Source organism: Capsicum annuum, chromosome 6, assembly GCF_002878395.1.
Source record: "Capsicum annuum cultivar UCD-10X-F1 chromosome 6, UCD10Xv1.1, whole genome shotgun sequence".
Taxonomy (NCBI): domain Eukaryota; kingdom Viridiplantae; phylum Streptophyta; class Magnoliopsida; order Solanales; family Solanaceae; genus Capsicum; species Capsicum annuum.
Window position 1 is genome coordinate 205,673,290 of NC_061116.1, and position 72,089 is coordinate 205,745,378.

General features: G+C 34.3%; 3 protein-coding genes across 8 annotated transcripts; 1 reads left to right on the forward strand and 2 right to left on the reverse strand.

Moving 5' to 3' along the window:
- Positions 1–20,460: 20,460 nt before the first annotated feature.
- LOC107876006 lies at positions 20,461–27,469 on the reverse strand. 3 transcript variants are annotated; one of them, XM_016722959.2, is made up of 7 exons: positions 27,178–27,469; positions 24,900–25,154; positions 24,639–24,812; positions 24,397–24,503; positions 22,037–22,362; positions 21,732–21,866; positions 20,461–21,240 (listed from the first exon to the last, which is right to left on the reverse strand). In XM_016722959.2, the coding sequence occupies exons 1-7, from the start codon at positions 27,337–27,339 to the stop codon at positions 20,651–20,653; spliced, it is 1,749 nt and encodes a 582-aa protein (XP_016578445.1). In that variant the 5' UTR covers positions 27,340–27,469; the 3' UTR covers positions 20,461–20,650. The 3 variants fall into 3 exon arrangements, with proteins under 3 accessions (XP_016578445.1, XP_016578444.1, XP_016578446.1); XM_016722958.2 differs by having other exon boundaries at positions 24,900–25,157; XM_016722960.2 differs by lacking the exon at positions 21,732–21,866 and having other exon boundaries at positions 24,900–25,157.
- Positions 27,470–40,498: 13,029 nt separating this feature from the next.
- Positions 40,499–43,010, forward strand: LOC107876005 (aspartyl protease family protein At5g10770). Of its 2 annotated transcripts, none has more exons than XM_047413814.1 (2): positions 40,499–40,716; positions 41,616–43,010. In XM_047413814.1, the coding sequence occupies exon 2, from the start codon at positions 41,645–41,647 to the stop codon at positions 42,887–42,889; it is 1,245 nt and encodes a 414-aa protein (XP_047269770.1). In that variant the 5' UTR covers positions 40,499–40,716; positions 41,616–41,644; the 3' UTR covers positions 42,890–43,010. The 2 variants fall into 2 exon arrangements, with proteins under 2 accessions (XP_047269770.1, XP_016578443.2); XM_016722957.2 differs by lacking the exon at positions 40,499–40,716 and adding an exon at positions 40,775–41,206.
- Positions 42,979–50,179, reverse strand: LOC107876004 (probable folate-biopterin transporter 3). 3 transcript variants are annotated; one of them, XM_016722955.2, is made up of 6 exons: positions 49,672–50,179; positions 46,216–46,475; positions 44,547–44,642; positions 44,095–44,265; positions 43,905–43,953; positions 42,979–43,748 (listed from the first exon to the last, which is right to left on the reverse strand). In XM_016722955.2, the coding sequence occupies exons 1-6, from the start codon at positions 49,982–49,984 to the stop codon at positions 43,342–43,344; spliced, it is 1,296 nt and encodes a 431-aa protein (XP_016578441.1). In that variant the 5' UTR covers positions 49,985–50,179; the 3' UTR covers positions 42,979–43,341. The 3 variants fall into 3 exon arrangements, with proteins under 3 accessions (XP_016578441.1, XP_016578442.1, XP_016578440.1); XM_016722956.2 differs by adding an exon at positions 46,702–46,809 and having other exon boundaries at positions 42,979–43,953; XM_016722954.2 differs by having other exon boundaries at positions 42,979–43,953.
- Between the last annotated feature and the right edge of the window lie 21,910 nt (positions 50,180–72,089).

The following is a 72,089-nucleotide window of genomic DNA, read 5'->3' on the forward strand; positions in this document are numbered from 1 at the left end:
TCTTCTTAATATATATAATTAGATTAATTATTTTTTCAATTGAAAAAATGTTAATAAATTAATTTTTTTATTTTTACAATTGAAAAAATGTCAATAAAATTAAACTTTTTTAATTTATTATTTTAATATGTGGGTCCTACCTTCTTCAATTGCTTCTTCTCCAACAAAATCACCATTCAAACATCACCATTTAAATGTCACCATTGACACCATCATCATCAAACTCAAATCTTCACCACTATAATTTTAGAAATCCAAATTTCATTGTTGGAATCACAATACAACCATTAATATAACAAAAATCACAAACAACCACCGTAAAATTTAATATCCACTACTAAAATTTCCATCAGAATCACAATATGTGCAATTAAATCTTAGCTTTTACCATCGAAATCACAATTGTCAACCCCTGTGCATACCCCGAAATCACAGCACTCTATATTACAACATTCAATTAGTCAAATCCAAGCCCAAAGCCTTCCAGAAAATCTATGGTGTGATTTGTTACACCATAGATTTCTGAGAATACCACATCTTTCATCTCCAATCTATGATGTGGCTTTCAATTCGTCAAATCGTCCAATTTGAGAATACCCAATTACCACGCGTTTCAAGAAACCACATCTTTCACCTCCATTGACTCAAAAACCTTATTAGCATCATCCAAACGCTTGTATTTAGGGTCTGCTGAAGGTGAAAAGACCCCAGTGACAACGAGTTTGGCTTTGATACAAGATTTGCATTGTTTGATTAAGTGAGTAAAAGAAGGAGGAGTTGTTGATGAAGAGAAGAAAGTGAAAAAGAAAGTGGATTTGAAGGAAAAGTGAAGTAGAGAATAAGTGAACAATTCAACAATTTCATATTTTTAATGGTGAATTGTTGAATATTTTTTTCCATCGAAATTTTCTTGTTGAATTTGCTTGGTTATTTGAAGGAAAAGTGAAGCACAGAATAAGTGAAGAAGAAGGAGGAGTTGAATTAATGAATTTTCTTGATTATTTATTTTTAATCACAAGGGTTATTTATTAATTAAATAAAATAAATAAATTAACACGTGTCATCAGCACAGAGTGGAGTACACTCCACTCATTAAAATTGCGCATGGATGTCGCGAGGAGGTAATAATATCATTTTTTTTATAGTTTAGGTGTGTAATAGGTCACTAGTATAGTTTAGGTGTGACTTCGACTTTTCTTAAATAGTTTGGAGTGAAAACGATGTCATTTCTCTATTTTTTAATTATAACTCATAACTTTTACTATCCATTATTTGTTTATCTGAGTATTACTATTATTAGTTGAATTACTTTCAACAACTTAACATGTGACAGAAATTGAATTTATGTTTGATCAACTTATCAAATTTATTAGCAAAGTTAATTTATTTTTTAAAACTAATTTGTAATATTGTATTAACTTTTTATGTATTTGTAGTAAACTTAAAAGAATAAAATAAAGCTAATACATACAAAGCTTCTTAAATTTTTCAATTAATTTCATTGAGATAATTGAACAACTGTTGATTTAATCGGGCATATGAATACATGATAAATTGTATCCAACAGACACACTATGGAGGAAAAATGTGCGCATATCCTAAGCTTTTATAAGGCAATTAAAATTAAGAAAAAATGGTCAAAAGTGTCCCCAACCTTTACCATAAATTTCAACTACACGCTTATACTTTGTGAGGGTCCTATGACCCTCCTGAACAATTTTAAAATGAAATTATTACCCTCAAACACTGACATGGCAAGAGAGTGTGTTTCACTCTCTTTAAAAGAGAGTGAAAACGAAAATAATTTATTAAAAAATTATTTTTAATATTTCTTTAAATAAATATATATAATTTTAATTATTATTTTTATTTCTTCTTCATTTCTTCTTCTTCCATTCTTCTTCTTCTTCAATTTTTCTTCTTCTTCTTCTTTTTCTTCAATGGCATTCAAGAACTCATCAATGACATTTCTTCAATGACATCCAAGAACTCGAATTACGTGAGAATGTTGAATCAATTTAGATTGAAAAATTCGAATTAATTTCTGGGTTAGAATCATTCCTTAGCTCCCCAAAAATTGATTAACGTTGAGAATATTGAAATTCATAGAAAAAAATAAAGTTGCCAGAACTTTGAATTTTGCTGGCGCCGTTACTGTCCAGTGTCGATGGACATCGAATTTTGAATGTTGAAACAATGTAGAATTTGGTGAAAATCAAATATTTTTGGACATTAATTGTTGATTTGATTTTGATAAGATTACCTATTGTGTGAATTCCATATGATTCATTATGCCATTGAAGAAGAAGAAGCCATTGAAGAAGAAGAAGAGGAAGAGGAGGAAGAGGAAGAAAAAGAAGAAGAGGAAGAAGAGGAAGAGGAAGAAGAAGAAGAAGAGGAAGAGGAGAAAGAGGAAGAAGAATAAGAAGAGGAAGAAGAAGAAGAGGAAGAGGATGAAGAAAAGGAAGAGAAAGAAGAGGAAGAGGAAGAGGAAGAGGAGGAGGAAGAGGAGGTAGAGGAGGAAGAAGAAGAAGAAGAGGAAGAGGAAGAGGAAGAGGAAGAGGAGGAGGAGGAGGAGGAGGAGGAGGAGGAGGAGGACGAAGAAGAAGAAGAAGAAGAAGAAGAAGAAGAAGAAGAAGGCATATGATGTGGAATTAATTTTTTATAGTAAAAAAAAAGTAATATGACGTGAAATTACGTGGAATGACACGTGGCAGCACGTGTAGACCACAAATTAAAATTGATCTGGGTATAAACTTTTAGACGGGCAGATATTCCATTTAAAATAGTTCGGTGGTAATAATTCCATTTTAAAATAGTTCAGGGGAGTCATAGAACCCCGCAAAGTATAAGTGTATAGTTGGGATTTGGGGTAAAGGTTGGGGAGCTTTTGACCATTTTCTCTAAAATTAATGACAATAAATATATCTTCTTTAATTATATACATCAGCTTTAATTAAGATGCCACTAGAATTTATTTATTTAATGTGCACTAGAAAACACACACATCATGGATTCAAAAATTTAGTATAAAAATATCTAATTAAAATATTTTATCACATATTTACGTAATTAAATAGAACAAATCATAATTTGAGTGTCTAAATCACATGACAAATTTAAGGATTACCTATATGTTAGGCTTAAAGGAAATTCAAAAAAAGAAGATTTTATCATAAATATTTATTTGGACTTTGAATTACTAAGTTAAAGTTGAGTATTTAAGTAGGTTTGGCCATGAAAATAAAAGAAATTTATGTTATTTGAAATTTTTCAAAGTTGGAGATGGAGTTGGAATTGCATTTGATAATAGTCAATAAAAGTTTAAATATTTACTTTGCTTTTTTTATTACATTAAAGATAATATTTTAAATATTAAAATTTAGATAATCAAAAAATTATATAAAAAAATACTATAAATTTCTTCTCATGACAATATAATTTAAAATATATATTTTGAAATATTACAAAATATACCTAATTTGAATTTTCAAAAGTTAAAAGTGATGCATAAGTTGAGGCAATAGAAATAATTCCGCAATTAAATTGTTTTGCAACTGAATAAATAAATTCTCTCATCCTGACTGTAATTTAATCAATTGCTCTCATCTTTAATGTAATCTTTTTAATATTTTAAAAAGAGATTAAGATTAGTACTAAATTATTAAAAAGGAAATTTTAATAGTTTACATATTTAGAAATGACGTAAAAATACGATAGATCACAATAAGTGACAAGTTAAAATATATTTTTTGAAAAAATTATGATTAAAGAAAAATTAGTTAACCTTCAAAATTTTATTTGTGTCACATAAATCTGTACAGAGAAGATAATACATTTTCAATAATTATATTTAAAGATTATGTAAAAATATTATAAATCACAATAACGAACTATTTAAAATACTTTTCAAAATTTATTAAATTACGATAATAAAAATTTTATTGACTCTCAAAAATTCATTTCTATTATAAAATTAAAAGATCTAGTGATATACGCGGGCTCCTATGTCTTGTGGAAGAATATATTCCATCTTAAGCTCGGCGAAAGGGCACAATTTTGAAATTCATTTCATAATAAAATATGTCATTTAATTTGGCAGGACTTAAGTCTTTAAAACCGTTAAATTAGGCCGATGCAAATTTTGTCCTTTGCATACCTATATGGCTAGCAACTTTGAAGACTTTGATCATTAGAATTTTCTATTTTTTTTATTCATTTCACTATAATCTTTCAGCTTCTTTGTTTATTTAATTGTTCATGTTGCATTTATCTTGAGTTATGCATAAACTTTATATCTTTTAATTTTTTTTGTTTGCGATTTTTAGTATGTCCTTTAATTTGTGGTTTTCTTTTAAACCCTCCATTGACCAGCTCGTAGTCCCAATCCTCGCCCCGTAGGCCCTAACTACGAACACTACCTCCACTTCTGTTGGAAAAAATACCTGTGTTAACAGAATAGCGTAAATTGGAGGAGTACCAAACACGAACTAGGATTTTACGTTGTACATGTCCCGGGATAATTGTTGCCTAAGCTGCAAATCCACCTCTCAAATATGTGGAAGAGGTAGAATGGTTTTGCACATGATAGTTCATATTGGCATAGTAATGTTTTAACGACATTTGATCCTTTTCTAATTGCAACAGTGTCACCCGAAACTACTTTGATAATCTGGTTAGAGCACTCTATAACAAAAGTATTGAGCAAGAGAAGTTATAGAACAAGAACAGTAAAGGAGAACAAAACAGCCGAAAGCTTTTTTTTGAATAGAAAATATGGCGACTGAAATTACAAGAGAAAACAAAGCAACTTTACTCTGTATATATAGACTTCTACTATAAATATAACTCCTAAATTTAACGTTTTATCCCACCTAACTTATTCCTAAAATTACTAACTTCCGGGCCACTTTATAAAGTGAACAAACCTCACCTAGTAATTATTTTGACCTGGTAAATGCAGTAAACTAAATAAGATAATAAGTTGCACTAATTTGTTACACTCCCCCTTAGTGCAAGCTCACGATGAACTACTCCCAGAGCATCTCGAAAGTAGTGAAACTTAGACTTTTCCAAAGCTTTAGTGAATATATCCGTAACTTGAGCGTTGATGCAAACAGTTGTCAGTTCAATCTCTTCACTTAAAACTTTCTCACGAACAAAGTGATGGTGGATCTCAATATGCTTCGTTCGAGCATGAAAAACTGGATTTGACGCAAGTTTGATGGCACTTTCGTTGTCACACTTGATTTGCACAGCATAGTCTACTTTCCGGTACATATCATTGATTAGCCTTTTCTACCAAAGGCACTCTTGGGCAGCCATGGTTGCTGCAATATATTCAGCTTTAGTGGTAGACAAAGAAACAACATCTTGCTTCTTGCTGCACCAAGACACCACTGCTGACCCGGTACTGAAACAGTAACCTGAAGTCGAGCGACGATCATGTGTATCACCTGCAGAATTTGCATCAGTAAATCCACTCAATTAAAAAGTATCACACCTCTTGTACCAAAGTCCATGACTAAGAGATCCTTTCACGTAGCGCAAAATTCTCTTTGCGGCATTTAAGTGAGAAGTTGTTGGATTTTGCATAAATTGAGAAACGACACCAACAGAGTAAAATATTTCTGATCTTGTGATAGTCAAATAAATCAAACTTCCAACTAGTTGTCGAAACTTTATCGCATCCTTCAAAGCCTCGTCTTCATTCTTCTTCAACTTGAGATTTGGCTCCATTGGAGTAGCCTTTTCTTTCGATTCCCCCATGATGAAACCTTATAAGAGACTCCCCGCATAACCTGTCTGAGAAACAAAGTGTCCTCGATCTGATTTTTCCACTTCCAAACCAAGAAAACATCCAATTTGCCCCAAATTTTTCATCTCAAAACGAACAAACAAGTCTTTCCTTAGATTAGAAATTTCTAATTCATTATCTCCAGTTATTATCATATCATCAACGTATAATAATATCAGGAAATATGCATTTGATTCTAATTTTATAAATAAACTAAAATCTGAATCAAATACTCTAAAACCACAAAAGATAAGGTATTGAGCAACTTTACCATACCAAGCTCGTGGTGCTTTCTTGAGGCCATATAGAGCTTTCTTCAAACGATAAACATGACTTGAAAACTGCTTAGAGACAAAGCTATGAGGTTTCTCCATAAATACTACTCGATCCAACTCTATGTAAAGAAATGCATTCTTTACATCAAGCTGTCACAGTTTCTAACTTTTGAAAGCAGCTAGTGAAATAAGTGACCTTACTGTCACCATCTTCGCTACCAGACTAAACATCTCCTCATAATCCAATCCACAATTTTGAGAAAACCCACGAGCAACTAGACGAGCTTTAGACCTATCAATGGTACCATTTGATTTTTTTCGTCAAGCAAAATACCCATTTGCAAGTGACTGGATTGCATTTTTCTGGTTTGGGTACCAATTCCCAAGTTTCATTCTTGTCTAAAGCGTCAATCTCTTCTTGCATCGCTCTTTCCCAATGTGGACAGCCCTTTGCTTCTTCATAACTTAATGGTTCTTCCGTAGTTAGTGATCCTGTAAAAAACACGAGGTCACGGAATAACTTTTAAGTTTGACCTCATAATCTTTGAGGTAGTCCGATTGTTTTTTCTCCCTTGTTGACCTTCTTGCTGCTTGTTGTTCACCATTTCCTTCCCTTGAAATGTTCTGACTTGGAGATGCAACTTCTGAAATATTCTGATTTGGAGATACACTTTCTACCTCTTCACTACAAGGATAACACATTTACTTTAGGAAATAATAACTTCATATTATCTTGATCATAACCCAGAACAACAAACTTTTGAGAAGAAAAAAAGATGACGTTTCGTCAAATACCGCATCTCTAGAAATGGTAAACTTATTTGTCTTTGGATCCATGCATCTCCAGCCCTTCCTATAAAAATCATAACCAACAAATACACATTTTCTTGCTTTCGGATCAAGTCTGGTTTTATTAGTTCTGGGAACGTGAACATAACAAGTAGAACCAAAAATCCAAAAATAGTTCACATTTGGCTTTTGACTATATAAAAGTTCAAAAGGCGATTTATGTGTACCTGGCCAAAGAGGCATTCTATTTGTCACATGGCATCCACATTAAATAGCTTCTGCCCAAAGCTCTTGAGGAAGATTCTTGTCATGCATCCATGAAAGACAAGCTGAAGTAAGACAAGCAAGCTTCCTTTCTGCAACTCCATTCTGCTGAGGAGTATCTGGACAAGTCATTTGACGAAGAATTCTGTTGTCATGACAGTACTGGAAGAAGTCATCTGACATATATTCTTCGCCATTATCACTACGAAGACATTGTATCTTCTTCCCGAACTCATTTGCAACAACATTTTTGAACTCCACAAACTTGGATAATGCTTCGCTCTTCTCTTTCAAAAATTTCACCCAAGTGAACCTAGAGTGATCATCCACCAACACCATAACATAGTGATGTCTGCTATAACTTGATGTTCTTGTTGATCCCATCAAGTCTGTATGAACCAATTCAAATAGCATGTTTCTCCGATTCGATGACCTTTTGAAAGAAAGACGATGAGATTTTCCATATTCATCCTTGACAAATTACGTCTTCGCGTACATTCTTCAAAGTTGGCATGCCATCTACCAATTTTCTAGAAAGAATCTGCTGCAATATTTGGTAGCCCACATGACCCAACCGAGAGTGCCAAATTGCGGCACTATCAGTTTGACTTGTTTTCTTTACATAAGCTTCACCTGTTGACATAACAAACAAAGAACCTTTCCTCTCGGCAGTAAAAATAATATCAGCAGATATTTTTTTTACATTTTCAAGCACCTTCACATCAGTAGGACCAAACAATACATATTTTTCAGAATCAGTAATTTAAGGAACAGAGACTAGATTTTTCTTCAAACCTGGAACATGATAAACGTCCTGCAACTTGATACTTTTGGATTTATCATCAGCAACCTCAATCGTCACAACTCCTTCTTTTGCTACTGGATATGTCGAGTTATCTATTGTGATAATGACTCGATCTCCATGATGTTCTCGCATCTCCGAAAATAGAGAATCATCTACAGTGGCATGATGAGCGCACCCTGAATCAACGATCCACTCTTCCCTCTTATTGTTGTTAGCATAATTGACAAAATCTTGTGCTGACTTTTGTTCAACAACTTCGATGCTAAAACATTGTTCCCATTTCATTTGCTCATCTCCGTTATTGGTGCACGCAACATTGGCTTTAGAAAGTTTTACTCGACAGTTTTTCTTGATGTGCCCGATTTTTCCATATCTGGAGCACTTTTTGTTATTATGTGAATTTTTACCTTTTTCCGTGGTTGTTTCTTCTTCTTTATTTTTGTTCCAAGTTGATGTATTCTTCTTGTTCGACTTCTCTTTAGAAAATAGAACATCATCAGTTTCAAGATTCTTAGCCATTTGTTTAGCTAAAGCTTCTTGATTAGAAAGCATGTTCTTCAATTCCTCAACAGATGGTTGTTGCGGCCATCCTCGAATGGAAGTGACAAAAGGACCGTACTACTTTTTCAATCCACGGATAAGATAGCGTAGTAGGCGTGACTCACTAATCCTCTCTTCCGGATCAATCTCTGAAATTTCAGCACAGATACTTTTAACTCGCAAAAAGTAATCTAAGATAGACATACCTTCTGTTGTAACATTGCCAATTCATTCTCCAATTGTTGCAGCCTTACTGAATTTTTCTTGGTAAACAACCTTTCGAGCGTGTCCCAAACTTCTTTTGGAGAGACAACATCACGAACATGATCAATAAACTCCTTGCTGATAGAAGTCCTCAAAGTAAAGAGTGTTTTTCCGCACTTGATCTTCCATTTCCTTCGTCATTCAGCATTCTCAGGAGTATTGGCTGGGATTATTGAATCAGTTCCTACAATTAAATCCCACAGATCCTAACCTTGAAGGTATGCTTCCATACACATTCTCCAATACTTGTAGTTAGTGCCTACAAGTTTTTCTATTCCATATTGAGTATTTCCCCCGTTTGAGGCCTCCATTGCTACAAACGACAAAAGCTTTCTCTTCACACTTTTCAAACTTCTCCAACAGAGTAAACTGATAAACAAGAAGATAGAAAAGAAAAAAGAATTCCTCCCTTCAACCTTTCTCTGATACCATATAACAAAAGTATTGAGCAGAAGAAGTTATAGAACAAGAGCAGTGAAGGAAAATAAAATAGCCAAAAGCTTTTTCTTGAATAGAAAATATGGCGACTGAAATTACAAGAGAAAACAGAGCAACTTTACTCTATATATATAGATTTCTACTACAAATATAACTGCTAAATTTAACGTTTTATTCCACATAACTTATTCCTAAAATTACTAACTTCCGGGACACTTTATAAGATGAACAAACCTCACCTAGTTATTATTTTGATCTGATAAATGCAGTAAACTAAATAAGACAGTAAGTTGCACTAATTTGTTACGCATTGGAGAATGATCTTGGTGATTAGGGGCAAGAACTCCACTAAGACATGAGGGCCAAGCAAATATAGGATGGACTCTACTGGGATTATGAGGGAGAAGATGAGAGGAGTTGATCCTCAATATTTTCTAGCTAATGATTAATAATACTAACTTCCATTTTCTTGCCAGAGTTTTATATTAAGCAATTCTCAACATTTAGCATAATAGAGGTGATGAGGAGACTGATTGTACCAAAAATTGCATTTGAAATGAGATTCACAACTCTTTGCTAGCTTCAATCATATTCCTCCTTGGAGGAATTGGAGTTCTACATGACAACGTATTCCTTAAAAAGAATTTAACTGTCTCACTCGAAGTGTATGGCATAGCTAGAAAGGAAGCAACTAAAATTAAAATTATTTGTATGTATTTTAAACAAGGTTGATGCTAATTAAAATTATAAGTTATAAAACATAGACATAGTAAGATTGCGAAAATAAGTTCATTAATATAAATGTTTGATAGTACATGCTTAGGAACCAAATTTTACAAGATAGTTATGTAATAATCTTATTTACATAACAAAATTCACCGATGATGTGTGTTTTATACAGCGCAGTCTTCTCCTTAGCCTCCCTCCTAGATCATAAGTGAATTAACGCAAGGCCAGGACCTTGTTCAACAACTCCAACTCCATCTCACTAATAGCACATTCAAATTCCCCTGCCATTCCTGTTTTTGGAGTGTTTGATATATTCTCCAATCGAGCCCTCCTCATAGTAAAGATTCTGATCGTGACCTCGACTCCAAAGATCCTCATGCTACCGCAAGAGGTTAATAATCTTTTCATCTTAATAAATTTGTATCTGTATAGGTAATTATGGCTTAACTTTATCACAAAACTCTAGGAGATTGGTATTCCTTTCAAATTGAACTTGGGTAGGTGAGATTAGATATACTATATTAGTATTCCTTTCATCTAAATTTTGGGTGTATATATATATATATATATATATATTGTTTGATCTTTTTACCATTTATTAAAACTTTTTGCTTTAAATAAAATTATTTTTTCACTATTTTTCTAATATTTAAGAGTTGAACATTAATTTAATATTTATAGTAAAAAATTTCCTTATTAGAAATCATCAAAATTAATGATAATTAATATATTTTTCATTAGTTAAAGAATTCTATAACTCGGCATGTTGTTGTTGCCCTCCCCAGACCCCACTAGGTGGGATTACACTGCGCATGTTGTTGTTGTATTAGTTAAAGAAAGATCTAAAAAATCTAGAAATAACTATGAAAATGTTAGATATAAGAAAAATATAAGAAATACAAATTTTTTAAAAGTTTTAAGTAAGTAATTAAAGATTATCTATAGATTTAACTTTAAAAAGAAGGAAAGATTTTAAATATATAAAAAACTAAAAAAAAAATCGTACTACAAATATGGTTCAAACCGATGTGTTTCTCTTAGCCTCTAGCAATAAGAAAAAGAGGTACTGCATGACAAATCAAAAGTGAATCCGTTAGCCATTTAAAACTTCTGGTAATAAAATATATATGTGCTTATAAAAAAATATATGTTATGTTTACATTATTATATTTAAGTGTGCAGGATCTTTGAGAAGTGATTTGAACTTTTTCCCCTTCATCAAAAAACTTTACAATAAACAAAATCGTTTAATTTTAAATAATTAAAAATTACACGTGTTAGGCACGTGCAGTTAAACTAGTAAATGCGTGTAAATAATAGGAATATTTTTTTCATATTAAAAATAATTTCCTGCTTAAGCGCTTCTAGGAACTACGTGTGCTTTTTTAAATATATATATATATATATATATTTGCAAGTTTAACAAACACCTTTTTCAAAAAATATTTCTTTTTTTCGAAAAAGCATTTTTTTTAGAAAACAATAATTCCAAACAAGCTATTAGTTTAGTGAGTAGAAAATAACCAAAATATTCTTATTTTTCAATTTAATTATGAAAAACATACATGTCAAACCATCATTTATATATTAGTGAAATATATTGAATCCAAATCAAGACAACTCTAGTTGCATATTAAGATGAATCATTGCAAAGAACTAAATTAAGTTATAACAATATACAAGAAAAAGTATGAATCATTGCAAAGAACTAAATTAAGTAATAACAATATACAAGAAAAAATAAAGAAACTTTATAAGACTAACTTAAAAGACAAACAAAGTCAATTTTGGTCACATTAGGATGACATATATTTAATAAAAATAATAATTAAGATTTGAAAAATTATTATTTAAATGAATTCTATAGCCAAAAATTCTACAAGTGCTTCCTCAACAGTAGTTAAACTTTTGAAGTGGAATTTATATTAATTAATTCTTTGGTCAGGGTGTTGTTTTCTTATTTTTTAGTCCTAAACCACAATCCTTATAGAAGTATTCAAACTCAACCGGATTATTTTCGAAAACGTGTGATTTCAAGCCTTTGGCATCTTCAAAATGAGTAGAGTAGTTTTTGGCGTTGCAGATGTAAATGAACTGCCTCAGAATCCATTCATCCAATCTAAGCACTTTGTTTTGTTTCTGTGATTCGCACCTCGATAAGAAGCGATGAAAAACGATTATCTGAGTGATGGAAATGAACAAAAGAAGAGGGTTATTTTTAGTGCAATGCTCTAACGGTTTTTTGATCTCATTTTCTTCTTTTTTTTTCGGTTAACTAGAATTTCAGTTTCTGATTTCCAAGTAAATGACTAATTGATACTATTATATATTTATTATATATTCTAGTCACTTAAAAATTTAGAGGTTTCATTTTATTCGTGCATATTACTTGTTTATAAAATAATGTTCTTAAAATACATAAAACCTTTAACTTTACATATTAATATTATTATTATATAAAAGAAAGGATAAATACTAATTAATATGATATTAGTCATTCGTTTACAATACTTACCTTAGATGTTATTGTAAAAAATTTATTTATTAATATAAATATTTGTGTTGTTTGATTCAAAATTTTAAAATTGATAATTTTCTTTCTTGTTTTTTTTTTTAAAAAAATATAAATTGTATACCTCTTTTTACAATCTTTAATATTATTTCAAGTAAAATTAAAATAGAAAATTTACGATTAATTTTTTGGCTAGTAAAAAACAAACGCTTTGTTAACCTCACCCTTGAACCAATCCTAACGAGGATCTGAAAAGCGGTTATTCTATGTATAAATTCCTCCATTTCTCCAGTATATATTGCACTGTAACCATATGATTTCAGATGATTACATACAATTTTATACTTAATTTCTGTCAATCCTTATTGTCCATAACTGTTCTTTAAAAATTTTCATCATTTGAATCATGAGAACAAATAAAAATTCTTCTCTCTTTACATTTAGTTATTTCGCTTTGATTATCTGCATTGTTGTTCATATTAGTCATGACATCTTCGTTAAATCATATTTACGTTATTTAAAAATGAACACAATTTATTTTAATTATGTCGCTTGTGGCCACATTATTATTAACAATTTAACGGATTGACCTAATAAATAAATTTCAGAGTAAACAATGAGTGATAACAATAAATTAAAGTCCCCTACCTTCATCATACATGTAACAATTCCTTTGTACATCTACAAATACCTTTGTCCCCTATATATAACTACCTAATAAATAGTGTTACCGATATTAAATTGAGAAACATTCAGATTCTCACATTTATTACTTCAACAACAACATTCATTTCTCATGACATGCATCCCTTTGTTTCCTACAAAGAAGTGAAGCCAGAACTTTAGCAAATAATCTGGTAGGATTTTAACCTTATCTTACGTGGATTCTATCATAATTGTATTTTACTTTAGAAAGAATTTCTCAGTGAAAAAGATTTCCTAGTAGCAAAAAATCTCTTTCCTATTAGATTTCTATTAGGTTTATTCTTTCTTAGAAGAAGAGTTTTGTAATTCTGTTCTGTAACTCATCTCTTTCTCAATCATAACACAAAAACATTTTCGTTTAAGATTTTTGGTTAGGAGAGATTTTCTCTTTCATTAGTTTTTGTGTTTTTGTTTTTAAATATTAGGTTTTATAATATGTAGGCCAATTGGCCAAAACATATAATAATTTTATGACTTTTAGTGTTGTTTTCTTTATCGTTTGATTTATCGTCTTATTGCAAGAGCTTACGCATGACGCCTTCTCGATTTCAGCATGACGCCCTCTTGATTTCGAACCTAGTATCAGAGCTTATGGTTCAATGGTCCAATAGTGTGGTAAGACGAGATTAAACAGGTTCAAAGCGGTTTCAAAATCATTCTGCAACAGTTTGACGATAATGAAGATTTTTGTCTAGCTACATGAAGAGAAGGAGCTTAAAGCATATTTTCAACATTCCTGCTGCTACATTTTTTAAAATAAAAATAAAAATAAATTTTAAACCATTTTTAACCCATAATATTTTAAACCATTTTTAATCCATAATATTTTAAAATTTATTTTTAATCATCACAAGCAGCAGTGATAAAGATTACATGAACAAAAAGATGATAAAGATTACACGAACAAAAAGATAATGATCAATTTTGTCAGAAAATTCAGGCTAGAGGGAGATTTGTCAGGATTTGTCCTAAATTTCTTACCTTACTTGCATTCTATGTTAATTGTGTTTTACTTCAGAAAAAATTTCCTAGTAGGAATAGATTTCTTTCCTATTAGATTTCTATTAGGTTTATTCTATCTTAGAAGAAGAGTTCTGTATAGAAGACCCCTCTTCTCAAGTCATTCTATCTTAATTGTGTTTTACTTCAGAAAGAATTTCCTAGTAGGAATAGATCTCTTTCCTATTAGATTTCTATTAGGTTTATTCTATCTTAGAAGAAGAGTTTTGTATAGAAGATCTGTCTTCTTAAGTCATAACACAAAAGTATTCACAATGTAGTCGTTATGTAGTCGTTTAAGAGTTTTTGTTATTTTTCTTTCATTAGTTTTTATGTTTTTTAAAAATATTAGGGTTTATAATATGCAGGCAAATAGGCCAAAACATATAATAATTTTATGCCTTTTAGTATTGTTTTCTTTGTCGTCTAATTTATTGTCTTATAATTTACAACTAATAGCTTTCGCATGACTCTTCAATTTCGAACCCAATATAATCATCATGATCATGTCACACAAATCCTCATGACAGAGAATATATTGAAAGACCACCATCTCTTGCTCCATCCGTTTCGCTTTACTTTGCCCTTGCCAGTTAAGAGTGTGATTTTTTTAATTAATTTTATTATTAATGCTTTGAAACTCTAAGTTTAATTATTATTATTATTTTATGTAGTTACTTAATACTAAGGATAGTAAGAGAAAAATATAACAAAATCTCTTGATTTCATAAATAGGACAAACAAAATTGAAATAATTATTTTTAGAATAGAGGTCGAGTAGAAAGAAACGAAGAGAGAAAATATTTTTTAGTGTGATTTACGAAAATAGTTTAACCTATATATATTTTATGTAACAAATTTAGTCAAAGTTCTTATTTTTGTTCAAGAACAAATTAAGTGAATAAAGTAATAAGATCATAGATAGGAGTACTTTTATCTTTAATAACTTTAATTAGATACGACTTTGTCCTCAATTGATGTACTATTTGCTTCATAATTTAGGTGAGTACGTGTTGAAAATTGTGGATATATATTTATTCAACAACTAGGCAAAAGATGTAAGTATTCAAATGATACAAAGAATGAACGAGTTGTGAGAAAAAAATAATGTGCAAGACTTTGACTCCTTTCTCGAGCATGGCCAAGTCAATGTTTTAATTTAAGAAATGACTTTAAATGAAGTTTAATCATTCACACTACACCAACTCTTCTACCCTTTTTTAACAATTGTGATGTTCGGGTTTGTTTGCTCTCTCGACTAATTTTATTAGATACTTATTATCTTTTCTAGCATTAATATTGCTAATATCTCTGTTCATCAAGTTTGGATAAATGGGATTAAAGAAATCAATTTCTAAAAATTTTCTCGTTGAGATTTGAACTTGATACGTCATTATCATCAAACTACTTTATTGACATCTATGCCACTCTTTTAGGTGATACCTACACCTGCTCTTCTCCTTGAAGCAACATCTATAAATACCCTTCGTACTGCTCTAGTACTTGACCCATAACTAACTCAATATAGTGTATTACTTAAAATTGAGAGACATGCAGATTTCCACATTTATTACTTGTACAATAATCATTCTCATGACAACATTCATTATTTGTTTCCAACAAAGAAGTGAAGCTAGAATTTTACCAAGTGATCATCATGATCATGTAGTACTCACACAAATCCTCATGACCAAACAAATAATTGAAAGGCCATCAGTTTCATCTCCACCACCACCTAAACCATCACCAAATTCCAAGCATATCTCAGAGGCCTCTCCTTTCTTGGCTAATAATTTCATCATCTTGTGTGATTTTGGAAGAAATCGACGGGTGGCTCCGCCGCCTCCACGGTCAGCCCCATCCACTGGGCAATTGTCTATTATTGGGAAGCTCTTGAGATTATTTTCAACTTGAAATTAGCTCTCTGACTTGTTAAGATAGAGCACATATTTTGAAGCAGTTAAGGTAGTTGCTCTAGTATGTCACTGGAATTTATTTAAATTGTACTTAGTCAAGTAAAAGTCTTTCTAGAATTTATTTAAATTTATGTTACAGTATGGTGTGTTGATCAAGTAAATGTATTATTACAAGAAAATGACTGTAATATTCACTCTGATTTCCCTAATTTGACACTCCCTAGTACCTGAATGCTTCCTCATTCTGTTTTAGAGAGTACCCCTGTTTCATTTTACATGCCCCTGATATACTTGTTCATTTTAATAAATTAAGAAAGATTGATTAGTGAGCCTTTTTTCTTATACCACTTTTAGTATTAAATAACGATATAAAGTAATACGTAATTTATTAAATTTAAAATTTTCAAAATATTATTAATAAGATTAATTTAATAAAATACATCTCTAATTAAAATTTTCTTAAGACAATGCATTAGGTCAATAGGACCAAGGAATATGAAATACAGGGAGTATGAATTTCTCCACCTCCTTGTACATGACAACTTGTTAGAGTTATGCAGGTATTAATACTATAGGGATTAGTTATTTGGAAATCTTTGTATTATTTGTAATGTAGGAATTAAGTATGAAAAATTTACTAATTACAAATATTCCAAAAAAAAAAATTCATTTTCTCTTTCCAACCTCCATATGCATATTACATCATCCCTTATTATATGTCAATTAATGCTTCACAATTTGTGTCTAAAATCAAACAATCACAATTAAGGAATTTCAAGGTTTGAAGTTATAAACCTTATCTTATCATATTGCTGAACATCATCATCTTGTTCAATTTATTTTTGAGGTTAGTTTAATATCTTAATTTTTTTCAACTTTATTAAATCAAAAATCTGTGATTTACTTGTTGCATGTGCGTAATTTTCAAAATTCAATCATAGCAATGGAGTGTGGTCCAAATTTTAGAGAAAATAAATTGAAACACCGAAATTGTCACACCTCTTTTTCACTCGAGGGTTCGAGTTTGAAGGGTTTTTCCAATTAAAGTGACGATTTTGAATAGGGATTAGTTTATTTACAGAGTCGTCACTTGAAATTGAGTTGTGGTGTTCCAAGTCACTTTATTGAATCCCTAATCAAAAGAAAATGACTCTTTGTTGGTCTGCGAAAGCAGAAGATTGGATAAGAAATTCTGTTGACCGAGGGGAAGGTGTGAGGCACCCCTCGAGTCCCGTGGTTCTAGCACGATCGCTTCATTGACTTATCTTAACTTAAACTATTTTGAATAAATTATGTTAAGGCCTAGGTTCTCTCCTTTTAATATACTGAAACTAATTTAAAACTTTTGTATTAAATCGATGAAAAAATAATCTTTAGAAAAAAACATTTGTCAAGGTACACTATTGTATTCTTAAATTTTAAACGTCTCGAAAATGATGCATATGCCGCATTCTTAATCGAGATGAATATTTTAAATTTATCTAGTATTTAAAAGCATGCTTACTTGAAATACTACTTAATCTTAAATAAAATTTAATTAGTTTACGAAAATAATTATCTACATTTATTAATAATGAAAAATAAATTAAAATAATAATAATAACGATAATACCCTAAACTAACTATATTATTTTTAATTTTGATAAATCCCAAATTTATATATATTTAATAATTAATATAAATATTAAAATACCATAAAACCAAATAATCCATTAAATAATCATTTTTTTATAGCAAACTAAAGACACAGTACATCAAATTAACGCCTAAAGAAAAAGAAAGCGCTATTGATCAGTTTTTGGTATTTTCCGGCAATAGGTGGGTTTTCGATCGGACGACGAAAAAAGGAGAAAGGAGAGAATGGTGGTGGCGGCGCTTTGGGGAGATTGGGGAAGGCGATGGGTCGCCGACGCTGGGGCGCAGATCCGGTAAAGGATCGGCCGGAGAAGGCGCCAGCGACGGGAAAGGGGGGTGCTGTCGCAGGGAGAGGGGAGAGGGATGACAGGCGCGAGGAAAGGGGAAGATGGGGGTGGTCGACGCGTGTGAGGGGACGTTCGCGATTTCGCCGGTGAAAGGGAGGAGGATGGCGCCGGCGCCGGTGGCGTTGCAAAGCAATAGCCACAGCAGTATCCGGTAGGAGACCATTTCCGAAGTAAATTTGGCCTAATAAGGTCTGTTTTCTCCGATGGACTGCCGTCACATTGTTCCGACAATGTTTTGACCAAATTCAAACTGGTTTGTCTCCATAGTCGTCGAGAAGATCAAGTTTTTAGCCCTCCTTTTTTTTATCTTTCTCTGATTTTTCCCCTTTCTGACTATTTTAATTCACTGTATATGTTGGTATTCGTGTGAAATTGTAACAGTACCTATTTTTTCTTCTACTATTTTCTGTTTTAATTTTATATCACATAGTATCAACATACAGAGTTTTTAATCACATAACGTATAGTAACAAAGATTCACTTAATCGATCAACCATTCATAATGCATGAAATCACATGATATTTTCATTCATACTTTTCATCTGTAAACTTATAACATAAGATGATTCAAATTCGAATACGAATCAAAATAAAAACCTAGACTATTGATACCGGAAAACTCGAATGAAATACTCGAACCCAACTTTCTTCTCTTCTCTCTTTTATTTGATGTTTTTCTCCTGATCACTTTAAAGATCTTTCTCCCTTTCTTTTTTTTTACTTTGACCGATTTTTAATAGTATCTGATCTCTAATGTAAAAATACATACTTCTTTTAAAAAAAAAAAAAAAAATTAATAATAATAAATAAAGATAAATAATAAATAAAAGTAAATAAATAAATAAATAAGATAATAGAATTATAATAATAATAAATATAAACATAACTAATTAATTTTTATATTTTTAGAAAAAATACAATAAAAATTATAAATAACCTCAAATAAATATAATTAAGACAACATTAAAATTACTTATTTTATTTGAAATTTAACAAGAAATATATATATAAATATTTTTTTAAAATTAGAATAAAATAAAATAGAAATAAAATATCTCAAAAATTTAGTTATTTACTTCTTAACTAAGAATTTATTAAAATAAAAATAAGAATTTAAATAATATTATATTAGTATAAATATAAATATCGAAAAATAAGTTAAAATACGAGGAGGATCAAAAATCACGTATCTACAGAAATGACCCCGTCAAGATGAAGAAGTCGGGGCGAAGTTGTTCGTACACGCTCTAATAAGCTCGTTGCTAAATCTTTTAAATATGCTAAAAAGTGAAGCATCATCACGACCGCATCTTTCAAAGGTATAATTTGTTGCTGAATCTGTATTTTTTTATCGATTTACGCATTCTTATACATTGTTATATAAGTGCATTTCGTTGTTATTTCAACCTTATACATAACTAAATGGTTAGAGACGCTTTTTTATACATTAAATTTGTTATGTATATGGTCAGATTACTTAGTAAATCCATGTTGTTATTTTGAACTATGATACATAGCAAGTTATGTATATATTTGTCGTTATGTCATTTGTTGGACATTTTATTTCAACCCATATACATAAATCTGTTATGTATATGTATTGAGATAGACATTGCTAGGCTGTTCAATTTCAGGCAATATACATTACAGAATTTTGTATATGTTATACATCAACATTGTTATAATAGCACAATTATGTATGTGGCTCTGTCAGACAAGACGACCTGTGTATTTTTCAGCCCATATACATAACAATATTTTGTAGTGTATATGAAAGAATGTTAGGCATGTGTATGATGTGTTATCTTTATGTTTTCGAGTTTTCTTTCATATTGTTATTTATATGTGATGCCTCATATGTGTATTTTGCCGACCCATCTGTATAAGGATTTGGAGTTCACTATTGCCATATTCTTTAAATCTTATAGGAATTCATTTTTCTTTTAATTTTAAGTAGCAAAAATGTTGATCATGAATACTAATTAAGTTTATACTGGTCTGGTAAGTTGACCAATTCCGCTTGTGCAACAATATTAATCTCGACTTAAGATTCATCATCCTATAGTCAATATGCAATGTCCCGGACACACCAATCTAGTGGATTGTTGGATTTCATTCTTTTTTTGGGGGGGGGGGGGGGGGGGAGTATTCGTCACACTATAAAATTGGGTCTGGAGTCGTGGCAAATGAATTGATGACTTTTCCTGTGAAAACTGAGAGACCATCTCTATAAAATTGGGTCTGGAGTCATGGGAAATGAACTGATGACTTTTCGTGTGAAAACTGAGAGACTATCTCTAGCTTAGTACAGGGTATCTTAAAACAGTTCCAGCATTCGGTTTTTCCCTGTTAACGTTAAAATCTTGTCCTGAGTTGTCTGAATCTCATGTTTTATCCTGGCATTATACTAGGCAAAATAATGCAGTAATGACAAACAGGAAAACATCCACAAAACTAAACTTTTTGTACAAAGGCACGAAAACATTCCAATTCTATACACGAACAGTCTAACAATGCACCAAAGATCCAAATCCTAAACAGAAAATGCTGTTGCTAAACTAGTTTTTATATGTACAAGAAAAGCCAGAGTCATCCTTTCCAATGATTACCTGATGTAGACTAGAGAAAAGACCATCTATCTAGCCTGGTTACCTGCAGAGTCATCGCAGATGAACAAAAAGTGGGGCAGTGATGCTACCCGAGGAAGATTCAGCAACAGATCGCCCACAGAGTCCTTCCTTGACATTGTTGAAGCCGGCTTGCAACCAGAGAGATCATTTGATTCATCCTCTGGCATAGAAGGATCTTCTTCAACTTTTCTTCCGAGCGGTACTGGGGAAATGAAATTTATTTGATCAACTCTTTTTTCACCCATCGCAACATCACCATGGTTGTCACTCTTTTGAGCTGTTGCAACATCCTTTTGGAGAAGGCAGCACAGAGAATTAACCCTTGACATAAGAGATTTCTCATCTGATGCCGCCACATTTTGAGTGTCACTAAGCAAGGATTTGGAGATCTCTTCCAGGATTTCCGAGCTTGGTCGTTCAGCACTGGCGAGGTTGATGACTTTAGATGTCTTGTTCTCTGATACACGTTGCTGAAGCTGGCTCATTAAACCACTCATTGTCACGGAAGGATGTATTCCAGGCACTCTGAGTTGATTGAGGTTACTGAGCGCATTCTGTTGTTCCACTTCCCTACTCTTCATATCTTCACCAGCCCCTGTATCAATAACAGCATGTTAAATGTGAAGTTACAGCAAAATAATAACAAATCCAAGAGAAAAAAGCACACTGACGAAAACATTATACATTCAGATAGCAATATAGAAGCAATTCATAACCACTTAGAATAGACCATGGGATAACATGTCCATAACCCGACTTTGCAATATGGTCATACTGCTTTTTCTGAATAGAGACAACCCCCTCAATGTAAATTGTGTTCAAGAAACACACAACTGAACCAGCAACATAGGACTACAATAAAACCAAGGAAACGGGCAGCAAACTTCCTCTGCACTCCTTGAAAAGGAAACGACAATCAATTTGTTACTTTTTTGAAAGGGTTGGGGTTTGGGTGGGGTTAGGGATGATGATAATCAATCAAGAGGACAAGAAAGACCAACTATAATCACATCTTTAAGACATACTAACCATAGAAGTCTATTCAAGAAAATCTGAATGCACTTCTCAGATAAAATACATAATTACCTGAGATTAGGGATAGCCTTTCTTGGTGAAAACATTCCAAAGCTCTACGAATAGGATCTTCCTCACTTGTGGAGGAAGAACACTGAGCTCCTGAAGGTGAAGTGGCACTTTGCAGGTCGATAAAATTGGGACTCCCTTCATTATTCAGATCAATTTGTCACTTTTTTTGAAAAGGTGGGAGTTAAGGGATGATGATAATCAACCAAGAGGTGAAGAAAGGACAACTATAACGGCATCTTCAAAGACATACTAGCCATAGAACTCATTTCAAGAAAGCTTTTACGCACTTTTCAATACAAAATTACCTGAGTTTGGGGATAGCTTTTCCTGGTGAAAACATTCCACAGCTCTATGAATAGGATCTTCCTCACTTTTGGAGGAAGAACACTGAGCTCCTGAAGGTGAAGAGCCACTTTGCAAGTCGATAAAACTGAGACTCCCTTCATTATTCAGATCAAATTCATGGTCCCTTACATGTGCTTCTTCAGAACCCGATATATTGGATTCAAAATAAGGAGACTCTAGTTTTATCTCTGCTTGTTGACTCAGGAAGTTAAGACGAGGATCGCATTGCACAAGCTTTTCAAAATGCTTTCCCAACAATCCCTGCTGACACTCTAAGTAATGTCGCCTGCAAACCAAAGAAAATTTGGAGTGTTTTAACATCAAAACTGAACCACATTAAGACAAGCGAAGGAAATGCTAGAAATTGTGAACAGATCTAAAACAGCTTACACCCAGCAAAACTTGTAATTATAATATACTTGCAATTACTATGACACAATATAAAAGCTACTACAAGTGCAACATGGTACCAAAACCCTTCATTAATAATACCTGCTGGCTTTGGTGTCTTCTTTTTACTACAGATTCAACTGAAATTGGGAAATTTTAATGCTTTTGAGATTCGAAGCTGCATCTACTGGGACATTCCATTCGGTTGCTATACCGAAATGCTCTTTCAGTTAAGTTAGGTCACAAGGAGAACCGTTTAGTATAGATGGCAATGGGGCAAGGCATGGTGGGGCTAGCTTTGAAACAAGGTAACGAGAGAAACTAAATAATCATCGAGCGAAGAATTTTTGTTAGATTTTTTGTTCTTACTTAGTACAATTGAGATATATTTTATTGTACAATTGATGCAGAACGAAGGTGCTTTCAGGGAGGTGGTCGGGTTAAATGAGTTCCGCAGGTAAGCAATTCGGTACAAGCTCCAGCTGATGCCATTAATGTAAAGACGACATCTAGAATATATCGAGCTAAATATTGAATCATAAGTAGGCGAGATAGCGCTTCCTTTCAAGTTAAGCCTTCACCTGAAAGACTTCAACCCATGCCGCGTCGTACCGCATGGCAAACTTTCTACCTCAAACCTCTGCTGGCATGCCCCAACCCAAACAAACCTGCCCTGCCACTCAGCCTCTTAATTCTACGCATGGAATAGTTCAAAATATTTGGTACTTGCTATGCTTTTTACTCAATAATGTGAATCAATGAAATATTATTGCGTCTTAAAGATTGATTTGGAGCTAAGATAATAAACCTGACTATAATTGCAAAAATTCAAAAGAACTGTCAAGCTCTTCCATCCAACACGAAAAATGAATAGACTCGATGAAGACTAATGAATCCATTTCAATTATATTTTCTCACTTTTATTTTTCAGTTTCGCACCCACCTCCCTGATCGAGCACTGCCCCGGTGCCTCCTAATACTTGTTTCCTTCTTCATGTTTTCAATTAACATGATTAAATGAATCAATCTGTTCCTTGGCACGTCATAAAAAGTGTTAGAAAATCATCATTTTTATGGCAAAGATTTCGTAAATAAGAAATTTGCAGTAAACTATTGACTGTAGTTGCAGAAATTTATCTAATTTGTAATTGGTCAAAAGTGCTAACCCGCAACCACTTTTTGAAGTTCTAAAAATATATTAGAACCCACCCCCCTCCCAATAACTTTAAACCACACAGCCCACATAATCTTAACCTGCCCCATTGTCATCCCTACTGGTATCAACCATTATGCACTAAATTGAGTGCACAAGTAACCCACTAGTATTGCCACTCCTCTACAAAAATAACTAAGCCTCGATCACAAGTTTCTGTCTCGCCTCTCCTAGCACAAAATAAACTCATCAAATAAACAAAATAGAAAAGGTAGAGTTTCTGTGTGAATATTGTAGTCTTCACATCCTTCCCAAACCTCCATAACAAGCCATTTTAAAAAGTTCAAATAAAGAAAATGGTGTTTCCTTGCCTTCTCCATATCAATAATTGCTACTTGCTAGACGAATCTCAATCTAATAAGACCACTACTTATTATTATATGAATAAATAAATAAAATCCCTGCGATAGCCACGAAGCATCTAGAGCACTTTACTCCGTCAATAGTGTTGATTCATGTCAGGTAAACCTCTTTCTGGATTTAGCTTTCTTTCATTATCTTCATTGCATCAATTACACAGGTCAAACAAGTGATTGAAATACTATTCAAAGTGGGGGGAAAAAAAGGAAAGGGGGAAGTCACACTGAAAAGAACAGACGTGTCTAGAAAATAAATGTCCACAGAGATTTCAAGAAAACAAGATAAAATTAGCTAATGACTAACAATGGTGTAATAGTTAGTTGAGGGAAAAAAGAACTGCTGGGATAACAGTAAGACCTGTGTGTGCTAGCCTGTCCGTCGGTAAAATCTGAAGTTGCTTGCCAAAGTGTGTGCTTTCTGGGTTGTGGATCTGTCTCCCTAAAGAAAAGAGGTTGCCTTGAGAGCTGCAATACAAGGACCATAGCACCCTCATCAACTAAGGTTAATAAGGAGAGCAACACTGGAGCCTATTCTGCTAGTGCAGTTGAGGAAATAACTCCATAAAGACATAGAAAAAAACAAATTGCTTTACGCCTTACCACTACATCCAAGGTTCCTGGTGCGTCATCTGGGCAATTCGCCTTCAAGCCCACAATATCGGACCATTGGATCTCTATCTTATTCTTGAGACCACCATCAAGGACTTCCCAAACAAGTTTATGCTTGGCAAAGTAACATTTTGCAACCAAATCTCCTTCATATCTCGACTTATACTGTAGAGGCAAAAGGATTCCATTTCACTTTTAGAACATTCAGAATGAACATTATTACAAATCATTTAAGAAGAGAACTGTGTATACCTCCCAGCTTCCAATTCTCAGAACTAAACCAGGAAAATTTGAGGCCTTCAGCTTTTCTGTCATTCCGGTGCTTCCTTTTTGCTCCTTCTTCCCAAGATTTCCCACCTTGGAGGTGCTCCCTTTAGAAAGCCTCATTTGGATCAAATCCAACAGTGAGGGGCTCTTTTTTAGCCGTAAACCTAACGGACTAGGCTCATCTGTCTGGCCAAATAGCGATCGTGAAACAGGAAAATCACAAGCTCCTACACCCTGTTGCTGCTGCAAAATATCCTTGATTCAGACCTCAGAAAAGATAATGCAACAACATACTCAGTATAGTCCCACAAGTGGTATCTGGAGAGGGTGGGGTGGGGGCAGACCTTACCCCTACCTTCGTGGGGTAGAGAGGTTTTTCCGGTAGACCCTCGGCTCAAGAAAATTGTTTTCTCCGAATAGTTTGAAAGAAATGGCTAAGAGAAGATAGCAATAAACGTAAATTCACTGGCATCTCTTTAAAGCAGGATCAAGGCATCGTTACTGTTAAACCAAATTTTTACTCCCAATTTGGTAAATGATAATTCTCCTACAAACATTTCTTAAATGGGCATTTATACTGCTTTATTACTTCATTTGATACCAAGAACTTTCCAGTTTTTCAAGTCCCAAAATGTTTGATGCAATGCAATTAATAGTATTATTCTATCCAATTTCCAAGAATTCAAATACATTTAACTACTTAAACTTCACATTTCCTTGAAAGGTTTTCACTATAAACAGGGGCAGAAATAAGAAATAATACAAATAATTCCAGTGGCACCCGGGGTAACAAAAGTTGACAAGTTGCCAGTGGGAAAGGCTGAAAGCATCCTCATTGATGGCGAGGGATCGAATCCTGTTGAAAACAATACTTTGTAAAATTTTGCCTTACTTGCATCAAATAGACAGCACAGCCACAACGGTTGAAATCTTTTATTTTAGAGAAAGATTGTCTCACAACTTTGTAATATGTAATTTTGTGCTACATAACAATGGTCATCTAATTTGTTAAGTGACGACTAACTCTGTCACGGATTGACCGCTAGGCCACAACCCACTCTGTCCACTCACGAGGTTTGCACTTTTATATATATATATATATATATATATATTGAGTAGTCATTTGCTTCTTGGGATAGTAAGGAATCCAATTATATTCCTTCGCTAATTTTGAAAGGGCAGAATAGTGACTTTAATGAAGTGCTATCTAAATGAATTTGATGAATTACATATTCGAAAATCTTGGTAACTCGATATTTTCATAATATATCCAAGATTACAACATGGTAATCTCAAGTTCTCCACCTTGCAAGGAATTAGTGAGTTTCCAAATACTGATCGAGGCAAATCTAGTGGAAACTTAATTACTTTCTTTTTATAACTGTTGTATTTGGATCAGCTTTCGCACACCTCAACTAATTCCACAAGAAGCGCCTAGTTTTTTGGTCGAACCTGAGACCTCATGTTCTCAACATACTATAATACAACAACAAAAAAAAAAATACAGTGTAGTTCCATAGGCGAGGCCTGGGAGGGACTCAAGATCTAATACAATATTCACACTATTAACATCATAAAACTCAAACTAAAATCATAAACCTCTGTAAGTAGTCAAATTCAAAGCATAAAAGTATGTAACAAGATGCACAGTGAGAAAAAAAAGCACAAATACAAGTGTTGTTTGAGTATTGAAACAGCAAATGCGCACAAAAGTTCTGCAGATCAGAAAAACACCAAAAATCAATGAATTTATAAACTTCTTATGAAGGACATGCCGATGCACTAAAGCTCCCACTATTCATGGGCCTGGGGCAGGACCAAACCACAGCGGTTTATTATCTGCAGCCTTACCTCACATACATTTCTGGGGGCTGTTTCACGACTTGAATCCATAACCTCCAGGCTGTTTATAACTTCATATAAAGGGAAGTCCGGTGCACTATAGCTCCTGCTAATGCGATGGTCCGGGGATTGACCACACCACAAGGATTTACTCTACGCAGCCTTACCTTGAATTTTCTACAAGAGGCTATTTTCACGGTAACCTTCGGGTGGTTTATAACTTCATATAAAGGGAATCCGGTGCACTAAAGCTCCCTGTATGTGCGGTGTCCAAGAAAGGACCAAACCACAACGATTTATTACACTCATTCTTACCTTACATTTCTGCAAGAGACTTTTCCCTGCTTGAACCCGTAACTTTCAGTCTGTTCATAAAACAAATAAAACAAACAAAAAAAGAGAGGAAGAGTGAAAAACCGACTTGTAAAGAAGGAGAAAGCCTAGATCGCTTGTTGAGTTGTTGGCAGTGTTGTTCTTCATCGGAGGAGTTTTCGACCACCATCTCCCTCTTCACTGCCGATAGTTTTACCATCTGCCACCGCAACTCCGGCGGCTTATCGGCGGTGTTCATCAATTGAGCCATTCGAAATAAAAGAAGACAAAAAAGAAAAAAAATTGAGATTGAGTGAATGAGACAAATACCAAAAATATCAGATGAATGGGAAAGCAAATTTGTGTTTTGGTTGCTACTACTAGCTGACAATCCACTTCACTTCCCTTATATTTAAGCAAAATATTTACGATTTATAGTCCCTTTATTCTTACTAAATTTATCTTTAGTCCTTGGGATTATATACCCCTATGTCACAAATTATTTTTCCTGTTTCGTATCTGATAGTTAAATTTAAACGTAAGTTTTATAAAGTGATTGTTTGATGAGTTGTATTATTTGGAGCCAGTAGAATGTTGGTCGATCATGAATTTGTATGTTTAGAACATTAGAGTGATGGAAATGAAAATGTAGAGATATGTATAGTTACAATAGACAAAATAAAGATATTTAGAACAAGCTAATAATAGGCATTAAGATGGACAAAATGAATAAAGTGAGATTGGGATGATATGTGAAGAGGAAATGTGAAATGTTTCAGTCAGGAGGTGTGAGAGGTCAGTGATCGATTTAAAAAGCGGTAAAAATGACTCGGAAAAAAATGTTAGGAAAAGATAATAAGATAAGATATAACGTATGTGCAATTTATCGAAGACATAATCTTAATTAGGGTGGAAGATTAAATCTAATATAAATATATTTCCTTAAAAGTATTACAAGTGTTAATATTTTTCTACTATTTTTATCCTTCACTTTTATAATTACCTATTTTATCTCTAGTTTTGAATCTCAACACATTATTTGGTGTTATTGCTTACATAAATTCTTTCTCAATGCACTCTTTATGTTTAACTGATTTTAATACATTTTACTTGAAGACAACACTTCATTATCTTCTTCGAATCCACTTACAAAATTAGACTATTATATTGCCTTTGTAGAATCAAATAATTGGAACAATAGGCTGAATTGTTTTACATGTTTGTTTCTTATACAGAACAACATTGGGTCATTGAAACTTAAAGTGACGTTAGTTTGCGAAAACAGCTTGGAAAAAAATAAATTAAAAATAAAAAAGCTTGTTTAAGTTTCTTCATATGCTTAAGCTATAACGTCATTAGGACTAAGAAGCATATTAATTAAACTAGTATAAGTTAGGACCAAAAGTACAATTATTAAGCAAAGTGTAGTGTAATTTCCAGGCACTAGAGCATTCACCCCACGTGCTGGACCCTCATGAAAGAAACCGGATGAGATATTAGTTGTACACTTTTTTTATATATATTTTATTTAAATTATAATAGGAGTATTATTCTTTTTTTTAATTATTCTATCTTAAATTGAGGATCGATCAAAAATAATATTCTTATCTCACTTCTGAAGTAATAATACAAATTACATAAACTTACTCTTCTCAGATTTTATTTGATGAAAATATGCTGGATAATTATTGTTTTGGCTTTTAAATCATGAACATAAAAGGTAATTTTATTAATTTAGTATTTCTTCTGTTTAAAAATATAATTTAATTTTCTTTTCAGTCTTTTTACATGTTTTAAAATCATAAACCAAAAAGTAATTTTATTCATCTACTACTCCCTTCATTTGGAAAAAGCTTACCTGCTTCCATTTTTAGCTACTTTCCTTCGAGTCCTTTCACATATTTTTTAAATCATAAACAAAAAAGGTCACTTTATTAATTTAGTACTCTTTCATTTAAGAAATCTTTTTGGTACTAATTCATTGATTTATGTATACTTTTAAGAAGAATTACTTTCATTGTTCGTATTTATATGATTCACCTTTTTTTAGTCAGGTTAAAAAGAATGAGATGTTTTTATATTTAGTAATGGTATGACTTTAAAATATTTTTTTTGTATTTTTAATGAAATAATTTATAGCCGCACAAACATCTAAAATTCATTTTAAACCACAAAATCAAAGGACATTTTAATATAATTATAATAAATTTAATTTAAAATTATAAATTAATAGTACATGTTTTTTTAACTTTCATATCAAATCAAAACATATCATTATTTTTTTAATTGAAGGAGTAAACAAATACATTGTGATAGTTACTTATAGCAACAACAAAAATATACTCTCTCCGTCCCAAATTGAGATGACACATTGATTAAGAAAAATAATTAATAACATGGTTAGTTTACTATAGTATCCTTATTAAATGATATTTACATTTTAATTTGAAGAAAAAGTAATTAATGTAAAGGGTAAAACCTGGAAAAAAAATTGTCTCTTCTTAATTAATGAAAAAAGACAAGTAAAATGAGAAATCAAATTGAAAAATTTGGGACGGATAATTTGAGACGAAGGAGGTATCCAGTAAAACTTCATAAATAAAATCTGAAAAGATAAAACGTACACCAATCTTACCATTAATTTTAAAAAGTTGAAAATTATTTGTTAGAGTTATGACTCAAATTTTGTTGATCCGACCCAGAAAGTTTTGCGGTGCGGCCCATGTTGGTGATTTTCAATAGGGTTTGTGGTGGTAGCATAGGTATCGGGCCGACAGGCCCGATATGGACCTTTATATTTTTGGGCCTAGGACTTATTTGTATACACATATTATATAAGTGCATTTAGTGGGTTATTTAGGGTATTCAGAAAATTCAGCATTCTCCACATTGTACTCTTTCTCCATTATAGTGAAACCTCCTTTACCTCTACCTGTGGTTTTTCCCGCAAAGGTTTTCACGTAAATCTGTGCGTTGTTCTTGTTTTCTTTTACTTGTGATTTGCTTTATTTCTGTCTGATACATAACAAACTGGTATCAAAGCTTGGTCGATTATTTTCTCGAGGATGGCAACCATGAAGTAATATATTTCATTGTTGGATCGCAACACCAGATTTTTGTTATGGCAGGTTAAGATGCGGGTTGTGCTCGCGCAGATGAATTTGGACAATGCGCTATTAGGGTTTGATCACATACCCTCGTCATAGACAGATGATGATAAACGATGTAAGGATCGAAAAGCTCTATCACAGATCCACCTTCACTTATCCAATCAAATTCTACAAGATGTTTTGAAGGAGACCATTGCGGCTGCGTTGTGGCTGAAACTAGAATCTTTATACATAACAAAGAGCCTGAAAAGTAAGTTGCATCTAAAACGACGATTTTATTCCCATCATATGTCTGAGGGTGCGTCTTTGGAATATCACCTATCTATCTTTAAAGAAATCGTCTCTGATTTAGAGACATTGGAGGTTAAATACGATGAGGAAGATCTAGGGTTGATTTTGTTGTGTTCGCTGCCTGCATTACACACGATCTTTAGGGATACACTTTTATATATAGTCATGATACCCTGACCATAGATGAAGTCTATGATGCGTTGTTCTCTAAGGAGAAGATGAAGCATCTTGTGAATGGGTCGGAGACTCAAGGAGATAGTCTCATTATTCAAGGAAGAAATAATGAGAGGAACTCTGGGGGTGATGATAGAAACAAATTGAAATATAGAAACAGAAATAAAATATGTAATTACTACAAGAAGAAGGGCCACATCAAATCTAAGTATTGAAAGTTACATAATAGAGAGAGAAAAAAGCTCCAAACCCAAAGGAAAACCAATCAGAGAAGTCCGGTGAAGCTAGTTTTGCTGAAAATGGCAGTAGTGATGGAGAAATTTTGGTTGTTTTTTTATGGTAAATCCAAACCCTGTGAGGATTGGATTCTTGATTCAGCTTGCATGCTTCATAGTGTCGCAATCGGGATTGGTTTACAACATATAAAACAGTTTCTAAAAGTGTTGTGTTGATGGGAAATAACACACCTTGCAAGATAACTGGTATTGGAACAATTAGAATTAAGATATTTGATGGGGTTGTGAGGACACTTGGTGATGTGCGGTATGTCTCAGACCTGAAGAGAAATCTTATTTCCTTGAGTACCCTTAATTCGAACGGTTATAGGTACGTTGGTGAAGGAGGAGTCCTAAAGGTTACTAAAGGTGCTCTTATTGTGATGAAGGGACAGAGAAAGTTTGCAAATTTGTATGTCTTGCAAGGCTCTACGATTACAGGTGATACAGCTATTTCTACCTCTTCTCTATCAGAAAGTGACATTGCTAAACTTTGGCATATGCGTCTGGAGCATAGGAGTGAAAATGAGATGGATAAACTAAGCAGGAGGGGACTTCTTGATAGGCAGATTATTACCAAACTAGAGTTCTGTGAGCATTGCATTTTTGGAAAGCAGAAGAGAGTCAGATTCACTAAAGGCATCCACTCAACTAAAGGCACACTTGATTACATTCATTCTGATCTCTAGGGTCCTTCTAGAGTACCTTCTAAAGGAGGTGTAAATTATTTGTTGACTATTATTGATGACTATTCTGGAAAAGTTTGAGTGTTCTTCCTGAAGCAAAAGAATAATGTGTTGCCTACTTTCAAGGAGTGGAAAATTATGATTGAAAAACAAACAGGGAAGTAGGTAAAACGCCTTCGAATTTATAATGGTTTAGAGTTCTGTTCTAATGAATTTAATGCTCTGTGCAAGTCAGAAGAAATTGTGAGGCACTTGACAGTTCGTCATACTCCGAAGCAGAATGGCATGGCTGAACGAATGAATAGGACTATAATAAAGAAGGTGTGTTGTATGCTCTATAATGTTGGTTTACCCAAGTCTTTTGGGGCTGAAGCTGCTTCCACAACTTGTCTTCTTATTAACCGTTCTCCCTCAATCGCGATTGATACAAAGACTCCACGAGAGGTATGGTCTAGTACTCCTGCTAGTTATTCTGATTTGAGGATATTTGAATGTCCTGCGTATGCTCATGTTGATAATGAAAAGTTGGAACTTAGATCTGTCAAGTGCTCATTTGTGGTTTATAAACCTGGTGTTAAAATTTATAAGTTTTGGTGTCCAGAAAGGAGAAAGGTTATAATTAGCAAGGATGTTGTGTTTGATGAAACTGCCATGCTTTGGGCTTCCTCCGAATCTAGTGCTTCGTTCCTAGATGAGCTTAGTGACATGAATCAACAAAAGTCAAGCACCCATGTTGAATTGCAAATTGGAGCAGAGTCTACACCAGTGTCTACTTCTCAGTCTAACCCGGAGATATAGAGTGGTACTATTTCTTCTTCACCACCAGTGACGCCACAATATTCTATTGCTAAAGACAGGCCTAAAAGAGATATTAGACCTCCTCAGAAGAATACTAAAGCTGATTTGGTTGCTTATGTATTGAGTGTAGCAGAAGGTATTGATTTCGGTGAAGATCCTTCTTCTTACTTAGAGACAGTTAGTTGTGATGATTCCGGCCGATGGATGATTGCTATGCAGGAGGAGATGGAATCACTTCATAAGAATGACACATGGGATCTGGTGAGATTGCCTAAAGATAAGAAAGTTGTCTATTGCAAGTGGGTATTTAAAAGGAAAGAAGGAACATCAGGAGTTGAAGATGCTAGGTACAAAGCAATACTAGTTGCTAAAGGTTACAGTCAGGTTCCAGGTGTTGACTTCACAGATGTGTTTTCTCCAGCTGTAAAACATAGTTCAATTCGAGCCTTGCTTGGTATTGTGGCCATGCATGATCTTGAGCTTGAGCAGTTGGATGTCAAAACAGCGTTCTTACATGGAGAACTTGAAGAGGATATCTATATGCAACAACCAGAAGGTTTTGTAGTCTCAAGAAAGGAGGACTACGTATGCTTGCTAAAAAGTCTCTGTATGGCTTAAAACAGTCTCCCAGACAGTGGTATAAGAGGTTTGACTCTTTTATGACCTCTCATATGTTTCGAAGGAGTAGTTATGATAATTGTTTCTACTTCAAGGAGGTAAGTGGTGGTTCATTCGTGTATCTTCTCTTGTATATTGATGATATGTTAATTGCAGGATATAAGAGAGATAATAAAAGTCAAAGCCCAACTCAGTAAGGAGTTTGATATGAAGGATCTAGGAGCAGCAAAGAAGATTCTTGGCATGAAGTTTCTGAGGGATAAAAAGAATTGTAAGTTATACTTGAGTCAGAAATGATATATTGAAAAAGTGCTTCACAGGTTTAATATGCCAAATGCCAAGCCTGTTAGTACTCCATTGGCAGCTCACTTTAAACTCTCGGCCACTTTATCTCCAAAGACAGATGATGAGCGTAACTATAGGTCTCAAGTTCCATACTCTAGTGCCGTCGGGTCTCTTATGTATGCGATGGTGTGTTCCCGGCCAGATTTATCTTATGGCGTCAGTAAAGTTAACAGATACATGGAAAATCCTGACAAATAAATTGTAAATCAGTTTAGTGGATTTTCAGATACTTGCATGGATCTGCTGATGTTTGTTTGTAGTTTGGGCGAAATAGAGATGGAGTAATCGGGTATGTTGATTCTGATTTTGCAAGAGATCATGATAAAATGAGGTCTCTTATAGGCTATGTTTTCACCATTGGTGGTTGTGCTATTAGTTGGAAAGATACCTTACAGACTACGATTGCTTTGTCAACTACCGAGGCAGAGTATATGGCTATTACAGAGGCTTTCAAGAAAGCTATTTGGTTGAAGGGCCTGTTCGGTGAACTTAGCAGCCTGTTCGGTGAACTTAGCAAAGACTTATAGATTACTACGATTTTTTGCGATAGTCAGAGTGCTATCTTCCCAACGAAAGATCAGATGTTTCATGAGAGGACAAAACACATCGATGTTAAGTATCATTTTGTGCGGGAAATTATTGCTCGTGGTGATATTGTGGTGACCAAGATTAATACTCATGACAATCTTGCTGATATGATGACCAAAATACTACCAAGTGCCAAGTTTGAGCATTGCTTGGACTTGATTGGTGTTAGCTGTTAAGATGTGCCCTTAGGGGCTTTTGTGGAAGAGATAGAAAGTTTGTCTTGAAATGAATTTGAGTTTTGAATTAAAATTCGTGTCAAGGTGGAGATTGTTAGAGTTGTGACCCGAATTTTGTTGATCCGGCCCAAAAAAATTTCGTGGTGCGACCCATGTTGGTGATTTTCAATGGGGTCTATAATGGTAGTGTAGGAATCGGGCCGACAGACCAGATATGGACCTTATATTTTTGGGTCTAAGACTTATTTGTATGCACATATTATATAAGTGCATTTAGTGGATTGTTGGGGACATTCAGAAAATTCAGTCTTCTCCATATTGTACTCTCTCTATTATAGTGAAACCTCCTTTACCTTTGTCCGTAATTTTTTCGCAAAAATTTTCACGTAAATCTATGTGTTATTCTTACTTTCTTTTATTTATGATTTGCTTTATTTCTGTCCGATACATAACATTATTTTCGAAATATCACTTACTTTTAGTAACGTGAACAACTCACTAATATAAATGATAGTGACGTGCTGGTTATGGATAAAATGCGTGAGCGCCCACAGATGGGGGAATGGTTCGTGTTATTGTACGATTAACGGCTATGATTAATGATACGTGGATGTAAGTTGGTGTGGAGATGGTCACGTAAGAAGTTGAATTGGATGCATCAAATGGGCTGTCATTGTTGTGGATAATATTTGGATGATTGCTATTTTTGTCGTGTTATGGATTTAAGAATAATACACGTGTCAAAATGTCCCATCTCCTCCTAATAAAAATTTCGGCGGCTTTAATAACACGCGCTGTCTTTTTTGGACCAATACACGAAATGTTTGCAAAGTGATTAAGACTGCTCCAAATTAGTCAATACCTATAATGTCATCTAATATAGAAATGAGATTTTAAAAAAGAGAATTAATGATGTACAAGTTGCTTGTACTACATGTTACTAAATTAAAACTAATGGGCCAACAAAATTAATGTAATGATCTTTGGACCAAAATGTCAAGACTCTGTTTATAAATGTACTAAAATACGATTTGTTTGAATTAATTGTTGGTAAGGAAATTAAGAAACGAATGGTGTCCTCTTAGAATGAGAATACACTGACGAAAGCATTGAAAATTCGAAAAAGAGAGCAATATAGAGTACTATTTTCTATATTTTAATTTATGTAGTACATTTATATTTTTAGTTTGTTTCTTAAAATTAAAGGTGTATTACTTTTATATAATGATTTAAGTTTAAAATTTTCATTTTATTCTTAGTACTCTTAATTAGAAAATCTATATTATCGGGAAAAAATACACGAAGTTATAAGGAAGATGAGAACTTTAAAATAAATACACGAAGTTAGCTTATTTTATTTTCCTGGTAGTTGGAGACTTGGAGTTACTCATCAATGGTGGAGGTGAGAACAAGTGTATGCCTCCTCAAGATCAGCTCAAATCTGTATAGAGTCTGATTTTTCAATGACAAATATGATTTATTTAAATTCATCTTATAGGGGATGAGAAATGTAGGAGCGAGGACGGGGTAATATGTTTCTAAATTTTATATAAAGGGAGAATTGCGACCTTTTTAACTTTGAGTTTGAGTACTCTTTACTTTTTTTATGCAAGCTCTAAGAGTGTGAATATTTTAGTTTAACCAATAAATTAAAGCGGAAAAAATATTGTTGCTTTTTTGATATCAAGTTATTGATTTAACAAATTTCAAATAATTTTATATTTTTTAGAAAAATTGACCTATTAAAGCAGTTATCAATTTTTAAAATTTATTTAACAGTTAAGTACAATGATAATCCAATAAGGCCCTAGTAAATTTATCTTTTTATATCTCGATTGTACAAAAGTAGCTTTAGAATTAAAATTGTACTCCTAATTTCCTATTTCCCTTTCCTAAGTTTCATTAGTTATTTGACTATCATAATACATTAGGGTTTCCTATAATTAGATAGATTTATAATTCACAACATATTAGAGATATCTAGTGTACTGTTGTATATCTCCAATAAGGAAAAGTGAAATTCACCTATTATGTATCATCCATTTACTATCCGTAAAATTATCAATACAACACCATCTTCTTATACACTGGAAATAAAATTAAGGAGCTTATTCTAGGTTGTGCTTGTACTTGTACTAGTACATTAGTTACTCGTTGTTGTAACACGTACGTTTGAATGTAGAAGTCAAAGACAAACAATTTGTTACCATTGTTGAAAAAAGTGCATATTAACGAATGGAAAACGTTAACCATAATATATTTAGTATAATTCTATAAGTGAAATTTGAAAAGCAAATGAAAATATGAAGAAAAGAAAAAGTATCTAGAGGAAAATGTTGGTCATTGACGCATAAAAAAAAAAATTTCTATCAAATAAATCAATAATTAAATTGTTAAGAACAGCTAATTAATTAACTGATATTTCATTAATTTGATTATTTATTAACATATTTATAAATCGATAATCGATTAAACGAATCAATGAGAAGTCCTACCAGTCCCAGCACAAATTTAGCCATATTTAAATCAAGTCTTCCTAAAATTATTTACTTCCTATACTGTATTTTGTTGTGTAAAAGTTCTCGGTCCTCTCATACTAGAAAAAAAATCCTTTTAATGCTTTAACACGCATCAAATATGGGTCAAATTATCTGACGATAGCACCTAAAATTAAAATAATATTCTAGAAATAGCCCCTAAAACTAAAAACTCGGTAAATAACCATTTCATACGCTTAATTCGGCTGAAACTAATCTAAAAAAATAGCCAAATGTTTAATTTCCAATTTATAGCCGTTTTTGTTGACCAAATAACGACCAACTTTGGTAAGCTTCTTCCACTTCTTCTTCCTTTTATTTTTGTTTTTTATAGTTGTCATTTCACTTCTTTTCTTTTCTTTTTTTTTTTTTAAGTTTTTTTTTCTAGTTTCATTTTTTCTACTAACCATTTTTTCTGCTGGGTTAGTACAAAAAAAATAATAATTTGCTCTTTATTGTTTAACCAATCAAATATGAGTTTGTAGTTATTCTTTTCTAGCTAGTTGATGATGCTATTTATTTTATTTTTATGTTTTTATATAAGAATGATATAATTTGTATACATCATAAAAAATATATTTTGTACAATAACTTCACAGTTTATATACCCATTCTATATGACAATTACATATTTTTTATGCATTCTATACAATCTTTAGTTGCAATTATTGTATATACTTGCACAGATTTTCTCTGTAGAAGGTGTATTTATGTAGTATATATACTATATCGATGTGGTATAAAAGTGTATCAATCTAATATAAGAAAGTATCAACTGGGTATGTGGACACTGATATGCATGCATAGGTTTTCCTTCTCTCTTGTTATAAAAGTGTATCAATGTGGTATAAAAAAGTATCAATTGGGTATAGGGATTGCATGTGCTTGCATAAAATCTTCTTTTTTTTTAAAAAAAAAAAGTCTATCAATGTAGTATAAAAGTGTATCAATGTGGTATAAAAGTGTATCAATTGAGTATAGAGACTGCATGTGTCCAATTGGGCCAAATGACTAAAAAAGGAAGGGGCAAAATTCAAAAATAACATACTTATCCCCTTAATTATGAGTTTCATAGCAACAGTTTCATAATTACATAATATAGTAAGTTGTATTTTGTATTTTTGCAAACTGTTGCTACAAAAATACAAATAGATATGATTTTTACTGTCCTTATGATCGATATGTATTTTGTATTTTTGCAAACTGTTTGCTACAAAAATACAAATACATATAAATACATATGCTACAAAATGTAATTTGATGAAAGTGTTATTATTTTTTGTAATTTAATACTTAAGTATGTTACTTTATGTATTTTTTTCAAAAGGAAAATCAATTAGGCTGACTGACTACAGTTATCCACATTTTCAAATTATAGGCCATTTTTTTTAAAAAATGGTCAGCCCATGTCGTTTCCCCAATTCTGAACCCAAATTAATTACATTCCGCTTTAACGGACAATAAGCCCTTATAGGCCCAATTGACAATTACAGGGCACACGTCTTTGGAAAATTTGCACAACTATCACATTTTGAGGTCTTTCACTTGAGAAAATTTATACTTTCTCCGTAACATTTTACTTCGTTGGATTTCTCATTTTACTTATCATTTTTCATTAATTTAAACAAAAAAAAATTCTTTTTCCCTTTTTACCCTTAGTATTAATTGTTTCTACTCTAAATTAAAATGTAAACATCATTTAATAATACCACTGTGGTAAAATAGTCATATTATTAATTGTTTTTCTTAATCAATGTACAATATCAAATTAGGACGAGTAAAATAGGACAGAGGGAGTATAATATATCCTCGGCGTAACAATAAAAGCACGTCTTGCCAATTGGACATGATTTATAGACATACTAACAAGATAGAAAAATAAAAACTGTAGTAAAGTCGTGACATGCCGGTCAAAACTTGGGAACATTGCACGCATGAAAATTCAACCACTTTGGCAATCTAACAAAGATAATAAAATGAGTACTGTACTAAAGTTATGACACCCCGACGTAACTTGTGAATAAATGAACACAAGCAAGTTCTACTAATAATCTGGGAAAATTTGTAAACAATTTAAAATTTATTAAAACACAAATAAGTATTGTCAATCCGGCAAAACTTGTGAATAATCTAATATGATAGGAAATGATGATTGTAATAAATTGATGATACAACTATCATAAATTCCTATTTCAACAAATATCGTGCTTTGATTAATCAAGAAGCCAGCTAGTTAATTTGAAAATAAAACAAAATCGATCGAGAAGTCCTTTTAGTAATAATTGTAAAGGTTCTCCTAATATGGAAAACTACTCATTCACTGAGTTTTTTTCCCACTCGATGTCTGGTACCTACATTGGAGTTTGACTAAATTCGGATTCGAGACAAGAAGTCTCATATTGGGAGGTAAAGGGTTTCATATGACTAAGGATGAAGGAGTACTTACTACTCCACTAGAACGCTTACTAATTACTCATTTACTGTTATTGTTTGGCAAAGTCAAATAAGTTTGGCTTTAACTTTGGCTCTTTCGATATATTAAGAATATGTTTAATTATCAAATGCTGATTTAATGTATGTAATTTTCGACATGCAAATGTTATTTCAAGATAAATAAAATAAGTAGCTTAATTCAAATATTCAAGTTATGTGTTATGCTCACCAAATGTTGTATGCTTTCTCCATCCCAAAATAGTTACTATCATATTTGATGTAAATTGAGGTAGATTTTTTATTTGATCCTGCTCCTCTTTTTTGTTTTAAATATGGCAAGTTGCTTTCAGCGACATAGACTTGTCAACTTGCTATATACAAGTAAAGTAATGGTTGAGATTGTAGCATCTCCTTCATATTGAGAATACAAAAGTAAAAAGAGTGAGTTCTTATAAGCTAAAAAGTTATTCCTTCGATCCCATTTTATATGAAAGTTCGGATTTCAAGACTTAAACAATTTATTTGACCCTGTATCGATCATGAAATCTTCAAACTTTTTAAAACAAACTTCATATATTAAAAAACAACGTAAAAAGTACTACTAAACCATAATGATTAACAATTTAAAATATTTAAATGATCTATAAAAAGATTATAGTCAAAGATTTGTTTGGATCTCAAATCTGACTTTATAAGATGATACATAAATTCAGACGAAAAGAGTATTACTTTATAAGATGATACATAAATCGAGATGGCTTCAAATCCGACTTTATACTATTACTTTTGTCTGATTTTAACTAATAACCACTAAAATTTGAGTATTTTACAAAATACTTACATAAATAAGCTAAAAAAATATTTATAAGTTAATTTGACTAGCTTATAAACTTAGGGAAGCACACCATTATAATAAAAAAATTGATTCCGCCATTGACAAGCTTTATTTTTGGGCCAATTCATGTACGAGGAAAAGGACAAAGAGACACAAAATTGACAACTCTAACATAAGCAACTCCACTGCCTCTTTAGTTTTCTCTCAAAACTCCGTTTGTCTCCATTCAATCAGAAGAAAGCCCTTCTTTCACTTTGGTACTGTATATTGTCACAGTTGATTCCGTGAAGGGACAGTGAGAGGACTCTTTATCTATATTTGTCTTAGCAAACGAATGACATGCTAATATGCATCATAGTCCAATAATGCAATCAACTTTCTCTTCCCTAGTATCTGCACGTGAACTCCCAATAATTTTTCATGCATTTGTGGGTCCTCATTGCCAGCTGAGGCGGAGATTCAATATTAGATTCGGACAAATTCAGTAGTTTTTTCTTAGATCGTATATAAATATTTATTAGCTTGGATCCACGCATAACGGGTGTTAATTAGTGTGTCCTCCTTCTAAACCCTAACCTATAATGTATAGTTGGCGCAATTATGGATGTAGAAAGAACAAAAAATTTCCACGTTATCGCTACGGTTAACAATAGAGAAAACGCACTGCATTTATTGTGTATAGGTAATGGCTAGAGGGAGTTCATTTGCTTTGTGAGGATTCCCAACAATCGATGACCCGAGTCGTGATTGTTGCGGATCCAACTTTTGCTGTGGAAAAACTTGTAAGTGTCCTAACTAGTATTTAACAATTTGAGATACTACATATTTGTATTAGGGAAACTATTAAATATGTTTAAATAATCTACTTTGAACTTTGAACGTAGTAACTAAAACGAGCTATGAGTTCATAACTCTTTACACTTTAAATTCGGGCTCTCCCACTATAATCAACAGCCTCTCTTTTTTGTTCTCATGCCTAATTCCAACTCCTAAGAATCTCATCCACACTCCACTCTCTCCCTCCATCATTCTCCCATCATCTTTACCCTTCATTCCTAAATAACTTCAAATTCCATCTTCAAAAGTTGCAAGCTTTAATAAAAAAAAAAATGTCTCTTTGGCCATATACAGTTTTTCTTCTTCTTTTCATTCTGCTCACTTTATGTAATGATGCATTTGGCAATAATGAAGACAATGAACAAATTCTTCACCTCAAAAGACTTCAAAGGACACAAAAGAGTATCAACCGAAGTTGTTATTCTCAAAAATCAAGTGAGTTTTTGCATAAACAAGATTGTAAAGCTAGCTAGTCATTCATTAATTTATTATTAGAGGGCATTTAGTTTTTTCTTTTGATATTATCAACACTTCTTATGGGGATCTCCTAATAGTTTTGCTTCTTTTCATGCTCTTACTATAGTATATGTCACCTTCAACACCCCCACCATTTCCACTTTAATTTATTCTTCACTAGGCTTAAAGATAGTAAGGGAATATAAACCATTTACAATGTTTTCTATGTGATTCTATAACACGTCAATATGTTGTGTTTACAAGCCAAACTTTAGGTTCTTAAAACTCTGTATTACAGTAATAATTACATGTTGTTACATCATAATTTTGTAGCCTTTTATTTGAACTATGTTGTCAATTAGAAACATCTTCTTCTTCTTCTTTTCAGAAAGTGAAAATGGAGCAACTATATTGGAAATGCAGCATAAAGATTACTGCTCATCAGGATCAATTAGTGACATGAACAAAAAACTGCAGAAACAACTGGTGGCTGATGATATTCGAGTTCGGTCAATACAAGCCAGTATTAAAAATATCATTTCTGGAAAAATTGTTACTTCATCACAAACACTAATTCCTGTAACTTCTGGTGTCAAACTGCATAGTCTGAACTACATTGTCACAGTAACATTAGGTGGTCGAAACGCGACAGTGATTGTGGACACAGGAAGTGACCTGACATGGGTTCAGTGCCAACCTTGTAGATTGTGTTACAATCAACCAGAACCTCTGTTCAACCCTTCTGCTTCTCCTACTTATCACTCAGTTGAATGCAATTCATCGGCTTGTCAAACTCTTCAATCTGCAACTGGAAATGCGGGATTATGTGGGCGTGATGTACAAGAATGTAATTATGTTGTCAACTACGGAGATGGATCTTACACTCGAGGCGAACTTGGCCAAGATCATTTGGTTCTTGGAAGTGCATCTGTTGAGAATTTTATCTTTGGTTGTGGCAGGAATAATAAAGGTCTATTTGGTTTAGCTTCAGGGCTTATGGGACTTGGAAGAAGTGATCTTTCTTTGATATCTCAAACATTTGGGAATTTTGGTGGTGTTTTCTCCTATTGTTTGCCTTCAGCTGAATCTATGTCCTCTGGCTCATTAGTACTAGGGGGTGACAGTGACACTACAATTTTCAAGAATTCTACACCCATTTCTTACACCAGAATGTTAGCAAATCCACAGCTTTTTAGCTTCTATTTTCTCAATCTAACCGGGCTTACCATCGGTGGGGTGGCTATTCAAGATTCAGCTTCTGGCAAACGTGGGATGATTGTTGATTCTGGTACGGTTATCACAAGGCTCCCTCCAACAATATACAAAGCTGTTACGGTAGAGTTCTTGAAACAATTTTCGGGGTACCCTTCAAAACCAGGAATTTCAATTCTTGATACTTGTTTTGATCTGTCTGCATATGAAGAAGTGAACGTTCCCACAATTAAGATGCAGTTTGAGGGTGGTGCTGAGATGGAAGTGGATGTTACTGGGGTTCTTTATATTGCAAAGAGTGATGCATCACAAGTCTGTTTGGCTCTAGCAAGCCTTGAATATGATGATGAGATAGGAATTATTGGAAATTATCAGCAGAAGAACACTAGGGTCATATACAACATAAAGAAGTCGCGATTTGGATTTGCAAAAGAGACATGTAGTTTCTGAGTTTCATGCAGATTAGACAAAGTTATGCCCTAAAATTCACCCTCTCAAGGAATTCAATAGTCAATAGTTATGCCCCTGAAGAAGATATGTAATGTTATGAATGCAAGTTGTTTATTATCAAGACTGTTTTAAGTGTGCTATTTCATATAAACTTCTAATGATGTAGAGATCAACCCCTTCACAAAAAGATTTCTTCTGCTCCTCCCTATAAGCTATAACAGTGAGTCAGTGACCAAAGCCAACTGTACTAGCAGCAAGATTTCAAGAAATTACAAATAGTGGTACAACATGGTCATCCTTTTCTGAACTGTGCAATCTAAGCCTCAACAGATGAATAACTCGGCTCAGTCAACTCAACTTGCATAATTTCAGTCATGCTGCCCGCATAAAAATTCAGCAGCACATGTGCTGTTTCACATTGGGGTACATTTCCCCAGTTTTGCTATTTGTGCTCATGTATCAACTAACTGCTGGTCCAAACTGCTCACAAGAGGAGCCATTTCCATGTTCTGATTTTCCAACGTCTCGTCGCCCTTTTTACTCTTCAACATCTCGGATGGGAGAATAGCAGCATTTGGATCACTGCTGGGTATCAAAAACAGAATGCAAACTGGCAGCATTCTTAAAATGCTCCGGATCGCTACCACTATCCAAAGGTTGTCAAATTGTGTCCTTGTAACATTGAAGGCATGAAGTAAGAGACCTCCACCCCACGAAGCTGTGAGAATACCAATATGATCAATTGACATTAGCAAAGCAAAAAAAGTTCCTTCAATGCCCGAGGGGCAAAGCTTTGAACTGAGTACAAGAAGAGGCATCCATTTGAGACGCCCAATCATCTGACTGAATGCTGCATCGCCTACAACAACAACATAATCAGGGATGCCAAACTTTAAGTTTACACGTGAGAGCAATATTAAATCCAACAGCCCCGAAGCACCATACAGTAACTGAGTCCAGAAAAGTAAACCACGAAAAGGATGATTTTTAAAGGCATTCTGGTAGAGGAGAACACCTAGAAGAGAGCCTACAGCACCAACAGAAGATATGGACCCTACCATCTCCTGCAAAGACATAGCAATATAATTCACACTCGTCTTACAAAGATTTTTTCCAACTTGAAAAGAAAACAATGAACTAGAAGTTGGAACTCGAATCATTTTCGAAGTTGACAATAGTAGGTTGCAGAGATGTAATACAAGTACCTTTGAGAAAGATGGGCCATCCTTTGCTTCTGTATACCAGTAAAACATTCCCTCATGAATATGCAAACTTACTGCTAGAGAAAGGAACATGTATATACATGGCCTCCAAACATTCTCACATTTCAGTGCCATCCACATAGCCTTACCAGCATCCACGAACTTTTGACTTACCTGTCTCAGCAACAAAAATAGACAAGATAAATCAGCGGTGAATGTAGCCCTTTGGATATGGATTCATCTGAACTCATAAATGTCGATATGGAGTATGAAGATATATGTAAAAACCTGCTAAACTATCAAGAAATGTTAAATTTGAAAACATAATTTTAACAGTACCAAGAGTACAATTCTAAGAATCATAAAAGTTGAATTCATTATATTTTACTCCTAAATCTGCCTCTGAGACAAATACAACAGACGAAAGATTTCTAAGGTGAGTGAAGGCAACTTACACGCTTATATGCAACGTTGTGTCCATGGGCTTCCCGCGTTATCATTCCTACCAAAATGACCAATGAAGACGGGATGCTTAAAAGTCCAAATACCCCCTGGCCAGAGGAGCATTATTATCAGTACAACAACAACAACAACAACAAACCCAGTGTATTCCCACCTAGTGGGGTCTGGGGGGGTAAGATGTACGCAGTCCATACCTCTACCTCTGATGAAGTAGAAAGGCTGTTTCCGAAAGACCCCCGGCTCAAGGCACGAAATACCACACAAACACATAGTAAAGCACAGAAGTAGATTACATAACATAAATACGGCACCCATAAGTATTATAAAACAGAGGAAAGCAGAGGAAAGCACACAGATTCGTAATAAAACATGGAACACGGAACACGGAATCATAACAGGAATAAAACCCCCACCAAGTAATTCCCTACACTAGCGACCCAAACTGGCCCTAATCCTCTGCCGTAATTCGCGTCTTCCAGATCTTCCTATCTAGGGTCATGTCCTCGGTGAGCTGTAACTGTTCCATGTCCCGCCTAATCACCTCACCCCAGTACTTCTTCGGCCTACCCCTACCCCGCCTAAAACCATCCAACGCTAGTCTCTCACACCTACGGACCGGGGCATCCATGCCCCTCCTCTTCACGTGTCCGAACCATCTCAATCGTGCTTCCGGCATCTTGCACTCCACTGAAGTCACACCAACCTTCTCCCGGATCGTCTCATTCCGAACTCTATCCCCTCTAGTCAGTCCACACATCCAGCGCAACATCCGCATTTCTGCCACCTTCATTTTTTGGATGTGGGAGTTCTTAACTGGCCAACACTCCGCTCCATACAGCAAGGCCGGACGGACTACCACCCTGTAGAATTTGCCTTTAAGCTTGGGCGGCACCTTCTTATCACACAGCACCCCCGACGCGAGTTTCCACTTCATCCATCCCGCTCCAATACGGTGCGAGACATCCTCGTCAATCTCACCGTTACTCTGGATCACGGACCCAAGATACTTGAACTTATCCCTCTTACATACCTCCTGTGCTTCCAGCTTCACTACTACCTCATTCTCCCGCCTCACGTCATTAAACTTGCATTCCACATACTCTGTCTTGCTTCTGCTCACCCTGAGGCAGTGAATGGTATTTGAACAGTCAATTATCATGCCGCAGAATGGTTCAGTAAGATCTAAAAGCTAAGTTGTGTGGACTCTTCACTTTAGATGCCACTCCTGTGTCTGATTCTTCAAAAATCTAAGTTGCGCGAACTCTTCACTTTCGATGCCGCACCCGTGTCGGATTCTCCAAAAATACACTAATTTTGGCGAATCCGACACGCACCTGTTGACATTATTGAAGAGTCCAACCAACATAGCCAAAAATACACTACTTTTGGAGAATCCGACACACACCCGTTGACATTTTTGAAGAGTATGAGCAACATAGTCAAAAAGTAACCTAGAGTAGTTTAAGTAGCCAATATGATTCAGCAAGTAATATTGAGATAGCACTGCCCTAATTTTAATGTAAGAAGTAGTTTCAAAAAAAAATAAATGTAAGAAGTCTCAGGCTTGACAAATGATTTGCTCAATTTCAGACCTCCACAAAAGGACGAAAGAATACTAAAAACAGAACAAAGAAAGCATAACAAAGAGCTCAGTCAACAAACCTTGGATCCAATGAGCTGTACCAAAAACCCACTGATTGCATACCCAATCAGTTGCCCCACTGAAGAGCTCAGACCACACAAGCTTTGCATGTCACTGGCAAGAGAAGGATGGTTTATGCTGTTCTCAGTCACACAAGCATCAATAGTCACATCTGCTATTGCAGCTCCCGCACTGCCACCCATTAGGCACAACAAAGCAGATGCAAGATGTAAGTTCTGGTTGATTGACAGACTAAGCATAGCGACAACACCAATGAAACCTAAAGAACAAAGGGAGATAAGTCAAAAGAACGATTTTCTGTTTGCCATTTCAATTAGACAGCATGTGGATGTTAGAAACTCTATCGAATTCATTTGTTAATCAATTTAAGACCAGCTGATAAAAACTAGAAAAGTACCAAGGATATGTTTCATTTTGATTCCATGTATAAGACAAAAAACATATAAATGGTTCTCTGTCTCATCATTTTCATCCTTCACACTTGCCTTTACATAATCGAAATAAGTAGATCAATGCCTTCATGCTTTGGAGACTTCACATAAATAGGAGTTCCTCATTCCCCCTGCACAATTGACTGCTGCAAGGCTGTTTTACTGGAAATAACGGCATCCAAAATACAACAATTTGAAAAATATAATTTACTATTTAGCCACACATGATGTGACTGGTTTTATTCAATAGCAACTGATAAAACAGCAAATAGATAATTAAATGTTGAGACCTCACTGCCTATTTTCATGATGGTCACAGCCCCTCAGCTAATTTACCAGAAAATAAAGATTTTGGAACTTTATCTCTCTTTTCTATGGTAAACTAAACCAAATGGAGAAATATCAATATCTTTCTTATAAAGAATGGCCTGAGAAGCTTTTGCATTTCTTCACTGTTTAAGGACTGTTTAGTGGAATGTAATGGCTAATGAAATCTATCTATGTCTGACAAAGCATATAAACACCCCGATATAAACTCATATCACCCACATTTTGTATTTGGGAGATATATTAATTTTTTAGTTGCAAATTTGAACAGCTGAACCTCAATTTTTATAAATCAATTAAGCAAAAAGTGGTGTAGAAGAAAGAGAGGAAATTAACAAGAAGGAATTGAACTATTTTGAGCCATGAGCCAATGACTTCTCTCCCGCTTCCAGTGTTAATGTTTTCTTCTTGTAACTATATTACTCTTGAAGCACCATAAGTTTATCACCGTCGCAGTGATGCACTAACCTCCCGGCCTTTGTGAATCAGGCTCATTGAGCTATTTCTATAGACAAACATTACAAGTAGCAAGTTGGTAGTGCTACAATTTTAGCAATCCAAGTTGTGATCCTTTTAGTTTAAAATGTAATAGCAATCTATGTTTTAATGTTCTATACTAGCCTTTCAACCAGTCTAGATCTTAAGATATATTAATGTATGATGTAAAGAAGCTATACACACTGAATTGCATTTTAGGTCAGGTAGTTGACTAGCAAACTCATTCCATATCCAGGAATCAAATCAAGGAACATATTTACTTTATCTTCTTTCCTCCCCTATGCTTTTCTCACCATCATATCTGTTGCTTTCCCCCTTTTTTACTTCTAATTGCAGATTAAGTATTCACATGTACTCTTCATTAAGAAAAAAGGACCTTCAAGTGTAACTTTAACTCTTTGTATCCAAAGAACATATACTTGGACGAATATTCTAATTCGGGAAACAACCTCTGATAGAAATGCCAGGTAAGGCTGCGTACAATAGACACTTGCGGTCGGGCCCTTCCCCGGACTCTGTGCATAGCGGGAGCTTTAATGCACTAGGCTGCCTCCTTTTTTAAAGTACACAACTGCCATGAGCACGCTCCAATAAATTAATCAGTCGGACCTCACACCTCACAGAGAGATCAAATTCTTTAGCATTGAATTTCTGAAAGACCTCCTTGAGCTGGACAACAAAACACAAGTAACCAGGTATCTTCCTACCCATCCTTTTAAATTCCTTGGACAAGGAGTAGAAATTCAGTGCCTCTCTCTCACTCTACTTCTCTTATTGGTGAGAGAAACACAATAAGAAGGTAATGGGAAGTATCAAGTATCACTACCGGGTAAACACATAAATATCTTCCATCTCCCAGAGCATCACAATGGATTCTAAAGAGGAGCCAGCTTCTGAAAACTATCTTTACTATTGTTCAGCTAGTATGAACAACTCATATCATAAATGATGGCACCTTGAGACAAGGATCTCCTTGGCGTATCATAGATACAGGGAGTTTAACAAATGAAGACAAAGTACTAGTCAAGTCATATTTGTAATGCACATATGAATGATTCATCAGATATAGCTTTACAGCCATAATAAACCTCAGGCACTCTAAGAATTTCAGCTAGTCTTCGCAATTGATCTTAATTTTCTAGTTTTACTAATGCTTTATGGTGAAATACCCTTCAGTGTTATCACTGGTTTACAAAGGAAAGACCAATGGTTGAATTCATAAACAAGAAACAGAACTGAGGAAAACAGATTCAACTTAAAATGTGATAATTCATTGTTCGCAGTATTCATATAAGCAAAAAAAAAAAAACCAAGTATCCACAACTTAAATCTTGAGAAGGAAAATAGTAAAAACAAAATGATTGCATGGCCAAAAGAGCAGCAGATTAATTGCAACACACTTGTAGCAAAGAACAGGAAAATATATATATATAAATATATACACACACACACAAACAGAACTGAAATTATCAAGGCTTACTACTACATTGAAAATTAGTCATGCTTTATCCAAAACTCCATCTCTTCTAAGTGACAGTGGCAGCCGGCCAGGGCTGAATTATAGCCTAAAAATGGGACATGTAAACCCGTGGTCTCTGCATAAAACTAGATATTTAGAATATTGTCTATTGACACCCGTGCTACAAGTAGGCTCAATGGTGCACTTGGTTGAATGTTCGGTTATTTACCTAAAGGACTAGGGATCAATTCCCACTTATTACTACATTTTGCCTCTTTCTTTTAGTGGTGCAACCATGCTCTAGAAATTGTAAATTCACCTCTACAGCTAACATAATCCACTAGGCAAGCCCAAAAATTGACTTATTTAACCTAAAACTTAAAACAAATTTCTAGCTCGTTTAACCAAACTTCTAAAATTAACTTATTTCAAAAAGTACTTATTTTGAAAGTGTTTTTTAAAAAAGCACTTTTGGCGAGAAGCACTTTGTGTTTGGCTAATAAGTTCAAATAGCACTTTTCAACAACAATTGATGTTTGATCCAGCTGTATTTCCCCCAAAAGTACTTTTCAAATAAGTACTACTTACTTTGTTTAGCTGGTGAAAAATAGCTTCTCCTTCTCTTTAGAAACACTTATTTTCACTCAAATGCTTGATCAAACAACTCACATTTTTAAAATAAGAAATAAATTTGGCCAAATATATTACTGTACTATTTCATTTGCAAATCATGAACTTACCACCAAGAGCAAAGTAGGGCCGTCTCCTATAACCGAAAATAGGAAGAGTATCAGTTAAGAATCCCCAAAGAGGCTTAACAACCCAAGGCAATTGAATAATTCCAGAATAAACTTGAGCCTCAGATGGCTGTAACTTCTGCTCATCTTTCATATAATACTGCGTACTAATTCTAATCAGACTTAAACTCATTCCCTGATTAATTCCGTACACAAGCACCACAGCCGATACGAAACTCCAGTGTAGCTCTTCACTTAGCTTTTTTACCCAATAAAATGGTTTTCGCAATATTAGGCCCATTTTTGAAGTGTTCATATACAGATCTGGAAGATTATAGTGTGATCAAACGAGTACTCGGAATTTGAGAAACGTGATGAATTGAATTGGTGTACATTTGGGTAATGGAAACTGGTGAAGTCAACTAAGTGGAATTGCGGAAAACGATGATACGTACGTAACAACTGAGGAAGAAGAAAAATATGGCTGAATTAAAACACCTCAACTCTTGGTAAAATATTTTTGTGAGATAATTTTTAAAAATAAATATTGTGTATTTCTTTAATTCATCTATTAGTACAGGTATGCATCGCTCGGTTCGGTTCGATTTTATATATTATTAATTCAATTTATCAGTTTTCGGTTTTTAAATATGCTAAACCAATAACCAAACCAATTAGATACTTTTTTATCGGTTTATCGGTTTTAGTCCTTAACGGTTTGATTTTCGGATTAATCGATAAGAAAATACTCATAAAATAGAAATAGTAATAACTAATATGAAAAAAAAAACTTAGTTGCAACCAAAAATCCTACATAATGTGTTTTAATTTACAAGAATCTTTAAGTTTGAACTAAATGTTGTTAAGAGAAATTAAGAGTTTGTATAATTGAAATAATAGGTTTTTTAATTGGTAGAAATTAAAGAGAAATTAAGAGAAATATATAATAAGTCATACATACATGGGGTTTGGGCCACAGGTGACAAAGGAGTTTTAAAATGACGCGTAGGTGACACAAGTCTTAATTATTAGGTGGAGGTAACAATTACTTTATTATGGATTAAGAAAGTTGGAAAAGTTTGAAAATAACCCACAAGTTTTTAAATTTACACTTTGATCCAAATATTAGCCTATATAACGGAAAACGGAGGGAAAAAACATTTTTCTCTCTCTTCTCACCCTTTGTTGATTTCTCTCTCTTAGCGATTTCTGTTGTTCATTATTGCTGCTGCTTCATTCATCATCTTCTGCTTCATTATCATCATCTTCTACTTTATTATCATCTTCATCTTGTTCTTGTTGACCATTTGGTGTTGTTGTTGTTACCGCTACTGTTGCTATTTGACCAATTTCTTAGGTCAAATTTTATTTTTAACATCACTTTCCACTTTGGCATTACTTCATAGGAGACGTTGGTAAGTCAAATTATGATTTTTAGTTGAATTTGTCATCTGGGTAACTATTATTGTGTTGTTGTTTTCCAACAATGGATAGAACCCAATCATGAATCCAACATAAAATCCATCTGTTTAAACAGATAAATCATCTGTTGCGACAGATGAGACATCTGTTTCAAAGAAAGACTGATATGTTGGATTCATGTTTAAACAGATGGCTCATCTGTTGGAATATTTGACATATATGTTGCAACAGATTAGTTACCTGTTGCAACAGAATCTGAACACGATTCCAACATAGGTTACAACAAATTAATAACCTGTTGCATCAGGTAAGTCATCTATCGCAACAGGTTAATTATCTGTTGCAACTGTCACTCATCTGTTGGAATCATCTTCAAAGGTGATTTAGTTATAACATCAATTCCAACAGACGATTCATCTGTTACAACAGATATTCAGAACCGTAACATGAATCGCAACAGGTAAGAATCTGTTGTGACTCATCACTTACCTGTTGCAACACATAACACATCTGTTGGGATTTATTCACGGCACTATGAAATCACTTTCAACTTTTTTTAACAAATGACTTTATTTAGGTACCACTAATCGAGGGATTGATAACAATATTGGTGGATTGTCATGGTCATTGGGTCGAGAAGAGCAATCGATATGTATGGCGTTGGAAGGAGGGTGAAATGCTAGAGACGATAGCTATGACAGTCCAAAGTGATGTTTCGTATGATGATTTTGTGAACTTAATCATCAGTTTTTGTGGACTGAATTGTCAACCGGAAGAATTCACCATCAGCTACAGGCACAGCTCCTTTGAAAATCAGAGGGTACTGCCTTTCAAGATAACCGATCAGGTTCAGTTGCATCTTATCTAAGTGATTCAACCAGGACGGTGTTAAGGGTGTACATGGTTGAAAAGACGAGAGAGAATGAGAACCAGAACGTAAAAGAAGAAGAAGAAGAAGAAGAAAAAGAAGACTTCTTTGATGATAGGTTGGATGATCTAGACATAAATATTTCAGATAATGATCAAACACCTATGCCCGTTGATGCGACCAATACGATGTGCAATTCTTCTCAATCGACACAATCTGGAAATCTTCAAGACGATGGGATCGACTTTTTTATTGGAATGTCATTCAAGGACAAGAATGAATTATCTAACACTTTGTTTATTTCTTGCGTGAAAAAAGATTTCAGAATAAAGAAGGTGATTAATTCGAGCAGTGTCTTTTGCTTCAAATGTGCTAATTCGAACTGCAAGTGGTGGTTGAGAGTGGTGAAGTACGCAAGTTCTGACAGATTCGTCATTCATAAACATAAAAAGCATCACACATATGGTTCGGAGCATATCTCGTGCCAAAATCCTCACGACACGGCAAAGGTCCTCGGTGAATATTCCAGGAGAAGTTTCCCCAATGGCAAAGGCCCTTCAACATGGCTTATGGCCAATCAACTCCTTACAGATTTGGGTGTCCTGGTCAGTTATTGGAAGATATATACGGCCATGGGGATTGCCAAGGACCTAGTTCGGGGGACACTCGAGCATGGGTATGAAGTCTTGGATGCTTACCGTTACATGATTGAGTCCACAAATCCTGGAAGTAAGACGGCATTGCATCTGGATGAAAACGGAAAGTTCAAGTACTTTTTGGTATCCTATGGTGCTTGGATTCAAGGTTTTCGACATTTGAGAAAAGGCATAGCCGTCGATGGTACCTTTTTGAGGAGCAGGTATAATGGAGTTCTGCTAGCGGCGGTGGTGCAAGATGCTGAGAATTACATCTTTTCTGTCGCTTTTTGTGTAGCGAACAAGGAATGTGATGCCTCTTATGGATTTTTTTTGAACAACTGCGACGCTGCGTCGAAGATAACAAAGAGTTGTGTTTTGTATTGGATAGACATCCAAGTATTCCAAAGATGGGTTCACTTTTCTTCACTTCAGCTTACTTTGGTTGTTGCATCAGGCATCTTAGAGAGAACATTCGAAACAACTATCACAACAAAAGAGTCGTCACCCTTTTTTATAAAGCAGCTAAAGCATATAGCAGAGAGGAGTTTTTAGACCATTTCAATCAAATAGCGGATGTGAATCCCAAGGTAGCAGAATTTCTTGCACGTGTCGATTTTGAGAGATGGAGCCGGGCATTCTGTCCAGGAAATAGGTACATTCTTATGAATTTAATGTCTTGTTTGATTTACAATTTTAGTTTGATGTCGTACTAAGAGATTCTTTTCTACAGGTACAATATTATGAAATCAAACATAGCTGAATCGGTGAATTCATTATTTGGCAATGAAAGAGAATTTCCCATCAAGGCTATGTTTGAAAAAATAAGCGAGAAATGTAGCGATTTTTTTAACGAAAGGCGTGTGCAGTTCAAGTGCCCAGAAAAAAGAACCCGATTTGTTCTCGAAATCGAAAAGAAAATATAAACGAATATTAGTTTGGGGAATAGGTTATTCTCTCATAAATAGCAGATTACAAATTTCGTATCACCGGTCATGGTGATGCTGCCACGGTCGATCTTTAAACAAGATCTTATACGTGTAGAGTTTTTGACTTGGAAAAAATACCTTGTCCACATGCTATGGCAACCCTTCGAGCTCAATACGGCCATAAATATGGACCTGAAGTTTACGAGCACTCCTCTCAATATTATTCGATGGAAAAATATGAAATGACATATAGTGGGCATATTACTCAGGTGCCTCCTAGAGAATCTTGGGTTGTTCCAGTAGAGCTTATGGGGAGATTAATACCTCCTCTATTTATTGACCCGAGCACTATCAAACCGAAAAGAAAACCATATAAAAAGAGGCGTGGAGTTGGAGAATCATTTTCATCAAGAAGAAATAAGTGCTCCATATGTAAGTGTGCTGGCCACAAAAGAAATACATGCCCGAATCATAATCCACCATGATCGTTGTAATTGCAAAAACTTGTGTTGTTGTTTATTTGTTTGTTTGTTGTGGACTTTTATATATTTAACTCATTGTTGTGAACCTAATGTTATCATTTATTATATATAAAATATCTTTTTTAAATAACTTGTGCATCAATAAAATGAGGCAAAACATTAACTTAAATAATACAGCAGACCACAATTATTCTCAATAGTTGCACAAACAACTGGAATGCTTTTCTCCAACAGATGAAAATCTGTCGAAACAGATGGATAATCTGTTGAAACCCAACAGATGACCAATCGGTTCCAACTGTTGAAAGAACTCAAAAGCCAAAATTGCTAGTGCTACTGGATTCAACGTTGCCTCCAACCGTCGACATGTTAACATGTATTAGATTAGAAGAAAACAGAATGAAAATTGAATAGAAATTAAAATGCCAAAGTCTGACTAAAAGTAAATTTTTCATTAAATGAAAAATAAAATACATTAGGTATAGATCCAATATAGAAAAATTAAAATACATACTCTAAAAGAAAAAACACATTCTAATTATTATTATCATCATCATCATTAATGACAGCCGACCAATCAACTCGTAGCAGCAGGGCTCTCATTAGCCTCTTCATCTCTCTGAACATTGTCGCTCTCACAACAACCAACTCGCTCTGTAGGTCATTAACCTGCCTTTGAAGTTTCCGTACTATGTCGCGTAGAATAGCAATGTCTGAAAAAGGATCATCTATATCTAAAACACGCATGAATTGACAAATGTAAAGAAAAATATTCACAATGTAATACAACGTATATGACCAAATGATGAATTTACTCCAGAAAAAAACTTACCTCAACGAGAAAGGAATATGCTCTTTGAAGAGAAGTGGTTGAAGATGTCACACTAATGGAAAAAATGCTAGAAATAAATAGAGTTGAATGAAGATTGAGGGACCTATAATATAATCTGGACATGTCAGGCCAAAAGGCAGGACTGTTCTGCTCCATTGTATTAATTACATTCAAACTAGTGGCGTTTTGTTTTCTGTGAAAAGTCGCGACTTTTTGTTTTACACTAATTACTTCTTACCTTTTCATAGTGGTTTGAGACTCGATAAAAGCCATTATTATTGAGCTGTTGCAACAGATCGTCCAATATTTTTAACAGATTTAGCATCTGTTGCAACAGATGGACGGATTGAATGTGCAACAGACGGCTGTCAAAACAGATTTACCATCTGTTGCAATAGATGGTTTGTATATGCAACAAATAAGATATCTGATGCAACTTATGTATTATCTGTTGCAATAGATGAACAATATGTATAAGTTGGAGGAGATGTTTTGATATCTTCTGACAACTGATTCATTAGTTTTAGTTTCAACAGATGGAGTATTCGATTCATTAGCTGTTTTGAATGTGTGAGATAAAAAGTCTTCACCTCTTTTTAATAGTCCTTCAGTTACGTATTAGTTGGGACCCATGGGCTTGACACACCAATTAATAAAAATATAAATTAGCTGATTGTTTTACCAAATTGGCCTTATTAATTATGATTAGAAAGTATAAATGTGAATAATATACTTTATGTAGTCATTTAATAATAAGGGTAATCTTGAAAAAATATAATAAAATTCTCTTGATTTTATAAATAGGAAAACTAAATTGAAACAAACATATTTAGAAAGAAGTAATCACATGCGTGCAGATTAATTAAAAAAAAGTCAGGTCTATCGCAATAGATTTACCATCTGTTGCAACATATAGATTATCTGTTGCGACAGATGGACCATATGTTTGGAGGAGATGTTCTGATTTCTTCCAACAGCTGATTCGTCAGTTGCAACAGATGGAGATTTCGATTCATCAGCTGCTTTGAATGTGTTAAGATAAAAAGTCACGACTCTTCACACATCCATTTTAATAGTCATCACATTCATGCAGATGAATAAACAACACTGACATGTCCTGATGGGGTAGGAAGAATAAGATGCGTCCAATGGATCCCATTTTCATGCATGCGAGTTATGTATATTATTGATCAGGCTACCGTGAAGACACATAAAGTGCAATGATTTTGTGAATGCAGTTTTTCACCGATGATTAGACATTGATCCTTCAAACAAGATTCTGAATTGTACAGTTTAGTTTTATAGGTGAGAACTGATAAGGCCGAAGGGTTCCAAGACGGTGGTGTCGATACCCCGTTACAATTTAATGACACGATTCATACACATGTTTTTGTGTCAAGTTTAGGCAAGGGTTTAAATTTTTGGCGGCAGTGTAAATATCCCATCGTGATTGGACCAGTTTTAATGGCATAATGGACTTCTTGAAAGGCCTCCGAAGCCTCGCAATGCAACAAATAACGATAGAACCAATAGAAATTTCCCTGGTCCAAATTTATATGGATGGATTGGTGGAGGAGACTATTATACAGTAGAAGGTGTTTAGGAGAAAACCTATACGGGAAGAGGGCGGTTGAAAAGGCCATATATCATCTTAGTACTTGTTTAAGAGGATACACACGGTCAATTCCTCTTGACCATTCTTTTTTTTTTCTTCAACGACTGATGGATTTTCATTTTTGGATATACTTTTACATTCATATCTCATCCAGTTTTTTCATTTTTCATGTCAATTTCATAAGCTAATTTCGCTACACTTTCCTTCCGACCCTGTGTATCCTCTTAAACAAGTACTAAGATGATATATGACCTTCGCAACCTCCCTCTTCCTGCACAGGTTTTCTCCTAAACACTTTCTGCTGTATAATAGTCTCCTCCAACAACCCATCCATATAAATTTGGACCAGGGAAATTTCTATTGGTTCTACCATTGTTTGTTGCATTGCGAGGCTTCAGAGGCCTTTCAAGAAGTCCATTGTGCCATTAAAACCGGTCCAATCACTATTGAATATTTACACTGCCGCCAAAAACTTGAACCTTTCCCCAAACTTGACACAAAAACATAAGCATAAATCGTCATTAAATTGTAACGGGATATCGACACCACCTTCTTGGTCCCTCAGCCTTGCCAGTTCGAACCTAACAATCTTAACTGTAAAATTCCATATCTTGTTTGAAGAATTAATGCCTAATAGGTAAAGAACAAACATTCACAAAATTATTGTACTGGATGTGTGTTTTCATGATAGGTTGATCAGTAATACATACCTCCCACATATGAAGTGGTTCCATCTGGAAGCAGCTTATTCCTCCGAACCCATCTTTACTCTAGCCTTTAATGCTGACCGGGCAAAAGTGGATCCAATTTCACTTTCTTTTGTCTGCAAACAAGAGAAATACATTTGATGTCAAACAAGAGAAAAACAAAAAGAACATTACAAAAGGGTAACACAAAATTAAGTGAATCAACAAATGACCAATATGATGCAACAGATTACCCATCTGTTCAACCGATGAGGCATCATTTGCAAAGAATGGATGACATATTGCAACAGATGGGCCATCTATTGGAATAAATCAAACCAGCCTTGCTATTGGTTTGATTTCTTCAAAAAGTTGCTCCGTCTGTTCCAACAGCTGATTCATCAGTTGCAACAGTTGAGGAAACTGTTGCAACACCACCACCAACAGCATCAACAACAAAGAAACAAACAAAACAACACCATATGTTCCAATACCATCTACAACACAAATATCACATGTTCCAACATAACCACCACCCCCAACAACAGCACCACCAAAGTACCAAACAAAAGACATAAAAAAAAACTATACTGATAACAAGGCTTTTTAAGTTCTCCCAACAGATGACTTTTTTGTATATTTTAATAAAAATAATGGTTCGTTCATTCAAGACTTAAAAGTCACCTTTTCAATTTTCTCAATAACTAGCAAAGTGGTAATAGGTAAATCATTGATAGCAACAGATGTAAATAACTAATTTAAATGACATACAAAGAAGAAGATGAGATGAAAAAAGCAACTTTGAACCATACCTGCAATGTCAAAAAAGCAAACGGATCAGAACATCCAGTTCAATTGAGAAAAGATATTGATTGGTTGAGATCGCTAAGGATCCTCATCCGAAAGAAGAGAGAAAAGAGAGGAAAAAAAGAAATAACAAAGATAATTGAGAATAAAGAATAAAGAAGAGTTATGAGTTGAGTCTATTCTAGACTACTTTATGGCTGAAGGAGAGAGAGTTCTATATATGGGGTTTTTTAAATATTAATTAATAAATTTTGAGGGGCACGAGGAGACGGTGACATTGAAAAGACCAGATAAGACTACTCACTCAAGAGATTTTTAAGTTATCAAAGTTGTACCGAGTAATATTTTTTACCGCCTTAGTATTTTAACTATTTTATCTCGAACAGGAAATACCTAAATTGCTTTATAAAAAAAGGATCAAAAAATATTTAAGTGCAATATTTACAACAGATTCGTGATCTGTCACAACAAATGACGTAATATGTTTGATACTTTACAATAGATGCATAATATGTTGCAACATATTACCTAATCTGTTTGATTTGATCCAACAGAAAAGACATATGTTGCAACATGTTGAACATTTATTTATATATAATTTCAATTAAGTTCATATGTTAGACTAAAACCTTAATTGAATGTGAGTTCTCATAGGGTCAAATACAACTTTAATTGAGTCTTTTGGAAATTTCATGATGAGACGGTACTGCGTTCCTCCGACCAGAGTCGTCGATCGATCACTCTGAGCCGAGTCGATTCTTACTACCTCATATGTTAGACTAATACCTTAATTGATTAATCTAGGACTTGGGTACTAATACCTTGATTGAATAATCTGGGACTAGGGGTGAGTTCTCATAAGGTCAACTACAGCTTCAATTGTGTCTTTTGGCAATTGCATGATGAGATGGTACTATGTTCCTCCCGACTAGAGTCGTCAATCGATAACTCTAAGTCGAACCAATTCTTACTACCTCATATGTTTGACTAATACCTTAATTGATTAATCTAGGACTAGGGTACTAATACCCTAATTGAATATAGGGTCAACTACAGCTTCAATTGAGTCTTTTATCAATTACATGATAAGACGGTACTGTGTTCCTCCCGACCAGAGTCGACGATCGATCACTCTGAGGCAAACCGATTCTTACTACCTCATATGTTAGACTAATACCTTAATTGATTAATTTAGGACTAGGGGTGAGTTCTCATAATGTCAACTACAATAGATGACAACAACTATTTGATAATTTACAACAGATGGGTAATCTATTGCAACATATGACTCAATTTGTTTGATAATTTACAATAGATGGGTAATCTGTTGCAACAAATGACTTAATCTGTTTGATAGTTTACAACAGATTTGTGATCTGTCGCAACAAATGGCTTAATCTGTATGATAGTTTACAATAGATGTGTAATATGTTGCAACAGATTACATAATCTGTTTGATCCAACAGAAAAGATATCTATTGCAACAGGTTGAACATTTGTGTATATATAATTCAATTGAGTTCATATATTAGACTAATTCCTTAATTAAATGTGAGTTCTCATAGGGTCAACTACAACTTCAATTGAGTTTTTTATCAATTGCATGATGAAACAGTACTGCATTCCTCCCGACCAGAGTCGGCGATCGATCACTCTGAGCTGAACCGATTCTTACTACCTCATATGTTAGACTAATACCTTAATTGATTAATCTAGGGCTAGGGTACTAATACCTTGATTGAATAATCTAAGACTAGGGGTGAGTTCTCATAGGGTAAACTATCGATTAATCTAGGACAAGGGGTGAGTTCGCAAAGGGTCAGCCACAACAGATGGCAGCGTCTATTTGATAATTTACAACATATGGGTAATTTGTTGTGACATATGATAATCTATTTGATAATTTACAACAGATGGGTAATCTGTCGTAACAGATGACTTAATCTGTTTGATAATTTATATCAGATTCGTAATCTGTTGTTACCTAATCTGATTGATAATTTACAATAGATGAAAAATCTGACGCAACATGTTGAACATTTATTTTTTACAATTTCAATTGAGTTCATATGTTAGACTCCTAAATTGATTAATCTAGGACCAGGGATGAGTTTTCACAGGGTCATCTCCTAGAGTACTCGGTCAACTACAACTTTAATTGTTTTTATATGATTTTAAAAATTATGCATATATTTTAAGATTTTAAAAATAATTAAGATCATTTCGGACCAAATTAACATTTTCAAAACTACATGTCATTCTTTTCCAAAATACAAATCAACCCATACAAAATATTTTATCATTTCAAATCTCGAGGTGTTGCTCTTTCTCTCTCATTCTCACTCAACAATATAGTACAGACAATAACTACTCAATAAATTTGCTCAACCCTCCACAACAGATTGCTTTTCTTCTCATTTTCGATCACATAGGTGTTATTTTCGACATCATTCTTGCTTGTATCAATCGTTTTCTTTGTCTTCGTAGGCAACAGAGTTTGAGAAGAGCTCTATATTTGTTCTTTTTTCTAAAAAATAAGGACTTTTAAGTTAATGATGAAAAATAAAACTTTTAGTTGTATTATCTTTGAGAATGGGTTTACAATTTTGAGTTTTGATGGTAAAATCATAGGAAGAACTTGAGAAATCCCTAGTTTCCGTCGTAGTGTTCCGTTGACTGTCGTGGTATAGTTGGATGGTATTGGTGGTGGTGGTGGTGGTGTTTGTGGTCATCGTGGTGGCACCGGTAGTGGCATTGGTTGGTGGTGTAGGTATTCGTGGTGTTTGTTTGCTTATTGGCATTGGTTGGTGGTGTTTGTGGTGGTGGTTGGTGGTGTGTCGGTATTCGTGGTGTTTGTAATGTATTTTTTAAAATCTATGCATACATCAACTGTAATGTGATTTTTGTTTTTCGTTGTCTGTAGGTAAAACATGTCTCCCAAAAGAAAAGAAAGTGAAAGTGGATCAACGTCTGACCACTAAAAAAAAGTTATAGTACAGAGAGATTCGGAGGAGCTTCCTGAATAATCTCAATCAGGGAAAAGTGAAACTGGGGAGAGATGTGAAAACAATGTTGAGGGAAGTGGACAAGGGTTCGTATATGGTGATTAAGAAAATAAAAGTGAACCACCGATGGGGCGTGAGTTAATATCAACATCCCAGCATGATCCTGTCAAAACTTTTAGTATTGACAGGTTTGAAGTTGCGATGCCCATAAATGACCCCGAAGGAAAATAACTAACTGGTCAAATTTTACTTAAATGTCTGATGGGGAAAATTTTTGAACATTTTACGAAAATTATGAAGAACAAAAACATAGGTGGACTTTTTAAGAAGAGCTGCTTTGGCGCTTCCTTGAGCTACCTGAGGACCCCTTTACCCATATCTATTTTCTTATGATGATGGTATATGGTCTTCTCAAGCACAAGAACAAGTACACGGGGGATGATAAAGATCTGAAGGAGGGGGCAAAAAGAAGATGGATGAAATCTTGATCAACTACTGTGGCATGCCTGTTTATTTTGGCTTGCAAGAGTTTGCCATAGTGACGGGCCTGAGATGCCATCGTCCAGAAGGGCGACCACCCCGCAAAAGATCCAAGTCAAGAAAATGTAAGGGAAAAATAGATGGGTTGTTTGACATTGCTCAACGTGGCTACAAAGCATCAGATTTGTTGACAGATCTAGAGGATAAAACCATACCAGAGCAGTACAGGGAGCAATTGTGCTTAGTTTGGTTTGCCCATTCAGTTATATTGGCAAGAGACGTCAACAAGGTCATAGAAGATGATTTGTTGGCGCGTGCTGATGATTTTGATAAATTCAACAATTATCCCTGGGGATATGACAGCTTCTACTTGACTGTCCAATATTTACTGACAAATCTATCCTCAGGGACGACCACATTATACGGCTTTCCTTGGACTTTCATGGTAAAATTAATCACTAATTTTACTCATCCATTAATTTATATTGAATATAGTTATTATGATTTTTTTTGCTTGCTTTCTGTTTACACTTTTTAGGCTTGGGCATTTGAAGCCATTCCTCCCCTCCGAAAGCAGTTAATGGATTACCCGGATGAGGTTTCTCATCCAAGTATGTTTAGGTGGTTGGCTGCAAACAGCAACACCAATATTAAGGATGTTGATCTCTTTAACCCTCCGGATGATGCAATACATATTCTTCAAGTAAAATAATTCTACTCAAAGATAAGAAAAATATTGAACAGATGTTATATCTGGTGCATGAGATGTTATATCTGATGCACTAGATGGGAAATCGGTTGCGACGAGGTATATCTTGCATCATATTTGGCTTTGGTTCTCTAAACCCGACTCCTAAAAGATTAACCATCTACTGCAAATTATGCAACAGATGTTTAATCTGATAACATATTGTTCATCTGTTGCGACGTATAGATGATCTGTTGCATAACAGATTACCCATCTTGTACAACTATTGCAACAGATAATTAATATTTTACATCAGATTATCCATGTGTTGCTCTATTTCTTTGAACCAGACTCAAACGGATTTTAACCATATACTGCAAACTATGCAACAAATGGGTCTATTTTTTTAAAATATAGCCCAACTGTGAAAATTATTATATTATATAATTTAAATGCATCTGTCTTTTTTATTTTTTATAGGTTGTGCATCTATGGATCGTGCCTACTGATGAGGAGTTGGTGATGACTTTTTATATTACTCTAGGTCATGTTCATACTATTGCAGACCCAACGGTAGAGTTAATAAAGAAGGAATTGACTGGAGCAACAGCCATAAGAAGAGCAGTTAGGCAAGGTCAACCTAATGTTGAGGCTCTTCATGACCAACCTTTTACTAAGGCAGATCCAGGTGCTTCTTCTGGTGGAGTTGTTGGTATTGGTAGCAGGTATGCTGATGCTGCTACCACTCATGATGATGAGCATGTTGATACTCAATAAAGAATAAATATGTTTGAAAATACCCTTTTCGCCCTTACACAGGTCCCTTTCACCCCTCTCCACCCTCGTGTTATCGTTGCGAATACGATGAGTGCAAGGATAGACAGGATAAACTCTTTGAAAAGTAGAGACTATCTCTAAAGCTATCAAGCAATTCAAATCCAAGAAGTGTGTCATACTATCCAAGAAGATGAGGGAGCCACACACTCTTACAACGTTGGTTAGGAGAAAGAAAAAAGCAATAAGAGACGTACTCTCCGCTCGAAAATAAAAAGAAATTACAATTCCTCCCTCTCCAAAAGCTATTGAAGTTTCGGGGCCAGTCAAGAAGGTGGACATATACGTGGAACTTGGCGTCGAAGAGAAGAGAGATCTGCGACAGGCCAAGAATGTCAAGCCAGGCATATCAGATTACCCCAGGCCTCCCTTTCCCCCCCAAGACTTCCAGACTATGACTGATATGCGTATGTCGTACGAGGACAAAGCAAGTTTACTTTTCCTAACCTAGCCCTTCTAATCTACCCTATGAAGAAAAATCTACGCAACAGATTTCACATCTGTTGCAACTGGTTGTGGTTCTGTTGTAACTTATTATTCATCTGTTGCATAAGTTGCATTGGATTATTGATTCAGAGAACCCTATGAAACAGATGGACCATCCATTGCATCTTTACAATTACTAACCTATTTAAAAATTAACTTCTTATCTCACATCATGTTGACATAATTCTTTGCCTCATGAGGAAAAGACAATTAACGTACCGGGAAGCTTATGAAGCTGCCGATAGGATAATGGACCTCGATTTCTGCAAGAAGCTCAAAGATCGGTATGATCAACTCAATGGAGAGACGTCATCCCTTGGCGTGGGACTTTATTTCCTAGTTCCTATGTTGGTCTTGTATGAAGAAGAAACGTTAAGATATGTTAGAGGGGATAGGCCAAATCCACACGGCAAGAGCTGGACCGAGGCAAAAAGGATTCTTGCAGTCATTAGCGTGAACGATATGCATTATCGGTCTATTGAGATACTACTCAAGGAGGGAAAGATCAATGTTTATGACTCCAACGTACCTCTCGTCGGCGATTTCGATCTTTTTCTCCTCATGGATTCACTGGTGGTGCTATTGCACATCTTGTTGAGGGAGAGTAAACTGATGAATCATTTGTCAAAGGAAGTGTTAATGAAGAAATCATGGGATTTTGAAGGTCGAAACAGGGGAATGATTCTTCCAAAAGATGATGTCGCTAAAGCGAGCAGCTCGCACGCTCTTGCACACATCAAATATTTTCTGACCGGCACAAAAATGGCCGAGCCAATGACTTTTATGTGCGACAATGTTGTGGCAAACCTGCAAGAGGTATAGGCTTATGGGGTACTAACTGGACGCTTGAAGCCTGTGTATATAGAAGAGCCTGTGAAATAGTAATTTTTAATTTCAAGTCACCCTTCACTTAATTACATGTACATGTAGTGGCAATAAATTTTTTTGATGACAGTTGAATTTTTTATAATATTATAGATTGTCAATCTGTTATAAAATATATTTAATCTATTCTAGAAGATAGTTTATCTGTTGCAATAGGTTGATCATCTGTTGCATTACAGCGATATTATTTCTATGAATAATCTAATAATCTAAGTCTAATCTGTTGCAACAGTGGGAAGACCTGTTTGATAATTTCTACATATGACCTAAATTTTATAACATATGCCTAAATCTTATTGATATTTTTCAACAGTTACGCTTGAATATCCATGTGCTGGTCGACAACAAACCAGTAGCAAATACACACACCACCATAAAAATTTCAGCAATTAGGCTTCAATATCCATATGCCCAACAACACCAAACCAGTAGCAATAACGGCAATAATGTAGTATCTTCTTGCTCGATTTTGTTTCTCTTCATAAGCCTTGACTTTGTTCAACAAACCCCAGATTACACGATTTGCTTGTGAAGGGAGTCGTTCTTCATATCAATCAAAGTAATCGCATCCACCCAATTTCTATAAAAAAGAGAACACAATTACAAAATAATTACAAGTCAATAATTAATCAATTAATTAAATAAAAAAATATTATCTTTGAAATATTACAAGTAAAAAACCTACAACCCAGATTTTGTTGAGTCCAAGAAGTCTTTAACAGAGCTTCATGACCGCACTTACAATATCGAAAATCTTTATCACAAAAAATAGTGAAAGATGTGCTCGACATTATCAAGGTCAGTTGGAAAAAATGAAAGTAATAATTTGAAGAATTTGGATGGATAAAATAAAATGATGATGATGAAGAAGATTTGGGAATTTAGGCTTAAATTTTAGGAGGAAGATGAATATATAAGATAATGGGGGGAAAAAATAACCGTTGGGGGCCAAGTGCCGGCAAGTCAGGGAAATGTGCCGGGACTGACACTAACATATTTGATGCCTATTTTATTTTAAGTGTTTAAAATGAACATGTCTACTTGATGCCTATTTTATTTTAGGTGTTTGAACTGAACACCGTCGATGGGTTGTGCCTTTTTTATTTCAATTCACTTTAACCTTTTTACACTTAGTGAAAATTTTTTATGTCCAACGAAAGTTGAATTTTTATAATGCAACAAATTCTGTAACAGTTATCCTACCTGTTCTGACATATAGTTTATCTGTTGCAATAGGTTGGTCATCTGTTACATTATCTCAATGTTTTTATCTAAAGTTCATCTGTTGCAATAGTGGGAGGACCTGTTTGATAAATTCCAACAGATAACCTACCTATTGCAACATATGTATAAATATGTTAGATTATTACAATAGATGTGTCATTTGTTACAACAGATAAAGTTCATCTATTGCAACATATGTCTAAATCTGTTCTTTTTTTCCCAATAGACGTGTCATCTGTTGCATTATCTTGATGTTTTTATCTAAAGTCCATCTGTTGCAACAGTGGAAAGATCTGTTTGATAAATTCCAACAGATCACCTAACTATTGCAACATATGTCTAAATCTGTTAGAATTTTCTAATAGATGTGTCTTCTGTTGCAACAGATACATTATCTGTTGCAATATTTGAATCTAGTATTCCTTTTTAATTAATAAGTTCAAATCTAAGGAATAAATAAAATTCATAGATAAAATAAAATAAATCGAAGCCTCATAAATTAGCTGAAATAAGTCAACGAATAAATGAAATGTAAAAAAATTGTTACGGGTACAGATCTCAACAAATACATCAACAACAGTTTAAGTATACTGCCAAGGATTGCTTTGATAGGATCAAGCTATAAAGATTTACTCAGTATGGACAAGTTGTTCTTCATCCGGTGCTATGAAATTTGGTTTTGCTCGTCGTGGATCTTCATTGTCGCTTGCTTACGGTTTCTGCGCTTTCTGTTCTCCGTATTTCCATAAAAAGAGTAGCATATTATCAATGTTGTTCATCAGTAGCTTCTTCTACATCCACCTGGATAGCCAGAATTAGTCAATGCTAATCACGAAGATACAACAAAACTGAAAAGGATAACTCATCTCTTCTAGCAAATCAAACAGGTCTTTCTCCCATTTTAAATTGTCCCAAACATATTATATTTTTGTTGCAATTATAAATCAACTATTGGGACAAATTTCAACATAAGGAAGACCCTGTGTGATAACTTCCAACGGATGAACCATCTGTTGCAATATATGAATCATCTGTTGCAACAGATAGGTCGTCTATTGGTACAAATAAAAGTTGTACGAAGAGTTGTTTGATTTGATGAAACAGACGAGATATATGTTGCACCAGATAAAGTATCTGGTGCAACAGGTTAGTCAATTGTTGCAACAGATATATATATCTATTTGATAATTTTCAGCAGATGTGTCATTTGTTGAAACAGATATGTGTCTATTTGTTTTGTCAGTTGGAAGACATAATATATTCACCTTATTTATCTTGTGCTGCTCTCCTTTGGACATTGTACGGTTCTCAGTGCAATGCATAGACAGAGGAGTTGTAATTTCGCATTTTTGGATGCTTGATAATGCCCTAGAAATCACTCTCCTTCTCCTCTTAGCCTAAATCTCTAATGGAGTGGATGGAAATAAAATTCTCTTTGATGGAATGAGACCCCTCTTAGATGTCAATTCCTTTACAGAAGCAGTTAATGCATCAATAGCATTAATCACTACATCATATTTAGCCCTGCAGTCTTGACATTTGCATGCAGAACATTTGCTGGGAGAGGAAAAATCTATATAACCAGTATGATCATACTCATAATGATTTGCTTTAAATACTGTAAGAGGAGCATCATTAGCACCAACAACAACACCACTACCACCACCAACAGCTCCATCAACAACAACAAGCCCACCTTCCAAAATTGTTTTTCTTGTAATGGTTGTTGCTCCAAACAATTCCATTTTTATTTCGTCGATGACCTTAGGCTCCGATAAAGTTTGCACAGACCGTAAATTAAGAAAAAATGACACCTTCAACTCTCGATTGGTCGGAACTAGCGACGTATGCACATTCTAACATAAATCATTAAATATATTAGAATGATGATTAGATCATTCAAAAAAAAACATTAATTAAAAGAAAAAATTAATTATAATTATACTTACTGCATCCTTCGGGGGGTTGAAGAGATCAAGAAATTTTATAATTTTATGAGTTTTGGCCGACAACCATCTCAAGATTCTTGGACAGGAAACTCCTTCCTGGTAGTTCACTTGTTGTCTCAAATAAGGAATGGCCTAAGCCTATAAAATAACGCCAATAAATCAAAACCATTATTGAACGAAAAAAATGAATGATATCATAATAGAAAAAAGAAACATTTACCATGAAAGCCCATGGAAAATCATATAAGTTGACTGTCTTTGGCGCTAACGAAGTCAACAAAAATTTGACAGTCATTTTGAAGCTTTCATACCCCTATGGATAGCTGTTAAATGCCTCAAGATCCTCGAAGAGCTTTATTAAACCGAGACTTATATTGTTGTTAACGTCTCTTGCCCAAAGAATATTATGTACAAACCAAGCACGATGACTGCTTGTGCTTCTTTGAAAGTCCTTTACCTTTCAACGCTTCTTTCAAATTTTTTTTGTGAAGCTTGGACCAACAATGGACACCAGGTCATCACGATCACACGACTTTTCTTTGCCTTTTTTGGGTGTGCGGAGTACTTTTTTGGGGTTAAAATAGGTATAACTTGAGAAGGAGGATAATATTTTAGTCCAGTAACTATGGCAAACTCCTTCCAACCAAAACAAACAGGCATGCCACAATAATTTATCCACACCTCATCCATCTTATCTTTGTTTTCATACATAAACCTACGCTTGAGAAGTTCATATACCATTTTCATTTGGAAACAAGCATTGTTGCCCTCCGGCAAATCAAGATATTTCCCAAAGCAACTGGCCCTGAAATAAGCATCCAATTTTTGTTCTCAAAGTATTTTTCTGAAGGCGTCAAAATATTTTCCCATGGCTGACTTAACCACGAAATCACCCGTTAAATCTGTGGCACTATCGCACTGCATTCTCACAGGATAACGATCAATGTTGAAGGCTTTGATCAGCTCTTCGGTGGAAGGGCTATTAGCATCTGCATCATTTCTTTTAAAATATTCCTCCTCCCCGTGTTCATCATATTCTGCTCCAGATTGAGATAACGCTTGTAAAGCAAGCTCATAGAGTGGTGGATGTAGCCTAGCTGCTTCACTTGTTCCTTTACTTGGACTTGATTCGATTTCTGTTCTTTTGGGAACCATATTATCTAAAATTAATAGGAATATAAAATAATATATTATTGTTGATTAATGCATCGTTAAAAAAGGATAACAGTAAATCAAACAAGCAAAACAATAAAATAACAATTGCAACAGATCACCGATCTATTGCACCAGGTAGTATATCTATTGCAACATATAACCAAACTATTGCAGTGGATGAGTAATCTGTTGCAACAATACAAAACATACCATTCATCTTTTAAGACAGATGGATGGTCTGTTCAACAGATCACACAACTGTTGTGACAACATCTGTTGCAACATATGAGTGATATGTTAGAACAGTTAAATAATCTGTAGCAACGACTGAGTAATCTATTGCGGCAATACAAAATATATCACTCATCTGTTGAGAAAGATGAATGGTCTGTGCAACAGGTCACACATCTGTTGCAACACATGAGTGATCTATTGGAACAGTTATCAATGGTCAATATTGTTTAGATTTTTTCCAACATAGAGTCATCTATCATGGGAGATGAATGATCAGTTGGAAAAATCAAGTCTTGGACTTTTCCTGTAGGAAGAGTTGGTAGGATTTTATCCAACAGGAGGTTCATCTGTTGCATCAGATCATTAATCTGATGGTTCTTCCACTGCACCAGATGGTTAATTAGTTGCATCAGATTTTTTATCTAAATCTTAATCTGTTGCAATATATGGTAAAGCTGTTGTATCAGATTATTAATTTGTTGCATCAGAATTGTAATCTGATGGTTTCTATGGTGCATCATATGGTTGATCTGTTGCATCATATGATGAATCTGTTGCATCAAATGGTTAATATGTTGTACCAGATGGGTAATCTATCGGAGGAAATAGTAGCACAATTTTGTTAAATAAAAAACAGCAATTTCACCATTTTTACCAAGAACAAGAACAGAACAAAGCAAACCAAATTGTCCTTTTGTTTTTATAAACACAAACAATAAAAATCAAACTTCAAAAAAATACAACAAACAATAAAATATCAGAATTCACTTTGAAAAGAGAAGAGAAGAGAAGAAATACCAGAAATTAGGGTTTTATTCAGACCATATTTCAAATTAGTGCAACAAATATTGAAATTGTTAACCAATACTATAAGAGAAGTTGGCTCAAATTCCTCATTTTCTTCAAAACTAAAAAGGCCATAAATTTTTACCTGTGAAAGAAGAAAAGGACCGATGAAGAATTCGAAGCTGTTGTGGTCGAAGAGTAAGACTGTCACATCGATTAAAGTCGAAAAGGAACTAGAATCTCAACTATTTGTAGTCGGATGTTGAAGTCACCGAGGATTGAAATAAGAAATTTACAGAATAATTGGTTGGGAGAGAGTTGAGAGAAGCTGTCGAGAGAGGGATGAGAGATAGGTTGATTGAATTGAAAAGGGGAACTCGAAGCCCAACTATTTGTCATCGGGGGTTGAACGGAGAAATTTTGCAAAACTGTTGGTTGGGAGAGAGTTGAGAGAAGCTGTCGAGAGAGAGGAGAGAGTGGTTGATTTGGATTGAAGAGGGTGTGGGTTGGGTTGATTTGTATTTTTGAAAAGATTAGAAAGTTTTGAAAATATTAATCAAGTCCACAATTAACTTGATCAAGTTTCCTAATAATGTTTGACCCTATCTGTTGGTCAATGTTACCAATCCTTCATTCAAGACTTAAAAGACACCTATTCTTCAATTTTCTCTACATACATACATACATATATATATATATATATATATATATATATATATATATATATATATATAGAGAGAGAGAGAGAGAGAGAGAGAGAGAGAGTCTTATTGGGTTATCGGTTTACCCAATAACCCAATAAGAAAAAATAGAACCAAATCAATAACCCAGTAATTTTTTTTATAAAACCATTAACAAACCGTTTACCGAATAACAATAAACTAATAACATTTTTATCGGTTCAGTTTATCAGTCGGTTCAATTTTTGCACACTCCTATCTATTAGACATTCCCTCAGTTTCAAAATAAAAATAAAATGACCTATTTAATATGAAGTTTAAAAAAATAAATATATTTTATCGATATAAGAGTACTCGTTTCTTAATTGATCGGTGAATGCTTTCCTTAATACATAATAAAATAGTGGCTTTAGACTATTGATGACTTTAGACTAATCTCAGTCCTTAAGGTAAATATGAACTTAAGGCCCGACCGATTGGATATGAATCGGACCCATATATCTTGTGTGTTGCTTAATGTCGGCCAAAACAACATAGCTCATAACTAAGTTTTTACATGGTCATATAGTTATGTTTTGCATCGCATGTTTCATATTTTTCTATTATGAATGATGAATTGAGTTTTATGACTTGCTTTACAAAAATGTTTTGTCCTTTCTCCTAGGCTGCATGTCAGTATTTGTCATACTGGGCGTCCTCGATTGCTACATCATTTCATAATGTAGGTTCGGAGTAGTTTTCATGTGGCTCTATGCAACACTAAAGCCATGGTATAATCGTAGCCATGTTTTGATTTAGGAGTTTTCATTCTTAACCTTAGACTGATTTAGATAAATATTTTATGTCGTATTTTCAGACTTAATTTAATATATATCGTGACAACTGATAGCAAGTGGTGAGCCCTTCATCCTTCGAAACGCATTTGTCTTTTTATTCATATTATGATTTTTCTTGTTTATGGTATAATCATGGCCATGTTTTGACTTAGGAGTTTTCATTCTTAACCTTAGAGGCTTCGTAGACTGATTTAGATAAATATTTTATGTCGTATTTTTAGATTTAATTTTTCAGTGCTTATTAAGTTATTTTAGTTGAACGTCGTATCGTATAGGCCAAACTTCACATTTTATTATGACTATACTTATGATGACATGCTAAAGGATCTTTTCGGGCTTTCATTGGTATGAGATGTTCTTCACCGCTGGAGCTTGATCACAGGTCGTGACAAACTTGATATCAGAGCACGGTTCAAGGTTGAAGGACATTTACGAAATTATATCGAGTAGAGTCATTTTTATGAGTGTGTAGTGCGCCACACTTATAAACGGGAGAGTACAAAACATTTATGGGTCGTTTGGTGTAAGACATAAGGGATAAATAGTTTTGAAATAAATGAAAGAGTATTATGTTTGGTGTGAGGTATTCTTTAGTGTCGAAAGTATTTATCTCACCATTTACACTATAGTGATGGGATAACTAATCCCGAGACTAATTATCTCGGAATTATTCTTTCCCAACCAAACGACCCCTTAGGAATGTTTTCCTTTCTTCATGTTCTAGTTTGTGCTAAGAGTCTTATTTCGAGTGAATTCTTTTAACTCCTTAATTTTCTTTCACATTTTCAGATCATGCCTCCGAAAAAGACTAATGGCCAAAGGAATTTAGCTGGAACCTCCGCCCCTATTGGGGAAAATGCTGAAGAGGTTTGTCCTACTCATGGGATGCAAACCCATAATGGA

Coding starts and splice junctions, on each gene's coding strand:
- LOC107876006 (XM_016722958.2), bottom strand. CDS start 27,339: ATGGCTCAATTGATGAACACCGCCGATAAGCCGCCGGAGTTGCGGTGG. Junction 21,867..22,036: donor AAAGCTATCCCCAAACTCAG/GTAATTTTGTAT, acceptor TGAATAATGAAG/GGAGTCCCAATTTTATCGAC. Junction 21,241..21,731: donor AAGGCTATCCCTAATCTCAG/GTAATTATGTAT, acceptor TTATTGATACAG/GGGCTGGTGAAGATATGAAG.
- LOC107876005 (XM_016722957.2), top strand. CDS start 41,044: ATGTCTCTTTGGCCATATACAGTTTTTCTTCTTCTTTTCATTCTGCTC. Junction 41,207..41,615: donor TTGTTATTCTCAAAAATCAA/GTGAGTTTTTGC, acceptor TCTTCTTTTCAG/AAAGTGAAAATGGAGCAACT.
- LOC107876004 (XM_016722954.2), bottom strand. CDS start 49,984: ATGAACACTTCAAAAATGGGCCTAATATTGCGAAAACCATTTTATTGG. Junction 46,476..49,671: donor GCCCTACTTTGCTCTTGGTG/GTAAGTTCATGA, acceptor TTTGTTCTTTAG/GTTTCATTGGTGTTGTCGCT. Junction 43,954..44,094: donor ATGGCCCATCTTTCTCAAAG/GTACTTGTATTA, acceptor ATGTCTTTGCAG/GAGATGGTAGGGTCCATATC.